We start from the raw sequence: 72,089 nt of genomic DNA, 5'->3' as shown, positions 1-72,089 counted from the left end.
TAAGCAGAAGCATTAAACATCTTGAAGGCAGGGCTGGAGAGAAATAGCTCAGCCATTGAGGGCACTGGCTGCTCCTCCAGAGGATCAGTTCCCAGAATCCACATGGCTGCTCACAACTGCCTGTAACTCCAGTCCCAGGGGACCTGATGCTCTCTCTCCTCTAGCCTCTGCTGGCATCAGGCACACATGCGTTACATAGACATGCATCCAAGCAAAATACCCATAAACAATTTCTTTTTTAAGTCTTCAAGTGGACTGGGGAAATAAATGGCTTAGTTGGCAAAGTGCTTGTTACATAAGCATGCATACCTGAGTTTGCATCCCCAGCACCCAGGTGAAAAGGCAGATGTGGTGAGTTCCCCAGCCCAAGAGAGTCCCTGACTTTAGTGACCAGCCAGTCTAACTAGCCAAAGAGCTCCAGGTTCACTGGGAGACCTTGTCCTCCCAAAAACTAGGGTGGGGAGTGCTAGAGGGAGACACTCCGTGCTTCTGGTCTCCACATGGGCCCCCCATTAGGGTGCACACACACATGCACACAAACACACAAATAAAAAACAAAAAGGAATGGACTGCAGCAAAATGTCAAAAGGGGTTGAGCAGGGCATTTTCTCCTTTGTGTCCTTTTTAAATATTTCATGATGAACGTCTTTTATGATTAAAACAAAATTCTGATTATAAAACAGAAGAGTCATGGATGTAGTGTTGCCAGATAGGTCAGTAGAATATACAGACTGGGCTCCAGACAGGTGTGATTAAATGCAAACATATATATACATATACATATACACATACACATACACATACATATACATATGGTCTTCAGCATTTATGATACCCGAAATTAGCAGTCCATGCAAATTCTTCCCAGTGTTCTAACTCAAAGAGATCCCTCTCTTCCAAAACCCACAACATCTGCTCATCTGCATAGCACTAGCTTGTCCTTGTCCCCTGTCATATACAGTTCTGTGGTCACCTCTGGTCACTCTAGTGCAAGTGTCCTTTGGTCAGTTGGGGAGGTGTTCCAGTCTTCCTCTTGGCCAACTTGTTTCTTTTCATGCGAATTTCATAAGGCTTTGCACGAGCCTCACTCTCTTTATTCTTCCTCCTTGGTTTTATTAAAAACAAAAGCAAAAGCTGACTGTGTTTGCACATTCATTGAAAACCCTAGGAGTTCTTTAGAGATTAATATTGATTTTCAAGATTTATTTCCTAGACAAATACCTCTAAAAAGCAAATCATAACTGGTCTATGAAGCCATATGTTCTGGTTTTAATTTCCCCCATCCAGCAACATGCAGACTAAAACAACACACACACACACACACACACACACACACACACACACACACACACAATTGCTTTACTCAAATAATAAAAGTTATTGTTATGAACTTCCCTTCGTATATAAACCCATTTATTACCTGGGGAATACTTTATGGCAAGTGAGATTTAAAGATAGGAAACAAAAGAGGGTGGAATCTGAAACTCTCCTTTTGTGTTGTTCTCCAATCAGCAGGAACTTCCTGACCTGGGCTTCCGAAGCCAGTCAGTCATAGAAAGCACATTTTCATGCTACCTGCCTCAGCCAGCTCGCTGGGGAAACATGGTTCTTATTTAATGACATCTAAAGTGATGCACGCTCTTGGGTAAGTAGAGCAAAAAACCACAACGTCTTCTCCAGATGAAATTACTGGAGAATGGGGCTCGGTGATTAATCAAAGTTGATTTGGGGCCAAACAACGAAGGTTCTGATCGCTAAAGGGCCAGAAAGAGTTGCTGGGCCAAGCAGGGCAGATGGAGACCTCTGTGTGTGAAAGGTAGTCAGTCCTTCCCACAGTGGCTCCTGCTACCAACACTGGAAAACTGGCACAGGTCTGCCTCTAAAAAGTGCCAACAGGTTGAAATCACCAATCCCTCACCATCTGATTTCATGTACAAGTTCGGAGCTGGACGTTATGTCTATGTGAATATTCAGATTGGTTTAAAGGAAGAATCAAGAACATTTCAAAAATATCAAGGTGCTGATGGTAATACTTGACGTTATTAAATCCAGAACTATACAACTGGATGCACACACAGGTGCAAGCTGCTACCACACTCATTTCCCGTCATACTCTTTCTTAGTTTAGAAGCAACTTGCAAATGTAAACTCAAAGCATCTCTAAGAGACTGCTTTTATAACATTAAATCTCCTGGATATCCCCCCAACCCCAACCTTCCAGTTTCCAAGTGTGAACACAGAATGGTGCTCGGCTCTTGGCAGGAAGATTATGCATATTCAGATTATCCTGGTTCCTTTATGGTATCTTGGAGTTGGCCTACTGCAAATAATTTCTCCTCTGACACTCTCTTAAGCCCTTTTCCTACTATCAATACACCTTTCTGTGAGAGGTGAAGCGCAGTAGGGTGGTGTTTTCTGGATAACTCTGTTCAGTCTACATCCAGCATCCAGGATCACCAGGAACCAAGAGAGCCGGCACATCTGGATCTCGAGTCTTCAGGGCTCCCGTCTCAGCCCCGTTAGGAACAGGCCAAAGGTAGGCATGACAGTTAGCGGAAGCCTCACTGGGGGTCGTTGTTAGTTATTTAGCTGCGTTGTGTTCTTACCCTGCAAGGAAGTGTCACGAAACACGACAGAATCTGCTTATAAGAGTTTATTAGAGTTAAAGGGACAGAGAGTGCTCAGGCCTGTGGGAGAGACACGTGCGTGGAGAAGAAGAGGGACCGGGAACAAGGCGCTCCTCTTTAAAACCGGCTGGGGGCGTGGCCAGGTCACGTCACTACTCCACGCGTGTGCGTAGATCACATGGTCACGTTGTGCGCTTACATGGCCATGTAACGTCACGGATCCTGGTTACGCGAGACACCTTGACCCGGAACTTGCTAGGTGGAGGTGTCCGGGTCCGCCGGGTATCCTGGTTACGAGAGACGCCCTGACCCAGAAATGCCTATCCTGACCTGGAATTGGCTAGGCGGAAGTGTCCGCCCGGTATATGCGGCCGTGGGGGCGTGTTGTGAACCCTTCAGTAGTACTTCCAGGTCAAAGCTGGAACCCACTACAAAAGTCCAACTTGGCAAACCATTGAGTTGACTGAACTGACTTACAGGGAGAACATGGGCGAGCTTATGCTAAGGAGCATGAGTTACTTCCAGGAGTTCAGGTGACCTCCAAAGAAGCCATGCCACTGAAAAGTCTCATGCCAACTCACAGCTCCATAAATAAAGTGTCTCATCCCCAATTCACTTAGCCTATGCCATACTCCTACCCTCTCCTGAGACCAAGAGCTTAGACCCTACAAAAGTTAAGGGCCTAAGCTTTAGGCAGAATTACATTCAGCTGGAGGGAGGTGTAGGAAGAAGGACTTATGACCCTCCCTCCCCACCCCTTTCTGGATAATAGAGCACCAGCAGGCCTGAACAGGTTCTCTTGTGGGCTGTCCCAGCTGCTCGGGCGACAGTGGCAATGGCTGTTATGCTCAGAGCACAGCAGTCCAGCACAGGAAGTCATCCCGTACTTCAGTGTTTGGTAGCAGCAGTAAAAATCCAACTTAAAGCTCTCTCAGCACAGAGATTCTTAGGCTTGTCCGGTAGCGGGCCTCTTCCTGTGAACCATGTCCTCCTCCTTCTCAGACAGACAGACAGACAAAAATCCTCCGCGTGTGGCTCCCCGTCCCCCGACCCCAGGCAGCAGTATTTCTCCAAATGTTGTATCTGCAGGGCACAATTGTCACTCTGATCTAAGTGAGTCTCCACCATATTTTAGTTTTCTTCAAGGAGTTTCAAGGATGAATCCTGACTTAGGACTTGGAGAATCTGGTTTCTAGTGTTGCCAAAGGAAACCACTCAGCCTTGTTTCATTTCCAAATAGGGAATAAAGGGCTCTTATCACAGCTGCCTCCTAAGAGTGCATCAGCAATGATGTCTGTAATGTATTTGAAAGTGCATACAAGTATATGGAATTATGTAAACAAAAATATAAATACAGACAGGCAAATTCAAAGAACTCCAAAACTATTCATTGACTCATAATATGGAGTAAATCTCATGCCCAAACTTACCTGCAAGTGGTCAAATCAGTCATATTCAAATTGAAAGTTCCTTTTAGTGCTACTCAAATCATTAAGTGTATTGCCCTAGAAAGATAAACACTGTAATGGGTCTTTGAAGTAGGAACTGGTTTTGCTGGCTTTCTCCCCATCCTGTCTCCTTCAAAGTCATCAAAGCAACTTTCTAAAAGTGTGAATGTCTTACAAGTAGCTTCTAATGGACTCGCCCTTGCTCTGTTCCTCACTAATCAGAGGTAACCTGGCTTTTACATTGCTAATTATGCCTCTTTCAAAGGGCACTAAGGCTAATATTGGTTTTAAATGGTCCTAATGCATCCCTGCCTGGGACCAGGCTGCTCTGAGCAGCTCACACCCTGGTGGTAGGGCAGTCCGCAGGACAGACACTATGTCCCAAGGGCATCTAGCCAGCAGATTGGGGGGTTCCCAGGGTCATTTCTCTTTCTTTTCTCCAACCATTTGCACACTCTTCCCTAAACAGTAGATTCTCCTGCGTTTGATCTCCTCGAGAAGATTCCAAGGTTTTTTAAAAGGCTCATCACTACCTAAAAGAGCAATTTTTTAATTTAGTAAATTTTAAGAACAATTAAATCTTGGGGACATTGTTAAAAATGGAACCCTCTAGGCCACCCACTCCAGATATTTTAATTCCAGTCATTGGGTGAAGGATGGGATCACTCCTTTTAAATGACCAAGCTGAGAGGTTCTTGCCATGCAGTGGCAAGCATGGACAGCACAGTGTTCATCCTCGACCCAGCCACCTCCCCAGTCTCATCACCCAGTTAAGTCCCAGCCTGTGTTTTTAAAGTGTTTCTCCTTTTTTGGCCACTCAGCAACTGTAGACTTTTAAGGTCTTCCCAGACACCTACTCTGAAGTCTGCTCTAAGCTCCCATTTGGAATTCTCTCCCTAAAGTTTCCAGGCTATCCTAATGCATATGCCATTTGCCTTTGTGAGGTAACTGTTGCATTACCATCACTGTTCAGCCTATCAGTGAGCATTAACTGTTGAATACCCAAAGGTCAGAATCATATCTGATTTACCATTTAACCTGGAAAAGGTTGAGACTATAGTAGCTGCTAAAAGGTTGTGTGTAAACATAAAGACATTTAACTTAGATCTGGTATGTGTATTTAAGTGAGTGAGTGGGTAGGTGCGTCAGTTAGTTAGTTAGCTAGCTAGTTAGTTAGTTAGGCATCTCTCCACTGAGGCATCTTTCCTCAGAACACTGAGGTAGAGCCCACCTCTGATGTGACTGTAACATAAAGTCCATTCGAACAGACATACACATGGCCATGCTACACCCCCAAAGGACTGTTTACCTTATTCATTCAACTTTGGCTCCAGAATCTTGACATACTAGATAAGATATAAATGCTTCATTATAAAATATTTATGATTATTTTTATTGAGGATCTTTATAAAGATACTAAAACATTTGCTTAAAATCAATAATAGTGCATATTAACAGCCTGGTAGGGCACTGGGTGCTATCACATGTGATAAAACTGTAACGCAGGGCAGCTGCTTTGGAGTACAAGTCAGATAGCTTCCATTACAATGGAAAGTCTATTAAATTCAATTTCACTGTTTCATAATCCGTCCTAGGGATATCCAGACACAAGTAAACAGCGAACACATAAAATATTCATAACAGCACTGAATGCAATAGCAAAAGTTACCTCAATAAAGAGATGCGTAAATAAATATTTATATAGTCAAGCCATAGGATAATAGGCAGATACAGATAATGTATACTATATAGATAATATGCAGATAAGATGCACTACAGGTACTGCTATGAAAAGAGTTTTAATATATATGACTCAGCTTAGAAGTTATAGGGCTTACATTGTAATTGCTTTCCAAAGTTGGAAGTTGGTAATGCCTTTATTTCCACACTTCCTGTCTCCGTCAACAACTAAGGGTTTCAGGACAGGTGGGTGGTATGGCACAGTGGGCTTGAAGCTGCCTCTGCAGATAATATGTAGAGTTAGTGGTGCCAACGGCAAGCTTTTCCATGAAAGATTGACGTGGACATTTGCAGAGCTTCCTGAAGATGGGGTCTCTGTCTGGCCTGGTAGACTCGTTTTCTTCCTGTTTGCACAGGTTCTTTGCCTGTTTGTGTCGTGTTCGCATGCTCCACTTCCTCTTTGTGATCATTCCCCACTTCCGAGGACTGACGATAAACTGCAGAGTCCTGACTGTTTGCTTGGGCATCCCCATGACTCTGCTTATTAGCCAGCAATGGCTGCCTAGGACCTCACTTCTTTGTCTCTCATGGGAGTAGAAGGTGCTGGTCTGAATGCTGTGTTCTCTGCCCATGGGAAGAAGAGATGTTGAACTCTTTTCCTGGAAAGAGCCCCATGACTGGAGGGTCCAGTTAAAGTGCATTTTGTTTTTCCCTTGCTTCTATGTTCAGAAAGGAGGGGAAGCCACATGTTACCTGTGTTAGTGAGGCCTGAGGCTTAAGCACTTTGTGAAGCCCTTGGGAAGACAAATAGAAAGTTACACATCAAACATCCTAGAATCCCGGGTAGTGATATGCACACACAGGGCCCTTGGACATACGCCTCCCTAGCTCCTTGCTGAGCTCTCTCTGCCCAGTGTATAATATCAGTAAGAGCATGAGGATGGCCCCATCGTCTCACGTCCATGGTCACCCACATGGTGGAGAGAGCAAATAGATTCCCTTGCTTGTCCTCATCTTCATACATATGTGGTGGCAAACGCACATCCATCCACCCATGCACACACACACACACATATAAATAAGCAAATTTTAAAAATCCTTAATAGCAGGCTTCTTTTAAAAGATTAAATGGAAAGAACTAGACAAATTAAAGTTTCTTATATAAGTATTCTGATAAAAATACATCAGAATGGGAATTTTAAATTACTAATCAACATCATCTTGTCCTGGTTTATCTTGCCAGCCAAAGACACACTTCTCAGCATCTTCTCACAGCATCTATCCCATACTCCAGCCATCAATCGATGGCACCACGGGTATCTTTGTCACCGTGTGGAGCATGAGCTCCAATGTGGCTGACGCTCTGTCAGACGCTGCACAGATCCTGCTTGGGAGATAGAGGAGTTCCTACAAAGGCTTGGGGGCCTGGGGGGTGGTCTTGGGAATTATGGCCACACTGAGCAGTGTCCGTCTTTCCGCTCCTCTGCCCTCTCTGCCACATGCAAATAACCTCAGAAGGAGATCTTTAAACAATGTTCCCCCCACTAAAGTGAGACTGTCACCACAGACAGTCTAGTTCATGCCAAAGGAAATTCTCTCTGTCCTCTACTGTGACTTGATGTCAGCTTCCCTAGAAGTTCCAGGTTTTCACCTTGAAACCAAGAAGGAGGGAGAGGGAAGAATGGGGGGGAGGGGGGAGAGGAAGGGAGAAATAGGGAAGGACAAAAAAGAAGGAAAGAAAAGTACTTACTAATTCCTTCTGCTCTCACCAGAGCATGTTCAACAGCGATGCTCACTGGCCAGCCAGCCGATCCCATCAGTGAGCCCCAAGTTCAGCCAGAGCCCTGTCTCAAAAAATAAGACAAAGAGTCCTAGAGGAAGACACCTGATGTCAACCTCTGGGCTTCACATGTGACCTCACACATGTTCTTGTACACCTGCGTGCCACATGGACACACCCACACTAATGCGCGCACACACACACACACACACACACACACACACACACACAAATAAAATTTTTTTTAAAAAAAATAAACTTTTTTTTTTACAAGTCTCAGTCTATAACAAGAAAACAGGCACCAAAATACTAACAACCCAAGCAAACAGAATCCTAGTATTCTTCCTGTAGTCATGGAGATTCTCATGTCAGTCACATGGCTTAGACCATGTTTGTTTTCATGCTAAGTGGGCATAATTTTCCTATGCAGCTGATGTCTATTTCTTCATCAAGAATGTATTGAAATGCCAAAACTATAGCTATTTGGATTCATTGAAGTGTTGTGAAAAGTATAATGAGTAAATCTTGATACATATGTGTTCAAAATTGGTGTCGTTTCTTGCTGGTCATATCCCTCAAGAATGAAACCAAAGTAGATTATCATGTGATGCAAATCACTGAACCTGGAAGAGGGCTTAGTTTCTGCCACATGTAACAACAACAACAACAACAAATGATCAGAAATGAGGACATACCAAACAATAGAATGGATCTTCTTCCTTCCCATTAGTAGAAATCTCGTTTAGAATGTCCTTTGTAGAGGTACCCATTTGATCATGGGAAGTGTCACTCAGCTTGCCTTTGGATGGCAAGGAGGCACTGGGGGGCAGGGAAGAAATCTGAGGTACTGTCTGAGGTCTGCCCCTTGTCACTGTGACCGCATGTCTTTACTTCTTCTTCCTTTCCCTAAGGAACAGGTTGGCAAAGGCTGCCTTGACAGGTTCCCAACATTGAACCTCCTGGGCTTGGAAAAGAAGCATTCTAAAGAGGAAGCTGGGTTCACTTACATATCTAAAATGGAGTATTACCATTCATTTTCTCTCTGGGAAATTGGTATCAGGTGATGGGTACAGAAAGTTTGTAGGGTGATTCTGGGTTGGACAAACAAATTCCCATGGATCTCTTTAACTTGTGATTACATTAAGTAAGCAACTCCCTTTATACTTTTATTCAAAAATAACAAGCTCTGTTTGGAAGGCTGGTATCCACTATTTATTACGCTCTCCAACCCAAACATGAAAACATTTGTACTTCTGTTATGACTTCACCTGGTGGCTTTCATTTTCCCCAACATAAAGACGGGGTGAAGCAGAGTAATAGAAAAATAGAAAACATCTTTGTCGGAAAATGAGCTCGCAGCTGTGTAACTGGAGCACACAACCATAAATCAGAATGTCAAATCCAAAACACATGACTTCGTGCGAGTTCTCCATGTGCGCTCTAATGTGACTACAGCCTGGTTGCTATTATGATTTAAAACAAAGTCTTTCATGCTAGAAACAAAATGCGGAATGTGAGCCGCCTGGGGGAGAGAGCTGTGAGCTAGCTAGCTAGCGACAGAGGCCTTGCCGTCATTGAGGTGGGCTACAGTATTTCAAGCATGGCTTTGTCAGGTGTGAGGGAACAAGAGGATACAAGAGGGAGCTTGGCAGAGGTCTTCACATGAGGGACGAATTAGCTGGCGCTGTTCGGTGCAGCTTGACAATCCGAAAGGAACTGCGTTCTCCTGTTCCCCGCCCAAGCAGAATCCTGAAGCCAAACACAAAGATTTCAGAAGTCTCCCTTTCCTGCCCATCACATAAACAAATGGCCCAGCTGTTACTGCTAAGATCCCAGTTTTAAACTTGGACTTTCTTGTATAAACTTCAATGTAATGGTATTTAAAGTGTCATAGGCAATAAGCATCTGATCCTGCTCCATAAACCGTAGGCTCGTTGCATGAACTCCGGGCGCTGTTAGAGACAGCTGTGCTTCCTTTGTAACTCAAGTCATTTCCAAACTGGGCAGCTCTCCAGGTGTGTTTTCAGACAAACAACGTACGTTAGAAAAAAGTCATGTCCCGAGTCTCTCAGCGGCGGGCTAGACACGGGAGAGTCAAAACTGAGGGTTTACATGAGAACACTCAGGGGTCCTGACCTCCCTGAGAGGCCAGGAATCAAGGGAAGGGTGTCCACAAGCCGCTTTCCTGCCCTTTGCTTGGAGAATGGGAGGCCGGATACCTTTCCCAGCACTCTCACTTCATTGACTGTTGAGCCAAAGCCATCTGCAAGTACCAGGATGGAAGATGACAATTTTGGGGGAGGGGGGAGTGTCTCAAAACAGAGCCATCACCTTCAAAAGAGATAGAATCCTTCCCATGCACAGTGAAATCTAAAAGGATGGGGCCTCGTGGTCTCTACTCCAGTGATAGCATGGGAGGAAGCCCTCACCGGACCAGAAGGAATTGCAAACAGCTTTCCTCCAGCTCACTGTCTCTACACAGACCTATAATAGGTTATTAGGAACAATCAATTGGTAATAATTACTTTGCTTCCCAGTCATCACTAAGCATTGAGTGACTCCTCTTCAGGTGTGTAAAAGCTCTAAGGAGGCAGGCTGGGCAGGGAACTTTTCTATATTCACCCCACGTTGATTATTCCACAACCAGCAGGTACACCTGAGTACAAGCCCAGGCCAAGACGCTGCAGCTTGTAGTCTCCTGGGTTCAATGACATTGGTTGATTCAAGGAGGCCAAGCAAAGGTTTGCCTCCTGGAAGTCCATTCCAAGGCAAAGAGCTTCTCACTGCTCTGATTTCACTTGAGTTGCTTTGCACCTGCAAGTGGCTTGCTTACCCACTCCGGCTCTGCACTGTTATGACATACTGTGTGCTCGCTTTCAGGCTAAGTACATTTCGTGTCTGCCTCACCATCAACAATGCAAAAGCAAAAAAAAAAAAAAAAAAAAAAACAGAAATGCAGGGGATCCGGGAGGACTCTCTGGAATCCTTCTAGGGTGGGTAGAATTTCAACATAGACAAGCCAGGCCTGAAATGAACCAACAGGTCTTGAGGTTCCAGAATGCCACTCAAACTCACAGGTAGAAGGTGTCTCAGGCTTGCTTCAGGCAGGCCCAGGTGGACAGCTGGGCAGCTACACCTATCCCCAAACACGTAGAAAAATCTGGGTCTCTGCATGAACCCATACCTGTCACACTACCCCAAGTTCAATTCTACATACATGGCCCGTTCATTTGTATGTTATAGCCTGGGCTATAAGGACTTGCCTCCCCCAGGGCCTTGCCTCCCTTGGGGGTTTAGGCAGTGTCTCTGCTGCTCCCCTCTGAGAGTCAAATCTTCAGACCTGTCATCTCCACAGAATACTTTACCTCAGGTGGAGGGGAGCCATGGTCCACTTATGTTCAGTCCATAGAGCGCAACCCCTCAGGCGTTGTTCAGTTTGAAGGGAAGAGCTCAACAGCTTTGCATAGATTAAAGAGGGAAGCCAAGAGTCTAGAAATAACTAATCTCCCAGCGTCACTTCAAACAAGTGCAGCATACCAGGTATGTGTTATTTGTCAATCAATTAGACCTCGAGCCAGCTAATCTGGCAGGTCCCTTTTCTTCCCTTGAAGCAGCCTCTGAAGGCCTACGAACATGTCACCCAACCACAGATGCAGTGTTCAAGGTCTGCTTTACAAGGCCATTTACCCAGCACTACAGGTAGCCTTTCAAATCCACGAATAAACCGCCCCCCCCCCAAATGCTGTTTAATGTTCTTGAAAGCGTTCAGAGAAGGACATGCCCCTCACAGTGGGGGGGGGGGCAGTAGTAGTAGGTTTTTTTATTTTTTTAGCTTAAAGCTGGAGGGTGAAATTATTGAAGCCATCTTCTGCTCTGCTTTAATTTTCACCAGCTCTTGGCTAGTTTACTTTAACAAGTAATGTTTGATTGAATTCAGGCCTGCTTTTGTTTACAAAGTGAACGAGAGCCAGCAAGTCGTGGCCTGTCTAATTTGCACATCCACTGGCTTGGTCCCTCCCCTTTAAACAAAAATCTGGAGTTTGGGATTTATCGTTGATTCGGTTAGCTCAAATGATGTTAATGGTTAAAATGTACCTCCCGTCCCATCCTTGAGATTTCGGCAACATCACCCAAGCAATTTTACTGTACAAGGCTGAGCTGGCCTCCCACCCACACGCCCTCCCCACCCCACCCCCCAAAAAAGAAGAAAAGAAAAAAGAAAAAAACACATCTTACCTCCCAACTCACCAAGATTTCAGATGCCAACAAGAGAGCTGAAGATAAAAATCCACAGGTGGGAAAAGACAAACACAGGACTCTAGAAATTCGCCATTGTAGGAACTAAGCCAGTTCATCTGGAAGAACAATAGAAGGTCAGTACGTCAGCACAACAGAGGGGTAGTTGTACTCGTAGAGAGCAGCTGGGTCCCTCTGTCTTGAGCAGCCACAGTCCTATGACAACTGGACAAACCAGAAGTTCTCAAACCTTCCTGGAGGCCTAGCCCCAAGGTTCCCTTCCTTAGAGAGCCTGCCTGAGAAGGGCAGGGTCAAATCTGTATAAACACAAAGTCCCCACTAGTGGCTCTGGAGACCCACGTGTCAGCAGTAATCTACTCTTCAGTCCTGTTTAATGTTGTCTTATCTGGTCCCTCACATCTTTCTTCCTTAAACGCTCTACCCCAACTCTTTCGGTCTGTTGTCCTAGGCTATGAAGCCTGTACACAGTTCCTTATGTGTGCGGGGTGATGACTTTGCCCCCTTAATTCTTGTGTGCAACATCCTCGTGCATCCTGCTGTTGGTATGCGTTCCACATGATCCTTAGAGCCTGCCAAAGCCACTGGACTCGCACAGACCATGGCATTCCATCTCCACGCACTTTCCATTCTCCTAGCAGCAAGACCAGGCTCATCCCCAGCCTCCTCCACTCCCATGCAGATAATCTGCTCTCTCTTTGATCTAGCCTGTCCCTGCAGGTCGCTTACTTCATTGCAACCTCTTTTGAAATGAGAAGAGAATGACTCCGATCCTGTGGTATTAGGGGGTTGACTATTAGCTTCATCCCCTTCAGAGGAAACGCTGCACATCCTATTATCCCTGGTTCTTCAAAGCCCAGCCTAGCAGGTGGCATGTGACAGATATTTAAATATTTGTTCAACATATAGATGAACATCCAAGTCAACTTGGCTTTTAGAGACTACTTTAATGGCCTATGACTTTTCAGAACACATGTTAACCATATCTAATCCCCAAACCCCATAGATGGGAAGTCACCCGTGTTACACTGGAACCCAGGAAGCTGGGGTCCTGAAGAGTTTCAATTTTTCCAAGGTCAATGGAGTTGGCCAATTTCAGGTGAGCCAGGAGTCAAGGTTGGTTGACTTGTTGTGGTTTGTGTTTACTTTTATTACTCGTGAATAAAATAATGCAGCCTATGTCATAGGGAAGAATATCTACAGGGAGGATACCTACAAAATGCCTTCTGAAAGAGCCCAAGCATTTAATATGCATCAGCTAGTGTTGTTCTTAAATAATATTCTCTCTCCAAGTCTTCTTCCAATGGTTTCCAAGTCCGTCTGCCCTATCCCCACCCCCACCCCTGCCCTAGTCTGACTCAGTTTTGCCAATACAACTGGATTTCCTATTGTGAACTTTGCAATGTAATTCCTGCACTAACTACTCAGCCAGGTCAAATCCCACAGGTCCTGAGTGCAGTCCTCCACGAGGTTGCCCTCCCTTTGGACACCAGCCATGAACTCTGAGATTATCAGGCCACCTGCATTTCTGATTAACCAGCTACCAATCCCGGGCTTCCCACATCTCCTCCAGGACTAACAATTCAACTGAACAACCTGTAGCACTCAGGAAACACTACACTTAGAGTTTTAGCTATGCAAAAAAGCTGTGAGTCAGGATCCACAACACAGGGACATAGCAGTTCTGGGAGATCCCCAAACGCAGGACATCCATGTCCTCGGGATCCTCTCCTTCCACATTCCAGCCAGGAAACTCATCTGAGGTATAGTGGTCCAGAATTTTAACCGGGTTTTATCATATAGGCACAATTGGGTGAGTCATTAGCCATGTAAATAACTGAATTCTAGGACCCAGTCTCCTCAGATCAGACTAGCAGCACACGGATGCAGCCTTAATGACTGAATTGCATGGTTCCAAAGCAACCAGCCCTTAATCTGAATCATCACCTGTGGGAGCCTGTTCTCGGGTTCCTCGTGTCTTTACCCAGCAGGTCTGAATAGAGGGTGATCAGGACCACGGGCCTGAGTGCAGGTGTCTGAGATGGTCTGCACTTGGCTGTGCTGGGGGAGGAGGTCTTTTGCTCCACCCCTTGGCGTCTCTATAAAAACCCTGGGCCAGAGACAGTCGGGGCCCGTAGGAATAGGTTCCAGGCCCTCTCGAGGCTATCCTTTATTTTCTATCTGTTTATCTCCGCAAGATTCTCTGCTATAAATCCTTCTATCTAATATTTCCTGCTGCTCGCACTCAAGAAAACTCTGGGGAGCTGTGGGGTTGGTAGGTAAATGCCCCACAATCACCCAGAGTAGATTCAGGATGAAGCTAAAGGTTGAACTGCATGGTTGCAAATTGATCAGCCCTCACTCTGAGTCATCTCCTAGCATAGATCCAGGATCAAGCTGAAGGAGCACCCTAAACACAAAGACACACCCACCACATACAAACTCCCAAGGATTTCAAGTTTACTTTTTAAGAACAAAGTATGGCCAGTATTTAAGAGGCCTCTGTCCTGTTCGGTCTCTTCTTTGTCCCCAAGGACTGGTGAGTTCTGGGTCAATGCCAGATGGTCTTGCCCCAGCTCTCTATTTTTACCTTTTGTTGCACTCAGGTTCCTAAGAACCTGTTCTTTTTCTCCCTAGTTAGACTAGAAGAATCGCAGGGACAGGGATCAGGTCCATCAGGCTCACCCTGCGTTGGCAGGCCCTCCCACTGATCCAAGGTCACAGTTAACGGCATATTGCATAATAAGGCATATTGCATGTGACTTCCACCTCATGCATTTATTCATGGTATGTAAATGATAGTTTTAAACCTAAATCTAGCACCAAGTTTCAGCTTCTACAGGTATGAAAAAGCAATAGGTTAACAAGAGAAATCTCCTGGTCACTCAAAAAGATCTCAATATAGATTTGAAATACATTTTATTTCATAACTTATTGTTTCTACAAGACAGACTTGGAAAAACTGAGGCAAACGGCATGCAAATAACATCCTCATGTTTCCTCTGGAAGGTGTTAATAACTGTAGGGGGTGAAGGGAGATGCTGATGGATTTTCCTTTGCTTGGCTGTTAGGTGATCTTCACTTACTTTACCAAACAATCGTGTTCTCAGTAGCAGAGTGTTCTTTCAGAAAATAGGATCTTTTTGTAAAATGGAATTCACAGTTTTAGCATGTAATGAGAAGCACAACCATCCTGGTCCAATGGATGAGAAGGAAGTGGGAAGCAGGCCTTTGTAATCCATGCCTCACAGCCAAGCTCAGGCTAACTCTTGACTTTTAGAAAATTGAACTGCTTACTTTCCACAGCCGTTGATAGACTCGAATTGACTGGAACTCCATTTCCTCATTTTCATTGTTGCAAGTTTTGTTCACAGCTGTTGGAGATTGTCAGTTCCACAGTCTGATGTCACAGTCAGAAGTAGTGTGTGTGATCAGAAAGCACATGTCCATAAAGGACAAATAACTTGACTTCCTATACCATGGCAATAGCCACAATGGTCCTAGAGCCCTATTTCCTGCTATCCATCCCTCAATTTTTTTCTCTATAACATCTTATACCAATATTTCTGCCATGTGTGCCACAGATTCTAACAATGGTCATCACTAGGAAATGTTTGTTGAATTATGGTAATTTTTATTTCTGAGAAGAGATGTGTCTCACATACATGCAGGCGTGCTTCTGACAGAATCTCGACTTTCATGTCTTTAGGTTACTTTTGCACCTACACAGATTATCGATCATCTTCTGCACAGTACCACCCTACTGAGAACTCAATGGGTCAGTCATTCCTCGGCATTCTTCAGTGTCTCCCAGTCCCTGTAGTTAAAGGCACAGTCCTCCACAGCGTACCCTTTACGACCTGCCGCTCTCTTGTCTCATGAAGTGGATTTCCTCTCCAAGTCCCAGCATAAAAGGCAATCAACTATGTTATAATTTCAGAAACTGACTAGGGGAAGAGAACAAAGTGATTGTATCTCCTAAGGACATTCCAACTTTCTTCTTAGTTTTACTGGACTGAAAAAAAAATTATTTATTTAATTTATTTATTTAGTACCCAACACACACTAACATGGTAGTGCCTTAAATGTGGAATGAATGAGATGTGTGTGTATGTGCGGATTTGTGACTTGAATGTTTTCACGATTAACTGCAACGGGATAGACCCTTGGTACCATAGTGTTCATGTTCAGGTTGCTAACTAGTAAATACTGTAATTCAGCAAGAGTCAATATCACCATTTAAAAAGACAAGTCATAGCATATCTTCTCTCTTTGAAATCTTCAATGGCTCCTTACCGTGCTTGGATTAAAAGCATGCTCACCACAGTAGCCCATATGACCCACACAATCTTACTCTACCTCCTTCACCAACTACATCCATCTCAAAATTTCTTACTTATTATCAGGCACACTATCTGTCTTTCTTTTGGCTTCATTTTAATTCATATAGTTCAGGGGCTTCACATATGCTGTTACCTCTTCTAGGAATACTTATCTTGTTCTCCATGCTCATCCCTACAGCCTCTACCAAGAACTCTCATGTGTTTATGTAAAGAGATTTTGTTCTCACCAAATCATAGAGGCCATTTTAATTCTACTTGATCTGTATAAAAAAGCATCATCATTACTTTCCTACTGCTATGACAAAACACCATGACCAAGGCTGCTTATAAAAGAAAGCATTGAATTTGGCTTATAGTTTCAGGGGGCTGGAGTCTATGATGGCAGAAAAAAAAAGGTATGGCAACAGGAGTATCTGGGAGCTCAGATCTTGATCTTCAACTGGAGGTAGAGAGAGCACACTGGGAATAATGCCAGTCTTTGAAACCTCAAAGCCTGCCCCTAATGCGCACCTTCTCTAACAAGGTCATACCGCCTAATCCTTCCCAAATAGTTCTACCAACTGGAGACCAAGTATTTAAGACATGAGTCTGTGAGGGCCATTCTCATTCAAACCACATTAAGTAAGTCTTGTGGTTTGTATAAGTGTCTTTCAAAGACCCACATCTTAAAGGTTTGGTCTCCAACCCATGGTGTTATAGAGAAGTGATGCAACATTTAAAATGTAGGGGCTGACGGGAGAAAATCCAGTCTTTGGGGCTATGTCCATGAAAGACCCCTCCTTAGTCTTTCATATCTAGCCATTAGGTGAGCACCTTTGTTCTAGTGCTTTCCACCAGGATACGCTGCCTTGACACTGGCCCGAAAGCAACAGAGGCAGCTAATTAAAGACTGGAAACTGTTCCTCTTTATAAATTGATTGCCTCAGGTATTTTGTTACAGTAATGAACTCTGACACAGTAAATGTAATTCTAGAGCTTCTGAAATCAGATTTTAAGTGGTCAAGCAGCTTTTGTTCTCAGAATTTGGCTGCTATGTGAAATGATCTAGCAATTCTGATGAAGAAGGTGTCTGTGGATTATCCTGGAGGACAGAATAAACCTGCAGAAAAGATACTGTGTGAGGCAGAACCAAAGCATCTTAGTTTATAGCTAGCATTAAAGACCCAAACACGATTGTGCTGATTAGATTTTTGTCAGCATGACACAAGCTGGGGTCATCTGAGGGAAAGGAAACATCACTTGAGAAAATATCCCCATAATACCAGCCTGTGGGCAAGTCTATGGGTTTTTTTTTTCCTTGATGGATAATTGATATGTGTGCATGTGTGGTGGTGGTGGTGGTGGTGTGTTTCTTTGAATTAGCACGGTGAGTTGGAGACTCATTACTATCATGTGGATTAATCATCTGTTGCTTGCACCTGTGAGGAATGTTTTTTTGAGTAGATTATCTATCTACCCACCAAAGTAATTTAAAGTTGGTTCTAGCTTTTGGTGGTTTTTGAATAATGCTATTTTAAGCATTCCTGCAGAAGTTTATGCTAGGAAACAAATTTTCATATTGGGGGGCTAAAAGTGAGATTGCTGGACCCAAGTGAGCTCTATATCTGACTCTTGTCATTTTCAGTCCCTTTATTTGTTTGTTTGGTAATTTTGGTGGCCACAACAGCGGCCACTCGGCTCTCATCTTCATTTCTCACATTACTAATGCATCTTCTCCAGGACTCATTTTCCACCTCTATCTCTTTCTGTGAAGTGCTGCTTCAAGACATTTGCCTAATGTTATGGAATTATATGTTTTCCTATAGCTGAATGTTCTATTTCTCCATGTATTTTGATTTCAAGCTCTTTGTCAAATGCATCCTATTCTAATATCCTCTTCTAGTCTGAGATTTATCTTTTAACCTTTTTTTTTTTTTTTGCAATATCCCACAAAGAACAAACTTTTAAGTTTTAATGAAACTGAGTTTGCTTTGTGTCCACTTTGGACTGTGCATTTGGTAATATTTAAGAACGCTTTGCTTAACTCAAGGTCATGAAGACTTTCTCCTCTTTGGTTCCAAGAGTTTTATAGCTCTATATTACAGGTTTATATTAGGTGAATTTTTAGGCCAGTTATGAGGTATAAGTTGAGGACTCATGTATATAAATGTTACATTTTTTAAATGTTCAGTTTCCCATTGTTCATTGCTAAAACATGGGAAAGCAATAGCTCTGAATGAATGGCCATGTGATTTGACCTTACCACACTTACCTGTTGCTTCTTAGCCATGTTTTGTAGGTTCCTTGGGGTTTAACATTATCCATGAGGTGTTGTCTTCTTGACTTCTTGTCTGAATGCCTTTTGTATTTCCCTCTTGCCTTCCTGGCCTAGCTGGGACTTACAGTATACTTACTTACAGTAAGAACACCTGGAGTTCATAATCTGAGGAGAAGAGCCGTCTCTTGCCATCAGGTATTTCAAATTGTGCACATTGAATATGTGTATTTTCTATATATCAAGTGTACTTCAATAAAGCTGTTTCATTTGTTATTGTGTTTTCAGTGCTGGGGAGGGACACGTAAGGCCTCCACATGCTAGGCAACTGACTGACCCCCTAAGCTGTATCTCCAGCCCCAGTAAAACTATTTAAAGAAAGAACTTCTGTAGATGTAATCAATTGTCTTATTAAATAAGAAACACAGAACCAATGCAAAGAAGAAAGCCAAGAGGTCAGAGCTAAGAGCTAAAACCTTACCCTTCCTCCTGCGGTGGTCCTACCTCTCTGAACCAGAGCTACTTCCTGTGTGTCTGTCTTTTTATAGTGTTTCTGTTCTGCCTTCTCATTAGTTGTAAACCCAACCACATGACTGCCTCGTCACGGCCTGTCTGTATAGATCTCCAGGTTTTCTATGATTGGTATTGAGATTAAAGGCAGGTGTATCCAATACTGGCTGTATCCCTGAACACACAGAGACTTACCTAGCTCTGTCTACCAAGTGCTGGGATTACAAGCGTACACCACCACTGCCCTGCTTTCTTATGGCTTGCTAATAGCTCTGACCCCTGGGCAACTTTATTTATTAACATACAAATAACATTTTAATACAAGTAAAATATCACCATAAACTCCTTTCTCCTTTATTTGATCATTAAGGATTAAACATTGAAAAGTAGCTAATCTTATTCTTTCTTATTATGCTATATTTGTGTGTGTATACCTAATCTATATTTATAATGTAACATATACAAATGTGTGTAAAACTGTATATATAAATATACATATAAATATATTATATGTTTGTGTGTCTTCCTCACCTCCTTTAATTTTCCTCATATTCTATGTAAACCCTTGGGATTTATTCTGCTTTTATTAATGCGACTAACTTTCATTTGTTTGCTTAGATAAGTGACCATCATATTTCGTCCTCATCTTTATGTTTGACTCCAGTCCCCCTATAAATATTGTATGCCCTCTATATCCCATTACTTCTGAAATCTTCCCAGTCACTATTCTCAAACTCCATCTTGCCAGCAGCTCTCTAATGTGACCTATTCGTTTAAATCTGGCTTCGGGTTTTTGAAGGGTTTTGTTCTGTGTTTGTCTGTATGTATGTCTGTCTGTTTGTTTTAACCTATTTCCCTTGGACTAGATTTGTCCTTTATTTTCAGGTTCTATTCCAGACCTCATTTCAGAATTTGATTCTAATTTTCTTTTCACTGGAGCCTTTAAGGTGCAGAAAGACCATACCCACTCCTCTATCAGTCCCTGCTGGTAGGATTTCCATCTGCACACAGTCCCTGCTTGCCTGGGAAGGAAGCTCTGCCACCTAGCTTGTTCCAGACACAATATGAAACCTGACAGCATGGAACTATTATGGAATAATTCATGTGGTCCTGCTGACTTTATTGATTACATTACAATTTAATCCAGTGTGCAAAACCTTTGATTTTAAGTACTGTAGGATCTAGATTTTCTCCCTTCCTAAGATTACATGAACCAACATTTAACTCTCCCTTGGTATTAGGCTAACATCATTTATCTACTAGGATATTTTAGCAAGAGCGCTAACTCTTAGCTGAAGAGGTCAAGATCGCGGTAAAGGTTAGTGTGTTGTCTTGTTGTTATCGTCTTGTATGGATTCTTGATTCTACTTTGTGTAAGTTTTTTTTTTTTTTTTTTTGGATGTTTTCTCCCCTTTTCGTGAAGAAGCTACTGACTTCCTCCTGACATATATTTAAATTGCTTCTAACGTGCTATAAACATTAATTTTAAAACAAAAGGATTATTTATTTAAAAGTTCCTATTGTTTCTCTTCACTTTTCATGTTTATGTTCCGAATTTTTATAATAATTAGGTATTATTTAAACTTTTCTAGCTAGTTAAAGAAGTTTTTAATGAATTCAGACAAGTCTTGCATCATGGAAGAGCAGGGAATAGCAAATATGGAAGGACTGTGCGGGAGAAGGCCCCGTGCTTTGCCGGAACACAACAGACATTACCCACCGTGGGTTCTGCTTGCTTTGCCTGGTTCTGGAGACCACGCAACTCCTAACATCCTGCTTCTTTTAGACACCTCTTTCTGGATATTTTACATGTGCCTCACCCCTAAGACTCACCTCCACTGCCTTCCTCCATCCCCATCTTCCCTCCTCTTGAGTTTCTGGATTCTGTCCATGGCTCTATGAATTTGCTCTAGAGAACTTGAATTTTAAAGACATCTTTGATTTTTTTTCTCTGCTTTGTCTCCCAACCCAAACAATTCTCAAGTCCTTTCTATTGTATTTCTGCTAGATTTCTGTGTTCTCTCAGGACTTTCCTTACCTATCCATACTCTTACTTGGAAGTTTCTTACTGGTTGCTTGGATCAATGCCTTGGAGCTGTCTTGGTGCTACGGTCTCATAACCATCTTTGATTTTCAGGGTCTGCCATAGACTCTGCACATATCACAATGAGTTCCCTGAAGAACATGTCTGACACCTGTTTCTTCTCAATAGTTTTCTTCAACTGCTAATCTACTCTGTGAAGGAAGGACCCCACTCACCAGTCCACATCTACCAAGGTAATTGTCTCTCCTAACCTTGGTGAGGGATTACCTTCATTGTCAGCTAAACTGATTTTAGAATCACCTAGAAAACAAATATCTGGACTGTCTGTGGAGCCATTTCCAGGAGGTAGGAGGGAGGGTCTACCCGGAATACAGGCAGTGCCTTTCTATGGACTGGGATCCCACATAGACTAAGAAAGGAGAACACAAGCTGAGCATCAATATCTCTGTTTCTGCTTCTTAACCGCACACACTGGTCAGCCGCTTCAGGCTTCTGCAGCCTCTCCTTCCCTGCTGTGATGGACCACACCCTCAGATTGGGAACCAGAAGAACCCATCCTTCCTTCCCTTAGTTGCTCTCAAAGTCAGGGATTTTGGCACAGCAGGGAGAAAACAATAACCAATGCACCCTTCCTTGCTCTTAGCCCTCTGGATAAGACGTTCTAGCAGGAGCATTCTCACTGGAAGTCTACCGTGTTGCTGTGTTTATGCACGAGCTATGTGCAGTGACTTTGATCAGCCTCCATCTGGGCCTCCAGAAAGTCTTGTTGTTGGCTTTTAACAGGTTCTAGGCTTTATACTGAATAGCTGAGATTGCCAAGTGGCAGATTTCCATACAGGTGAAATTCACACACACACACACACACACACACACACACACACATACACACACACACACACCATACACACATACATGCATGAATTACTTCAGAAATTCAATAATATTAGTTCTGTACTTCGAATGTAGTAGATACCAGAGGAATGCTTTTACATTTTCCCTTTATATGGGACATTTTTGCAACTTGAGAACAAGAGCCAGTGTTAGCTTTCAGACAGAATCCATTTAATTAATCATACTATTTGAACAGCTGGGGAGGCCATATATTTATGTTAGAGCTTAACATTCTTGTGAAAAATTGTCAAGTATGAATCAAAATAATATTATTTCACTTTTTAATGATACACTATTTATCTTTAAATTTTATTCACATCTAACTTTATAAATCAGTAGGTCCAACCTTTGAGAGGTATTTATACCTATGCTTAAAGCATTTGCAAACTCTATCATATGCAGTGTGGTTTTTTTGTTTTTAATCTTCTTACCACAAGGACTCGTTTGAAAACTGTGAGATTTTCCGATTTTTATTTCTAATTTGGGCTGGTGATAGACAGAGAAGAAATAACTCAGCAGCTACCGGCAGAAAGATGAGTCTTTCTCACAAAAATAAAACAAAATAAGACTTTGAAAGGTTGTCAGTCCTATTTAATTCAGTAGTGAAAAGTACATACAGACAAATATGAGGAGATGATAAAATTGAACTATTGTGTTAAATCACCTAAAACCACATTTTTAATGAGAATGTTCATTAAAATGTGACAAACTATAGTGAAAATAAGTGGGAATAAAATAACACCAGTTGAACACTAAATTCTGTCTTCTTTTCCTAGAATGATGGACAATGCAAAAGGAAAATTTGAGGTTCTTCTAGAAATAATCTGATAGGAAACTCCACCAGGGACAGGAGCAATTATTTGTGTGGAAATCACTCATGAATACCAACAACAGCCATCCTTAGGCCCCATGTCAGCTGGGTCTCCAAGGGCCATGCTGGACCTGCAGAAGCTTCCACCCAACAAAGTTCAAAAAGGCAACAGGAATTATGGGTAAATGGGACATGGCACCACAAGGTTTAGTTTTCCATTTGTTGCACATCACTGAAGACCAAAATCGTTATGTTTGGCAATGTGCCTAGTTGATGCCACAGATCTGTGTTTCTGACCGAAGCAGGCCAAATGTGCCCCCCCACCCCCGGCGAAGATAAGGCATGGGAGTAGCCACTGAGAAGGACCCAAAGGCTTTTTGAGAGCTTGAGATCCAGACAAGTTGTATAACCAAGGTCTACACGACCCATGATCTCAGTGGACAGCTCAGCTGCCTTTGCTTATCTGTGCTACCTCTGTTCTCAATTTCTTAAAATAGACTTCTCTATACAGGAAGACAGGGAGCATGCACTTGTCAAGAATAGGTCAAGAGACAAGAATATGTCCCCTGACATGAATATGTCCACACAGAGGTGGTCTCAACTGTGAATGTGCCAATGCAAGGTGAGATCATCACTGTGAACCTTTGCGGCCCTCCGGAAACCTATCTATCTAAGAGAAAGCTAACAGAGACAGCTAGAAACATGGGCTTCAGAATTCACAGCCTTGGCCTGATCCATGGAGGTCTTGGGTATCTGTCAAGTGAACTCACTCACTCACTCAGTTGCTCCTTTATTCACATCACTGGTATTTATTGGCCATTTACCATTAGGCCAGGTATTAAGCATCAGAGTCATGTGGGCAGTCTCTGTCCTCAGAGCTCTCACAACAGGAGAATGGAAAGACAGCTAAATAAAACATAGGCAAGTGTAGAGTTGAAACTGGGGTGAAGAAAACAGCGGTATGAGAGTTCATCCTAACCGGATGTGACAAAGTCAGGGAGGGAGACTTTCCTGAGGAGGCGGGACCGTGCTGGATCTTCCCTAAGGAGCATGCAGAGTGGTTTTCCAGGATGGAGGAGGAAGTATGGTGAGTCAGAGGCGGTGGGAAGAGTCCCTGGAGCCAGGAAAAGAAAGCATGGAGGTTCTGGTGAGAGGAGGGGCCTGACGGGGGGGAAGGACTCAGACCCAGCACAATTGGAAGTCCTCACTAATGAGTTTCATTTGAGGTAAAAAGTGGGAGGCACACACACTCTGAGATAATTACTCAGAAATGCCATGTCCAGTCTGGAGAGAGCCAAGATGGATCCACATCATCTGGAATCCAACATGATTGTCCATACACAGATACACCCACCTTCTCATTGTACGTTAATTGCTGGGGACAGCAATATTAAGAGATGGCATCTTGAACGGGGGCCAAACCACCACTTGGTTAAAACAGGGGAGTTTTGACTAGCTCTACTAATAAATAATGAACCCAATATCCTTTGCCTGGCATTCATTCTTTCACATAAATTCAATATGCTAATGCATCTGTAACAAATTAAGTGTCTCTTAAAAGTCCCTTGAAAGTCTCCAAATCTTTGAAAATTTAGAGTGCCTATGGAAAACAAATAAGCAAAACCCTTGACCTTTTCTCTATTCATAAGTAAGATCAATGGAATATGCCAGAAACCCAGAAACCCTTCTATTCTCAGAATTTTTAAAAGGAATTTGCTTTTATGAACCCAAAGCAAAATTGGAGGTCTCTTTCAAAAAATTAGCTTGCTTGGTTAGGTTTTGATAATGAAGTCAAGAGAATACTAATACATACCAGTTGTAATGTAGGATAGCACAGTCTCTAAACTCACACTGATAGTTGACATGTGTGGCCTAGACAAGCCTGGGAATCTAGGAGTAGCAATTTAAGTTGTTTATTCTTACATAATGGCGAAGCAGGGACAGGGGGAGTTTCTCTGTCCCATTAGTCAAAGTCACATACTCCCTCTGCCTTCCAGTGACTGTTTCCTATAACAACCCATTAAACAGATCTGTAACAATCAATAAAATACTTAAGACCGTGCATGAAATCCAAACAGAATCTTGGAATAGACAGATCAGGAGATAGTGTTTTTGAAATGGCATTTTTAAATAACAAAAATTCATTTAATCTTATTGTGGAAAAAAATTGGAAGGAAAGAATGGGATGGGAAAATGCTCCCAAAACAAGTTAGCAATTTCTGAGTTTTTCAATTAAGTTGCCAATTTTAAGGCTATTATGCTACTCCCTGAATCAAAGGGATTAACAATTTTCCTCTTAGCAATTAGAAAGGTAGAATTTTACCGTGGAAGCACACGGGGAAAGACTGGACAAGAAGTTAGAATCAACTAAATCTCCGCCAAGGACCACCCAAGAGGAGCTAAATGAGAGGTTCCTTTCAAGTGGGGCCGGGATCAAAGACCGACGGAGATTAGAACCAATAGGAGGTTAACGGGAAACAGCTGGCCCTCTGTTGCAGCAATCACCAATGGAGAAGGGGATCTTCCTTGAAGAGGGAACAGCCCATCTGACCACAGACCCTACGACGTGCCATGGAATGCCAACTCCACGCAGGAAGATCCCTCTGCCTTTCTGCAGAAAATGCACCCAAACGTTCTGAAAAATCAGTTGAGGGTGTACAGCTCAGCATAAGAGAGAGGGAAGAGGAGGAGGAGGAGGAGAAGGAGGAGAAGGAGGAGAAGGAAGAGGAGGAGGAGAGAGAGAGAGAGAGAGAGAGAGAGAGAGAGAGAGAGAGAGAGAGAGGAGAGGAGAGGAGAGGAGAGGAGAGGAGAGGAGAGGAGAGGAGAGGAGAGGAGAGGAGAGGAGAGGAGAGGAGAGGAGAGGAGAGGAGAGGAGAGGAGAGTGTTACTTGTGTGTATGTGTTCAAGTGGGTGTGTGGGTGTGATTGCGTGAGTGCACTGAACTTAGAACCACGTGCATGAGGATCCCACAGGTCAACGTCAGGTGTCCCCCTCATTCTCCGCCTTATGTTTTGAGACAGGATCTCTCACTGAACCCGGAGCTCATGGGTTCAGCTGGCTGTGGCTGGCCTGTCTCTGCCTCCCCAGAGCTAGGATGACAAATGTGCGTCCAGTTTTTACATGAGAGTTACGGGCCTGCAGGTCCTTCTGCTTGCGTGGCAAGTACACCACTGACTGAGCCCTCTCCCCAGGCCCAGTGTTTGGATTCAAACCCTTTCTTCCCCCTGTGGGAGCACACTGAGTGTCATTCCTTCATAGTCTTGGAGCCAACAAAACCTGTCTGCTGAGGAAGAGATGAAAAGTCCTGGAGGCGACATGGAATTTTCAGGATATATACCAGGAAGGAGGAAGTCCCAGTATTTTTCTAATTAAAAAAATAAAAAAGCTTTTTAATGAAAATACCACTTCATTTGAGAGTGTTCATGCTTTCTAATTTGGGTCTTTTGGAAGAAGAGCTAATGGTTACGTGGTTCCTATGCAAACTCTACTTCTACCTTATTACCTTTCTTCGGAGTACCCTGGATAAGTTAACCACCCAAAGAACGGCAGGACAGGCTCACACACACGCCTTCAAACATGCCAGCTTTATCTGCTGTCTCTTCCCCTCACATTTCCTTAGAAACCCAGAGAGGAAGGTCTTAAAAGGTCCAGAGCAAGTGTGTCTGCCTGCCTCTGTCTGACAGGAAGTTGGCTAGGATCAGAGCTCCCATGCACTTTGTCTGGGGTCAGGCAGGGAATGGGAGAATTTGTAGTTTTTGAGCACCATCTGCCTGGCGGCATTTTTATTGATGACCTTCAAGGAGGGAGGACTCATAGACAATGGGGCCCAGAATGGAGCTTTCAGTACACCGTGTACAAGAAACCCAGAGTAAAAGATGGAGCAACTTGAACCATTGGCTTGCCTCTAGAGCAGTGGTTCTCAACCTGTGGGTCACGACCTCTTTGGGGTCGAGTATCAGATATCCCGAATATCAGATATTTACAATATGATTCGTAACAGTAGCAAAATTCCAGTTATGAAGTAGCTATGAAAATAATGTTATGGTTGGGGGTCAGCACAACATGAGGAACCATATTAAAGGGTCTCAGCATTAGGAAGGTTGAGAACCACTGCTCTAGAGGCAGATCGCAGCTTAGGATACAACTGTTAGGTTGCCACTATGTCTAACCTCCCTGCATCTGGGTACTCAGGCTCTACAAGAATGAGATCATGTCTCTCCTTTCTGTCTCTTGCAGACTTGTGGTAGGGCTGGAAGGGAGCAGAACGCAGCACCAGGACACCAGCTTCCACTCTGCCTAGGTTGTGAGCCACAGAGTTCCTTCTTTCTACCTTCCTAAGTTAGCTGCCTCTGGACCTCAGGGAAAAGAGACTGAGGACGGCAGCCCTCCGTGTGTGGTTCCTCTCCATCATCCAGCCCAGTGACACACTTACTCTCCCACCCTCTCACTGCTATTGCTACTTCTCTGAAGAAGAGCTCAGCTTCTTGTTTTGCGAAGTATGTTGTCCTAATTACGTAATACTGCAAATTCCTAAGCTTCCTTTTTTTTTTACATTTTCACTCATTACTCTTTTCCTTCCCTTTTTTTTTCTTTGAGAGAGGAAAAAAGCCCCAGCTGTCCTGAAACTTGCTATGCAGACCAGAATGGGCCCAAACTCAGAGAGATCCCCCTGCTTCTGCCTCCTGAGTGCTGGGAGTAAATGCATGCATCACCACGCCCACTCACTCTCTGCCTTTAACACTTACTTCGGCGTTTGTACACAAATCTAATGCACTACTGTGGATGACCACCCCCGATAACGAGGATGTACCCTAACGTTTTGTTTATCCATAGTCCTAGTGATGGGCAACCAGCAGCCACTGCTTCCAGCTCCGTCATACATAGCATCACTGAACATTCTTATTCACAGTTCCCTTCCATCAGTGACCTAATCATTTCTTTTAGGTCTAGCCTTCATTTGACTACTAGATCACAGGAAAAATGCATACTTAATTTGCATGTTGCTTCCCATAATGTCTGTTCTATTTGATATGCCTTCCCACTCATATCCTTGTTAGCAGTCAGCAGACCCTTTACATCAGTGCAGGGGGTTGAACTCAGAGCTTTGTGCATGCTAGACAAGGGCTCTGCCATTGAATTCCATCCTCAACCCTTATATGATTTATGAAGATGAATCACAGACAGCCAGGGTCCCTTTCTCATTAGGAACAGGGCTTTGGACTTGGCAGCTAAAACAGTTACTTTTATGTTACATTTTTCTGTATTGTGACATTGTGTGGAAGTCTTTACAGTTCCAGTGGTCATTAGGAATAAGCCAATGTTCTGATGAGTGGAGAGGCGTCTATAGGGCACACTCCAATTGCCATTTTCTGAAAACCAGGAAACAGCTACACAAAGCCTGAGACAGGGTGATTGGGAGTTTAGGCTTCACCTGGGGAACTCAGCCAAATCCTTTCTCGAAATAAAAATTGAAACAAAACCAAATGAGGAAACAACAACAACAAAACACACACACACACACACACACACACACACACACACACAAAATAGAATTGTAAAAGCCCCTGTGACAGTAGTCACTAGGAGAATTCAGAAATCCCTCTGCTCACATCTTCCAAGATCAGGGGAGGTCAATGACATAGTGAGCCCATCCACAATCTGAGAGAATCCATAAGAATCTTCAGACTTTGGGCTAACTGAGAGAGAGATGTATGACAATGATAAGCATAAGAGTGTTAGATCAAGGGAGCCTGTGCTGGAGGCAGGGTGAGGAGAAGGGTAAAGCCAAGATCACATGAGGACAGTAACACTGGTCTCATCCTACAGGGAGGGAGTAGGACCAAACAGATACAGGAGTGAATGTCGCTCTCTCACCCCATCCTACAGCTGTATGCCTGAGAGGACTACCTACAGCCCCCATGTAATTCTACCCCTGTGGCACAAAACGAAGGTCACCAGACATTCTGCCTCCAAGACCAGTGTCATCCTCTTTAGGCTAAGGGTCTAACTTTCCATTCTCTGTTTTCTCTGGTCCCCTAGAGCACCCTTCAACAGAACTTTATCTGACACTTTAAAGAGAAAGAGTACTTGAGTCTCCAAGGTACTCTACCCGTTAGGAGTTAAGTTACTCTCAAAGAGATAGATGGAGAATTTGAGAAGAAAAGGACATTTGTCAGGAAATCAATTTCCATATCCAAAAGACCAACTAGAAATTGGGTGGCCAACCAGAGAGTGGATGAGCAACTAAGAATGGGTGACTCAAAGCTGTTCCAATGTTCTGGGGCATCAGAGATAGAAGAACAGAAGTACAATACAATTCAACTATTTAAACAAATACCTATTAAGCAACCATGGAATATTTTCCTTTGAATATGTTAACAATGACCTAACAACTGATTTTTAATGATATAAAATTAACTTGATAGATGCCATCACAATTGTGGAAAACGATTCCCATAGATGTCAAGAAATCACTTATGGGGTAGAGTGTTAGAGAAAACCTTCCTGGCAATGTCCTATCAAGTGACTCAGTCGGTCACTCGTCATTTGCCGCTGGGACTCCAATGCTAGGGGATGCTTTGTAAATGCTGTCCGATGCTTTATACATGACTAAGCCAAGTAGAGTGGATGTCCACATTCCTTTATTCATTGATTCCTTCTCCACATTCCTTTATTCATTGACTCCTTCTCAGGAGGTTGAAGGAGTGGGCTATAAGCTAGACTGTCTCTACTTGGGTCCTGGTTCTGTCTTCCCAATCCCAGGAGTTTAAGGGAGCTGATTACTCTCTCTACTTCAGTTCATCCATGTAGAAAATAGACATGATGGCCACAGCACTCCGATGATGAGGTTGTTGGGATTGCCCAGTGCTTGAAAGATGAGTACTTGAAAGTTCCAGATACTTACAGTTACCTTGGTTAAAACGCCCAGTTTCTCTTTCAAGGAACAACAACATCTCTTCCATCCTCAACCTGGTTGATCCACTTGGACCCAAACCTTGTTTTTGGTCCTTGGACACTGCCAAAGTAGATGCAGTGACAGTCGAGATGGGGAGTTTTGATTCGAGCTATGCAAAAGACATGCTTTTGCTTTCTCAGCAGTTTTCCCAGATAATCACTATAAATCTGAGAATCAAACTGAAGAAAACTGCCTAAAAATAATGGCAGCATGGGATGATGGCAAGAGACCCAATCACCATGTCATTACTCAAGCCCCTATGTATGGATATGTTTAAGACTATTATTTGCAATTTTTATAAGCCAATACATTCTCTTCTTTGTATATCAGATCTAAAATGGAATTCAGTTATTCATAATTGAAGGAATTCTGAGTAATATAGTAAATTACGTCCCAAAATATTTGGGGACTAAAGTCATTTCTTAATTTATTCAAAGTTTTTTTTTTATTGGATATCTTCTCTGTTAGTCATTGTCCTAGATACTGGAATACAGCTTCGCAGCATTCCAGTGGGAAAGGCAGACAGTGGATAAAATGATTAGACTGAATGTTAGTAGGTCAGATGGAGTCCAACAGTGGTCCACAAGCTCCAGGATGCTGTATAGAGCCTCCTCTGGTTCCCTGTGTATTAAGAAGTTAGATGATCAAAAGGTCAGTCTCCATGCGGGGCTTCTGACTTTATACCTTCATGTCATAAGGCATCATCCTCTGACTCATCTTGCCAACTATTTTATTTTCTTTTATACATCCATTTATCCATTCATTCATTCATCTGTTCATTGATTTATTCAGTGTGTGTGCGTGTGTGTGCATGTGTGTGTGCGTGTGCGTGTGCGTGTGCGTGTGCGTGTGCGTGTGTGTGTGTGTGTGTGTGTGTGTGTGTGTTGTTTTAGTCTGCGCACGTGGAAGACAAAGGCTGACATCAAGTATCTTCCTATTTCACTCTCTGTCTCATTTTTAAAGATGGGATCTCTAAATCTAGACCTCACTGTTTCAGCTAGTCTGGCTGGTCAGTGGGCTCCAGGACTTGTACTGACTCTGCCTTCCCAGCACTGGGTTACAGGCACACACCACGGCCACATCTGGCTTTTGAGTGGGTGCTAGTGATCTGAACTGAAGCCCTCACAGCAAGTACTTCAGTGGTTGCTCTCCCTAGCCCCGCCAATCATTTCCTCTACCACGACTTAAACCTGGTTAATAACAAAGACACAGCACTTTCAAATTCATTTTTCTATCGAGTGAATGCCATGTTTCCCTACGAACCACATTGCTTCCCCGGGTTGTAGCTGTATTTTCTTCCATGTGTTGTCAGTAACAGCTTGTCTGCCTACCTCTCTCTTCTAACCCATTTTGTCTGCTCGAGCCCGACACTGCCCCTTTATAATTGCTATCACCTGGCGCTTTCTTGCCTGCTCCTGCTCTTAGGTGCTGATTCCTGCTTGGATGCTCACGTCCAGTTTTCCTAACTTACAACACCTGCCTGGCCCCCATCTGTGATTTTGGAGCCGGTTTTGTGGTATCTGGCTGGTGGGAGTTCAGAGCTGGGCTTGCTAGGATGACTCTTTTTATTGGGAGTGACAGGAACAAGGAGAGGAACAAGGAACTGAGGTGGGTGGGGGTAGGGGGTGAACTCTTCGATGGAGATTAGCACACAGAAGGTTACTGGAAGTGCTCCTGAGAGAAACAACCATGGAAGGGAAGAGGCGGGCAGGAAGCAGAACTGAGCAGACAGGGAGTTGAACTGTGTACATTTTCAGTGGGAGTATTGGAAGCCTGAAGATAATTCTGAGAATTGGTTGAGCCTGGAGACTTCTCCTGAAGTGGGTTTAAGAGAGTAAGGCCTTTAGTGTCTAGCTTCAATCCTTGATGGGGCGTAACACAACCTTAAGAGGGTATCCAAGTGAAGGTCCCTGCTTGAGGCATGAGCGGCACTAAGGTAGTCCTCTTTCTCCACTATCTCTACCATCTTACTTTCTAGCTCCTAGGAGGACTGTATTCCTAAAGAGGTGCATGGGTAGTACAGCACAGCATCTCCCATAGGAAGGGCCTTGAAAAGAGAATTCCAATGGCCACAAAGCTTCAAAGACAGGGCGGAAGCAATGAGGAAAACCCAGAGCATGGTTCCCAGGAATGGTACCTGCTTCAAATCTCAGTTGACATGCTACTATCACTATTCTGTTGTTTAGGGTTTATCATAATAAGTTTATTATTTATTTAATTTGGTTTCCTAAGGCAAAGTCTCATGTAGCCTAGGCTGGACTTGAACTTGCTCTCAATTGAGGATGATTTCAAACTTCTGACCCTTCTGCTTCCACCCCCCAAATGCTGGCTCATAGGTGGCGTGTGTCACCACACCCAGTCAGCTTTGTCACAGTAAGTTACCTGGAGCCTTTCCCACTGCTGTCAACCTGTCAGCTCTTAACTTGGTGCCAACCTTAAAAGTCAATCAAATAAGTAAAGTGCAAACACTTACTGAACACATGAATGCCAAAATGAATAATGATTCAAAGGGGTAGACAAGTACTACCTCTGTTTTAAAAGGAGGAAGCTTATTGCTTCATGGCCAGCCTTTGAGATAACTTGAAATTCAAATTTCACCTAGACAAATTTTTAGCTAAACCAGTCATACTAAAATATTATAGAAATACAGTCCCAAATGAAAAAGAATCCTTATTGTCAAGAAACCCGCCTTCTGCTTACATAGTATACAAACAAATAAAAAGAATCCTTATTATCAAGAAACCTGCCTTCTGCTTACATATTATACAAAAAAAAAAAATATTCTTGATGCAAGGCAACATGTGTCACTACCGTTGGGATCACCTAAGAAATCCCAAGAGTTGGTGCCTTTGAGCTTTTCTTGTACCTTGATGGCGCAGCTGGCTCTGGAGAAGTAATATATTTCATCTGTGCACCCGAGGATAGACTGGGCTCAGGTAAGTTAGTGAGCTTATCCCAAGCAGAGAGAATGCTGTTGGGTGGAGAAAGAGTGAGTTGGGTGAATTAGCTGGTTGCTGGGGTAATAGTGGAATCATCACTATACAGTTTATAGTCAGTGTTCTGAAATGTTCTAACAAGTCCCAACCGTTCAAGTATCTGGGTCTTGAGAGAAAAACACAAGCCATCATTAGTTTTATTTTATTCTCTCTAGAATGAGCCCATCCGACTCTAGTAATTCATTTGTTCGCCTTTGTGGGTTTTTTTCTTTTCCTTTTTAATTTGTTCCTGCCAGTTTTAAAAGGTAATCATTCACAAGCATATGTGAAAATTGTCTTAGCAATTATAATTGGTTTATAATACCAATGTGATTCTGAAATGTCCTAAGCCCACGAAGGGCTTAAGTATTACCCAAATAGTTCTGGGAGATTACTAATGTGGTTTTGGTTTTCGCTTTGTGCTGAGAGGGAGAATTCACATTTTGAATACCCATTGGAGAAAAGGAAAACTTTCAGAAAAACTTGCTGGATGGACCAGTGAGATGCCTCAGCAGGTAAGGGCACTTGATACCAAGCCTGATAACCTGAGCTCAATGCCTGATACCCACGTGATGGATGGAAGGAGACAGACAGCAAAGGTTGTCTCTGACTTCTCCACCTGTACCCTAGCACTCAGGCCAGTTTGTGCCTCGTTCATCTGCCAGAATCTTTGTGACAGTCTTGTAGGTCACACTAAGCAGGAGAGGGACCCTACTGAAGCAGAATAGGATGGCCCCAAGCTCCTTGCAAAGAACTCTTGATTAATGTGCCCACCTCTCTCTCCCTCAGCAGGTTACATGATAGGAAGTCTCTCCAGAAGACTTCACAAAGGTCAGAAATTAGTCTAGGGCAGTCCTGTGAACGTCCTCTAGGGCCTGAGAGCCATCCAGATTGGAGGTTTGCCAAGGGGCATACTTTGGCTTCCTGCCAGGATTTTGTAGAGGGGAAACATTATGTTGAGGGATGTCTTTTGTTCTAATGAAAGCTTAAAGGTCAGAAAACTATCCATTTTACCCACACACAGAATCTGACATTCACAGATTTATTGTGGCTCAGGAATTCATGACATGTCCTCAGAGTTTACCCTGGATGGCAAAAAAGGGGAAATATGATAATGAAATTATTATACATAAACATTAGTTTTTTCTGTATAGTTTCCTCACACTGTCTTCCACTCCTTAAAAAACAAAACAAAACCAAACCTGCATGTAGTGATTTGATTTGCTTCGTACTATAATTCTTTAAATAGCCCCTAAAATGTTTTCCCAACAGAAACATGATACCGTTTGGCTTATAATAACTAAACCTGCTGCACCAAAGCATAAATATAACATTTGTTCTTTAAATTTTTAAATTAGGGCATCATACTTACAGGTCCAGTTTTGACATACACTTTTTAAATGAGATATTTGATGTCAAAGAGGGAAATACCACAAAGACGAATTGCTTCAGTGCATTTATGCTCTCTTTCTTCTTCTTTTCTTATATATTAAGCACTGAAATTGAGAAAAATTAGTGTCTTTTCTTGCTGTTCCTCAGGAAACAAATAGGAAAAACATGCATGCACACCGTGAAACTTTAACAAGGCAATGTATAGAGTTTTATGCTTTCCACAATTAAGATTTACCTAAAGTCTTTTTCATTCACTCCCGGGCCGAAGACCACCAACCTGGAAACAATTTCTGCTTTTAATAGCCACCATTAATATCTATGAAAACACAGTAAATGCATAATTTTCACATCAGGATATGAAACCACAAGAAGTGAGTTATTTATATGAATGACATAAAAGTAACTTAGCACCGCCCACGCTTGCCAGACAAAAGTAACCTTTGTAATTTCCATTCATTCAACAGATTCATTGAACTCCCACCCAACTCCCACCCAACTCCCAGGTGCACCAAGGCAAACATTTTAATGGTAAGAAACACATAAGATACAGCTTCTGTCTTATAGACAGGTTGACTCCAGTTGGGAAAACATACAAATTGGCGCGCGCGCACACACACACTTATACATACATGAGCACCCTGTCACACTTGATCAAGTGCCAATAGCACTCACTGTATACAAAAGGCTTAGTGGCTGAAGTTATGATCACTATTATTTTAACAGTCTAAGAAGTTGTCATGGAAATGATGGGCATGATTCCAAAGAATAAAGCTATAGCCAAAGATTTCATTACTCACAGACGCACGCATCTAATTGAAAAGAAATTTGTGTTGACACTCTGCTGCCCTGAATAAATATTTTTATACCTTGACATCTCTCTTTCTTCTTTCTTTGCTTTCTCTTCCACACCCATCAGCTGCTTCTGCTTATAGTGCCTGTTGCTATGATTCCTCTGTGTCATGCCAGACATCATAAGTAAAAAGTGAGTCTTCATCTCTGAGACCCAAACAAGATTATGTTACATGAATAATGATAATGATGCATTCTAGTGTGTAAGTGAAATCACCTCCTCTAATTGGAAATAGGAGATAGATGGATAGGTGATAGATAGATAGATAGATAGATAGATAGATAGATAGATAGATAGATAGATAGATGTAGAGATATAGATATAAATAAATATCATCTTGGGAGTCAAAGCAGCCTGCTACAGAACTGTCTGTCTTTGTGAATGAGTGACTTAAGTTAGGGAGTATCTAGGTAGATAACTTTTCAAAATGTTTATGAACCTACCCATCTAACTTTTTTATTTTCTACTTCTAAACGTTGTAATTTCAGTTGCTAATTGGACTCAGCCCTAAATGATATATTATGCTATTAAAAATAATTACAGGCAGATAAGGGAATTAAAATCAGGTAGAAATTGCATGGTGTGTCAGGTATGGTAGTATACATCTGTAATGCCAGCACTGGTTAGATTAAGGCAGAAGAATTGTAAGTTTGAGGTCAGCCTGGACTACCTAATGAGGTTGTACTGGCCAGTCTTATGTCAATTTGGCACACAAACTGGAGTCATCTGAAAGGAAGGCACCTTAGTTGAGAAAATGCCCCCATAAGATCCAGCTGTAAGGCATTTTATTAATTAGTGACTGATGGGGGAGAGCCCAGCTCACTGTAGATGGTTCCATCCCTGGGCTGGTGGTCCTGGGTTCTATAAGAAAGCAGGCTAAGCAAGCCACAGGAAGCAAGCCCGTAAGCAGCACCCCTCCATGGCCTTTGCGTCAGCTCCTGCCTCCAGGTTCCTGGCCTGCTTGAGTTCCTGTCCAGAGTTCCTTCAGTGATGAACAGTGATGTGGAAGTGTAAGCCAAATACACCCTTTCTTCCTCAATTTGCCTTTTGGTCATGGTGTTCCACTGCAGCAATAAAACCCTAACTAAGAGACCTTGTTTCAACCCTACATCCTACACCCCCCCAGCCCAAAGTAGTTGTAGGATGTTCACAACGTAGCTGACATTAGTTTTGCTTTTATTCTTCCTGGGTTTGTATAGCCTGTGACAGTGAAATACCACAGTCTCATTGTGACACAATGGCCCATGATTTGAGACAGTGAGCAAGAGTAGAGGCTACACTGTTCACATGCCACAAACTCACTCTCCAGAGCACAGAAACATTCAGCTGCCTCTTTAAAGACTTTTTGCCTTTTTGTGGTTCTTTATAACTTGGATAAAATGTTTTACCTATGTGTTAAGCTTTATTTTGGGAAATCAAGCTTTGTATCTTCCTTAACAAATTGCCTGCTCTCTGTACCAATAACATGGGCATTTTTCATCCACCAAGCCAAGCTAGAAATCAATTTACAGCCCGTTATTCAAATTAGTTCAGCTGTGAATTCCTCTCTGTGCAGGGAGGTTTTATGACCATCCATTCTTAAAGTTGACAGTTGTCCAAGAAATATGTGTTAATTTTACCAATTGAAATTTTATTTATTAAGAAACTTCATGAACTCAGGAATATATATATATATGAGACTTAAATAGGCTGGCTGTGTTGCAAATGAGCAATCCAGATCCTAGGAAGATAGAAGAAGGACCAAAGATGCCCCTTAAGGTAATGAAACACTGGAATTTATTTTTTCACTGAGGTTAGGGATAGGCAAAACCTTATTCTGGGCCATGAGTCTACGACCCATTGAAAGCTGGGAGACATTCTACATGTCTGAAATAAAGCAATGATGTCCACGGTTTAAAAAGATGAACAGGTAAGACGTGCGTAATGAGGAACAGGCTACAAGAATTCATTTCTCGGCTTTGCTCATCTCTACTGTTATTTTATACAGTGACACTAACTTTAATAATTGAGGCATGAGTTTCCTTTAGGTAAGTAAATATGTTTCTGGGACTCTTAGAACTGAAAAAGTGCTACAAAATCTCTGAGACCCTGAAGAAAGGGGCTACATAATTTTTAAGTGGCTTTTTCTTTTCCTCTCAGAACCTGCTTTTAAATTCCATTTCTTTCCTTTATCTCCCCCTCATCATTCTCTTTGTGGTCAGTTGGCTTGCCACCCAAACCCACAGTGACACCTGCTGGCTGATGAGAGGCGGCCTGCCTGGGCTGGAGTCCCAGCACGGGAGGGAGTTGTGCTGAACCAGCATTGTAACAACCACTACCACCAAATTCTCTCAAACTTGGGACAGCAAGGAAAACCTGCTGGAACATGGCAAAGAATATTTTGGAAGAGGACATTCTTTCTCTCAGGAAAATCTTCCTGAGGTCACTTCCTGAGGTGTAAAATGTAAAGATTGGGGCTGTTTTTGTAAAAATTGGCCAAAGGTACACCCTGTACCATGAGCCAATCAATTATTTAGACGTAAGACAAAAACTTCATGGAAAGCCACTCTTTACAATGTTTTTCATCAATGTTCATTTTTATTGCACAAGGTGGCAGGTAGCCATCCCTTAACAAAAGCCCCCAAAGATTTGAACATGTATGTGAACGTGCATTTCTTCTCTCTGACACAGAAGGTTACGTTCTTAGACGTACAATGCTCCTTCTTCCCATTCCCCAAAGATTCCCAGCCTCTGAGGAAGTTTCGTGACTGAAGAATATTTATTTGCTTAATCATAGGTATTTAGACATGGGTGATTTGGGCTGGGTACCTTTTGGAGGATGTTTGCTTTATTTCAAGAAAATCCATTTCTGACAAATTCTAGTTTTGAAAAAAGAGACAAGAATTTTTTTTAACATGGTACGTTTCTCAAAATATTGACACTTTTCACCCAAAGGTTAAGTCCTAGGAAAACCTTCTCAGTACACACATGTTCATGCTTGAAACAAGAGGTTGTCCCCAAAGGCTTGCAGCAGCCAATGTGTACTGGACGAAAATCTTGGCCTTCTTCATCCTCGCTGTGTGCTCTCAAAGCCAGAGCTTCATTTAAGCATGACCTTAGCAGAAGAGGGAGCCTTTCAGTGTTTCCTGGTATTTGGGGAAAGGAATGTTTTATTTGACTGCAGATGTCACTTGGTTTACAGGAAGGCTTTGGTAGCGCGTCCATGCCAGTACTGCACTTACCCCGGATTTTTGCTGTGTAGGAAGAACACATGTCAGCGCTCACTGTTTGTTAAATGGGAAAGGTTCGGTACAGCAGAAGCTTCTATTATAAACATTGTGACTTCGTGCAATTTACAAAATGTTCTATCTCCATTAAACAATAAACCCTTGACCCCGGAGCTCAGTTTGAGGATTCGGTGATTCGAGAAGGGAGACATAATGGATGGCGATAATAAATGAAGAGGTTCAAGGGGTTAAGAAAAACTGTTTAATTATTTCTCTAAGAGTGTGGGCTGCAGAAGCCTGTGTGTCATGTCTGCTGTCGTCCCAGAGAAAGGCTGCATGGAAGGAATCTACCCGAGCAGACCAGGCAAGGGCATAAAAGCAGGTGGCTGCCCTCCGCTGTGTTTGTGAACTAACAGTTTCTAGATACCCTTCCATAGCTGAAGTTCTGCAGCTCCTGCCAGGAGACCCAGTGCCAGTCCCTGGGCTCATCATCTGTTTTCCAAAGAGCTTGGATTTGCTAGCATGAGAAATTCATTGCACATCGTTGCTTCCCAGCTGTGGCACTAGTGAGTGTAGCCTTTTTTTGCCTTATTTATTTGTTGAAAACTATGTTCTGTCCTCTCTTGGAAGTTCTCTTATGTAACTAGTCCTGGACACAAGTCCTTGGGCGCTCAGTCCCAGGCCCTCAGCTTGCTTGTCAGTGAAGGACCTCCTCCTGAGCAGATGCCTCACTTGAACTTCGCGAGGTCAGGGCGTCCGCCTGAGGGCAGGATGTGGCAGTTCTCAGAGTGTCCTGTTCTCCAAATCATGGGGCCGAGAAATAGATGAAGTCTGTAGGCATGGGCTTTGGTTGGAGAACTGGGCTAGAGGGAGTTCTCAGCGTAGCTTGAAAGGCTAGGTGAAAAGTCCTCCTAGAAGGGAAGAACTGGAGCAGATCTGCTGGGAATTCCTTCAGGAGTCCAGTGTGTTCAAAGCAGGAGCCGGCAAGGAATGCTTTGTAGGTCTCCATCCAGGGTTTTAAGGCTAGAGGACAAGCCTTCTGTTGTTGCCAAATGAAGGCAAATCCTTTAGTGCTTCCTAGCCCTTGGCTCATCCCAGACACATTTACAGTAAACTGCTATCTGTTTTGCTCCAGAGCAGAGGCAGCTGGTCGGAAGAACTTTGGCTTCTGAAGTCCAGCAGAAAAGCATTGTGAAGCTGTGACATGGAGAAGGAAGGGAACCTGGCCTGGCTTTGATCGAAACACTCAAGTTTTTATTTCCCCTGATAGTCTAGGGGTGGAGCAGAAACTAAAACTTTAAGAATGATAGCATTTTATTTAGTCATGCTATTAACATGGAAGATACAGTTATCACCATGTTTCACAAGGGAAGACAGAACTGACCTTTCCTGGGTGTGTATGAGAATCCGGGTTTTGAGTAAGAAAGTTCTGGATTCCAACATCAGTCACTCTACCACTTGGCAGTCTGGGTGAAGTTAACATCTCTAATCCCCAGGTTCTAATCTGTGAAGGAATAGTTATAATGACTCTGGCATGAGACTATTGTAAAGATGAAATGATACCACGTTCCTAAGATGATCGACATGGGCCATGGCTGGTGAGAATTCCTTAGTTAGGCTTCAACCAGGAACAGAAAGTCTTTGAGTTTAAAGGCAGCCTCGATGATCAGACTCTGAGTGACCTCGAAGTCCTCCCTTCCCTTTAGTTCAGACTCTACTCTTGGGTACCACTGAGGTGCATATTAAAGTGACAGGTTTCCTTTTCCTATCTGTATGGGATTCAAATGAAATAATCATCCAAACTGAAAAGGGCCCGTGTCCTAGGAGCAAGTATCTCATTTTACCCTGAACTAGACAGATGACTGTCCAATGAGAGGGGATTACAAACTCAGCATTAAGTCTGAGACACATGAGTGGGAAAGCACATGTGTGGAAACATTGGGTGTAGTCCAGCTGGTCCTCAAAAAGAAAATCTCCAAAGTTAAAGATGAGCCAAAGGTCAAGAGTGGGAAGGACGGCATCTCTTGCCCACCATCCATGCCTACCCTCTTCCCCCAGAGGCAAGAAGCAGGGTAAAGACCCCAAAGGCTAGTACTAGGTCAATGGGGCATTTGCCTCTTCTATAAAAGTTAGGACTATGACTCAAAGCTCAGCAATCAAGATCAAGAATATTTCAGTGTAAGACGTCAAGGTCAAAGTCAATTAATATCACCCCATGGTGAGCAAACATAAGTTTAAATGGAGATGAGATTGTGAGATCTCGGAGCATCTGAACCTGGTGAAAAAAGATATCCAGTTCTGTTGAAGCCACATGGGCTGCTGGGGTTCTCAGCGGGAAAGCCCTTGCGCACCCAAGGCTGTTTCTGAGAGGCCTGCACCTCAAAAGATTTGTCCCCATCACTGCTATGCGTTAGAGATAGACGTGGCTCCCATACCATTTGGGAGATCATTTGAGAAGTAAACTCTGAACTGTTCTGGGTTCTTTCAAAGCAATTTTAAGCTCTCGGATTCAGAGGTTAAAGAAAAAAAAATCACTTATCAAAAGCTCCAGGGGGTTTCTTGAACTCAGATCTGGCATTTGCCATGCAATATTTTGATAAATGAGGGTTAAATGATTCCAAAATACACAGATTACATTTCCTTGAATATACATGGTTCTGGAAAATGAAAGGGAAATGGTGCTTTGAGCAAAATACATTTGGGCTCTGCTGAACCCAAGTATTTCAAGAATACAGCAGAGCTTGCCAATCTCCCAGTGCTCCTGGGCTCATATAGCCTGGCTCTCTATGTGAGAATTCCTTCCAGGCCTCATTTTCCCCAGGCATCTCTACTCGGGACAGGAAGTCTGTAACTCAATTTTCCCTTCTGTAAATAAAAAGCATCTCCAAAATTGCACAGGCCTGCCATCTCTCCCCCAGGAAAGAAAGGAAGACAAACGCAGGTTTTCGTGGTTTTATCATCCAGGCAGGGTGATTATAGTAAAATCGTAGACTCTAAGATGCCAGGTGGCCTTGGGGCCTCCCTGATTAGACATGCGGCATCAGTTCTAAGGGACTCTTACGTTCCATTACCAGGCCTCGGGAAAAATGACAGCAGCATTTGAAATGTCAAATCTGCATTGAAACGTCAATACACATATGAACTAGTGGGTACTGGTCTGTCCAAATTTAAACACAAGTACATGCTGCTCCTTTGAGTAAGGTGATGCTTTGACCAGGAGATCAAGGCAGACAAATTAAATTAAACACAAGTCATGTTTGGAAGGGGAAATGGTTTGGGGAGATGTAAGTGCCCATATTTTCCTAAATCACCAGAGTGGGATTAAAATTTATGGAGCAGATAAATATTTTGTTTCTAAGTCAGAGAACTCAAAGTAGCCAACAAGATTTGGAAATGGGAAGTTCTCGGGTTGGCAACCAGGTCAGCAGGGCAAAGTTGAAATATTCTCATCTGCAGGCTTGTTTGGTTCGCTCACTGCCGTGAGAAACTGGGCACATTCCTTCGACTTTGGAAGCAATGAAGGAGCCCTATGCATTGAGGTTTGTGAATCAACAAAGAGGAATGGCGTTTAATATTTAAATATGTCTCATGTAGCCATTAAAGCTCTTTTACGAGTGTTAACGCGTTATTAAAGCAAGATGGACTCCAGGTCACGGGCCCTTCCCTGGCACTCCCACAGTGCTAATGAACTGAGCCATGGCTCCTCGCAGTGAATGGCTGCCTCCGACAGTAGACTCAGTGTGTCCATGCAGTTAAAAATTCCCGAGGAAGAAAAAGTCAACCTGAAAATTATCCTAACCCGGGAACTTTTATTTCCATTGTTTGAACAACCTTACCCCCATAATTTAATATTAGCAAGATGGGGGGTGGGGTGCTAGAGGGATAAAGTAGGAAATATTGACCAGAGAAAACCAAGGGCATTGGTAACAGCCACACACACTAATGCCTAGCATCTACTAGTGCCTCATGTTATGTCCCTTGAAGGTGTTTACCTTAGTTTACAGGTGGGGTTTTTATGTCCACTCTGGTCTAAGTCATCTACTGTTACCAGAGAAGCTCAAGGAAGCACCAAAGCAGGCAAGAACAATGATGGTGACAGCCTGGCGAGCTAATAAAAGAAGACGACCACACTGCGGAAGAGAGACAAGTGGGCGAACGTGGATGCTTCAGATTTCATACAACAAATAGTTTGGGAAGTCCTAGTTATGAGTGACAGCCATACCTGCCAAAGTCAGAGCTTTGCTACAGCCCCTTGCCAACCATATCCTACAGAGAAGCAGCCACACAAAGGGATACTCGAGTATTTACATATGTAAACACCCTCAAACCCCCTTCCTTCCCTTTACTCCAAATAAGACACTACACTTATCTGCCATCAGAACAACATTCATCACCGAAAGTAATTGAACGACAACCCACACATTATGAGAATCAAACACAAATGTCTGTGGTTTCCACATCATACATTCAACACAAAACCGTGTGACAGCCTATCTTTATATCATATACAACAACTGACTAGTTCCATAAAGCATCTATTAAGATACAAATAATAAAAGGCTCCATCATATAGGCCTCGGAGTTCTGGTTTTGGTGGTATGTGATTTTTTTTTTTTTTTAAGGAGCATCGATGACAAAGGAGAAATCAGTTCCTGCTGGTTTTTTCACTACATTTTAATGTTAGGGCATTTAGAAAAGAATTTCCAAAAAAATAGTATCCAGAAGGCTGCCATGCTGCCTGTGTCTTCTCTTTACGTTGGTTGCTGTGCTGTGACACATATTGTCACAACCCCCAGCAACCTGTTGCTGTCGAGATGGACTGTGGGGAGCGGAGGAGCTCATTCCAGACACACCTGGGCCAGAGCCATGGGTTAACTGGAGTTAAGAGAAAAAACTCAGCAACTAAGGCCGTATGTCATGAGTCAGTTTGTGCGCATGTGTGTTCATGAGCTGGTCTCTGTTTCCTTCAGGGACTGCACTGACCCTTACCCAAACTTTCCAATGCTTCTCTGTTTTATCCCCCTCATCTTCTTGGTCCCCATTCCCAATTTCAGCCCTGACCCTAACTGTGCCTCATCACATATTTTGAGTTGTATTCCAGAGCTAACCAATCAAGCCTCTGGTTCTTCCTAATTCCAAATTCTAACACAAGAGCAAAGAGAGGAGCCACCTTCAACCCAACACCCTTGTTACAGACCATTAGCAAGCCTAGGGACAGGCCGTCCTGCCATCCCATGTGTCCTATCAACCCAGCCAAGCCTCGGTAGACATAGGAGCCACTGAACTCTGCAGTCTGAGAAGGAGCTGGCTGTGCCAGCTCACGTTGCATTATGGAGGGAGAATTCCAAAACTGCGAGAGACCGTCTACAGCATCTTCTCCCAGAATTCTGCCATAAGCAACTGCTTAGTCTCTTGCTGGCTTCTCAAACTCTACCTCAAGCATCCCAGAAGAAAGAAGAAATGGAAAGTGGTCCTCTGCACCACAACCATACTCTTAAATCACTCCAGAAGAAGAAAAAATAGAGTAGGAGAATTGAGTGTGAACACCTTCCCAAACACACCTATTATACCCTGCTGGGCCTTAGAGAACTTATTTGAATTGAAAAGGGCAAGTTGAAAACAGCTGTTCTCCTCATCCTCAGCTAAGAGAGTGAGTAGTTTGGTGACTCAAAAGTCATTCTCAAATATGTCTGCTTTTACAAGTTGATGCATTGAAAATTACTCAGTGTAGTAAAATAGAAATGGGTAGAACGTCAGGGACTTTGGGAATGAACAATGGTGGTGGTGATTTTGATTGAAGAACCTGACCATTCCTATTTGTAGTTTATCGTTAGTTCTGTAATTCATTGCCTGTTAGCACATATCAGTGCCTAGTTAATAAACCTGTTCATAGTGTTTACAAGGAGAGGCCTTGATGATTACCATCCCATAAATGTGTGAATATCTAAGAGACTATGCTGCAGTACACACCTCATCAAGCTTTCTTCTCTAGTCTTAAGAATGTCTTTAAAGCTCAATGCTAGACCTCAATTATACTTGAATTGCCGACAAGAAAAAAAAATGGAGCTCTATTAACTGAGCTGTCTAAACGTTCTCTGCTATAAATGACTTGTACTACTGCTCCATGGGAAGAGGTCAGTCATTTAAGGTGTGACTTCATCTAGTGAAGATTCTATCACATTTAAAAGATTAAAAGATGGACAAAAAGCCAATCCTGACCAAACTGATCACAAAAGAGACTAGACTGCTAAATTTGTGCAGTGAATCTGGTTCAGTCAATACAGAGAGAAGTGGAAGTTCATATGTGAAGGATCCAGGAGCACACGGGAGTGTATCACAGTGGTCTCAGTACATTACAGAGGACACAGTTAGAATCTCTTACAGTCACTCTGCCCAAAGAGTACAGTTAAGTCCCCACCAATTTGAATTCCACAAGAGATTGAATTGGAAATGAAATGAACCCAACAGATGTGAAATAATTCTATCCTTTTCCATAATAAAACTAAATTTCATATAACACTATTTTTAAATACTTGAAACTTCACAGATAACCTCAAACTAGTCCAATATAAAAATGTGAGGGAAAAAAATGTGGTAAGATTTCAGAAACAATAGTAACCACAAAAATTCCAAGACCATTAAAAGCTGCAGGCGCACTTATTTTTGTTATGATGTGTTTTGCGATCTATATAATGGTGCCCATGAAGATAAACTTAGACCATTCCACTTATGCTGTTTCTTTTTATTTTAAATAATTCCTTGAGATTCCATCTACAGACATATTTTAATAAACTCTTTACCTTGAACTTCGTATTTATGAGAAATTGCCCTTTCCACCTAAATAGAACTCATTTTCAGTGTCTTAGCATCTCCCATGTGGGTTATGTTCATGTTTTCAAACACTTCTTGATTGACTCGAAGTTTCTTATAACTTTAGATGAAGACAGCACAGAGCAGGAGATGCTAGAAACTTGATGTTGTTGAGTGCTAAAGCCCACCCCATCCCATTCTCTCTTCAGAAATGAAGAATGAAGGCCTGGAGTTCTCCTGTTCATCTGCATGCGCAGTACAGTGGCTACACATGGACTCCAACCCAGTCCTTTTCGTTTGACTTGATTTTCTTTCCCTTTGCCGTCTTCCACAAACCATGAACAGCCCTCATCAGTTCCCACCATCTCCTCTTCATCATACTCTGCAAAAGAAATGAAGCCAGCTGAGGCTAGGTCCCCATCCTTGGGTGTGTGTGGAGGGGCAGATATGGACCCAACCATTATCCATAGACAGCAACCCCAGATAAGAGCTGCCACAGAAATAGCCAATTCAAGGGATGCAGGGGGCAGATTGGATCAGGGTTCCAGGACCCAGAAATGCTTTGAAGTGTGTCATCTGAGAGTAGGTGAGGAAGATTTCAGAAGATGGCTTCGTGTTGATTCTGGGAGGTTATCTTATTCTGTCAATGTAGTCAAGTTTGAGCCTGTCAGAACGTAATCCTGGGCTGGCAAGATGGCTCAGTGGGCAGACAGGCCTGCTGCCAAGCCTGAACACCTGAGTTCCATCCCCATGAACTACATGGTAGAAGGAGAGCACCAACTCCCACAAGTTGCTCTCTGACCTACACACACGCATATCCTAGTACACACATGCGCGCGTGTACACACACACACACACACACACACACACCAAAATTATAAAAATTAATGTAAAAATATTGTAGACTATACACACTTAGAAAGTTACTTCAGTCTTAACCATTAAGCCTTCAAACATCAAATGCATTGGATCAGCCCTTTGCCTCAGTTATTTTTATAAATAAAGCTGGTATCAACACAATGTTTTCATTTTTATTTTAGAGTATTAAGGGAAGGCACTTGCACGGTTTAGATTTGGGGGGAAAATAGAGTCAGACAACTGAAGACTGCTGTAGACACATGGCTGGCTGTGGAGGAATTGAGCTGGAAGTCCCTTACTCTGCACTACCACCCCACCTTTTGTTTCTACGACACCATGCTGGCTTTACAAGATTACTGCTCTAAAATCCTTTTTCCATGCATGGACCAAGCTGGAAGGAGGATAAGTACAAGGTCGTGAACTTCCAGAATACCCCTACACGACCAGTGTCAACCCAGGAGCTACAGCTGCCACACACTGGGGACCCATTCACCGGCTGCTATTGAAACTATGATCGGCAGCCTGATGCTATCAGGCCGTGCCCTCCAGATACGCTCCACGGGGCATGCGCACAGCCTCCCTTCTTTCGGGAGAAAACTAGAAACACCTGGATCGCGTTAGCTCACTTCTGCCCTTCTACAGCTGGCTTTTATGCTTTTCCCCTCTTAAGGAGTTGACAATCTGGAAAAATCTTGATACTCAGCCAAGAAGCCAAGAGCCTTTCATTTTGAGCACAGACATTTCTCTGTGTCCCGGCAAAGCAAGAAGGAGAGTGAGATGGAAATTATTCCTTATGATGTAAAAATAAAAATGTGGACAATCAAAAAAAAAAAAAAAAAAAAGTCTGCGGAGAGGGTTCAGTGGGTAAAATGCCTGCCACACAAGCGTGAGGACCTGAATTCAAATCTCCAGAACTCACTAAAGTAGGCTGTGGGAGCTCTCCCAGGCCCCCTGTGGGGAGACCATGAGAAGGAGAAACAGAAGCTCCCAGGCCAGCTAGCCCAGCATGAAGAGTGAAAACCAACAGGAGATCCTGTTTCAAACAAGGTAGAATGTGAGCACTGGCACCCAAGGGTGTCCTCCAAGCTCCGAACCGCACGATGGTGCACCAACCTACCCTCATACACACACACACACACACACACACACACACACACACACACCAAAAACAGAAAATAAGGAGGAAAAAAATGTCTCACTTTCCTCCTAAGCAATCCTCTTCAAGTAACAAATGACCGTATTTCTTTTTATTCTTCCTCCTCCCCCTCTTTTTCCCCTCTTTTTCTCCTCCTCCTCTTCCTCCTTTTTTTTCCACCCTGTTTGGTCTTTTGAGACAGAGTCCCACTGTGAACCCTGGCTGGCCCTCAACTCACTATGTAGACCAGGCTGGCCTCTGACTCACAGAGACCCTCCTTCCTTGTCTTCCAGGCATGCACCACCAAGCCCAGCTTGTGGCTGCCTTTCTTAACAGCTTTGGTGAGTGGTGCCCAGTACATCCAAACGCCTGTGCTCCACCCGGGCCGGGCCATCTGCTGTGTGGGCCTCACAGCTGTGCCTCTACTCTGTGACTCCCCAGCCTCTCTCCATGGGACACTTGAAAATCTCACTGCAAGCAGAGGGCAGGGGGCCAGGGGTGGAGTGGCCCTGCTTACTCTGTAGTGCACAATGTTTCTGGTTGAAAAACTCCCGATGTCAAATTAGTCATCAATTGAGATACTTTTTTCCATGAGCCTGCACCCTGGACTTCTGAATATAATTCATAGATATGAAATAATCAAACCATGGGAAGAGCCACTGTTTCCACTACGCCAACAAAGCCAGAGGAGTTCAGAACAAGGTCCACATTAACCAAATACCACTGCCCAACCCAGGCTTGGAGCTGAAACCAATCGCGCTGAAAACCAGAAACAAAGTTCCCTACAGGAGGGGGGATGAGGAGTCTGAGGGAGTGTGTAAAACCGGGGCTCCTGGGCTTCCTGATGATCAAGAACAGGCCCAGGTTTGTCCCTGGGTTGGTTATAAACAGAAGGCCACCGTTACCGTCCTCTTCACCCAGCCACAGAGAGAAGCTGATTTCACCTGCTGCTGTCTGAGCTGCTTGCCCAAGCTGTTAGTTACACATTCGTCTCCCATCAAGTCCAGCTCAGTGCTGGTGGGCAACTGAAGACAGAAGACTGGATGTGCCTCTTCCTGAAAGGTCTTTCCTAGGGTTGAGGCTGTAGCTCAGTAGTAGAGCACTTGCCTAGAAAGCAGAAGGTCCTGGGTTTGCCACTCAGTACTGAAAAAAACAAATGCATTTATAAAGTTATGGGCAATCTGGCTGTGCCTTGGATCTAACCCACAGTGTATTTTAATCATTTTTGTCACACCTACAAGCTGGCTTTGACCAGTCAGTGGCCAGTTAATGGAGAACAGGCTCCCTGCCACACCTCATCTTGTCGTGGTCCAAATCTTTCCTCTATTCTCAGCTCCGTATCTTCTGTCCTCCGGTTCCACCTAGACTCTAACTCCAACTCGCCTCCTCTGGGCCAAGGTGCAGGTGGCTCTTCGGCTTTAATGGCAGCACCTGTGCATGCTGCTTTTAAAAGTCTGTCCCTTTCAAAGTCCAGTGGGGCAGAATCTCTCTTTGACTGTTCCACCTCTGGGCACCAGTAGAAGCTTCTACTCCCCACCTGGTTCCAGATCTCAGGACCCAAACTGCAACCCTGGCCTGGCAGAGTCCTGGTCCCTCTGGAGATGGAGTGAGGAGGGGGAGGCTTGCTACTACCCCATGACAGAGCACCTTACTGCCTTTCAAGGACGTCACCCGACTCTGCAGGATTAAAGAACGCCCTCCCTGTGAGGGTCAGAAGAAATAAGGAGACACTGAGAGATAATTAGTATGCAAGTAGCAGAAAGAGAAAGAGAAAGCAGCGCCAGATAACTGTGGGTGTGTGTATGCATGTGTGTATGCATGTATGTGCATATGTATATGCCTATGTGTGCATGTCCATGTCTGCCTGTATGTGTGTATGCATGTATGTGCATATGTATATGCCTATGTGTGCATGTCCATGTCTGCCTGCATGTGTGTATGTATATGCATGTGTGTATGCATGTATGTGCATATGTATATGCCTATGTGTGCATGTCCATGTCTGCCTGCATGTGTGCATGTATATGCATTCATGTTTATATGCATGTGTATGCCTGTGTGTGTGTGTATGTGCCTGTACATATGACCTCATGCTATGGCCAGAGGTTAAAATTGGGTATTTTCATCTACCATTCTCCCTCCAGCTTGTTTGGTTGAGCAGGTCTCTCACAGAAGCTGGATCTCATCATCTGACTCAAGTGGCTGGCCGCTGTGCCCAGCGACCTGCCTGTGTCTGCCCACCCTGCCAGCTTCTTCCGTGAGGACTGGAGACCTGAACTCAGTCCTCACACTGGGCGGCAAGCACTTTTCCCAGCAAGCCATCTGTCCAGCTGTCTGTTGGCACTCTTGGGAGACACTTTAAACATTCTCTCCCTTCCAAAAGACAATGTGGAGAATATTAACATCCTCAGCATTTCAGAGCATTCTGAATGCAATCATTTTGGGAACCACAAAAAAAAAAAAAAAGGCATTAGAAAAGCTTGCTTAATGTGCTCATAAATTTTGCTTAGAATGTGAGAAATATTCAAGAGTAACCCACATTCTTGTTGGTGGGGAGAGAGAGCAGTAGAGCCACTATGGAGGTTTCTCAAAACTAACAAAACTAACAATAGCTGATCCAGCCATGGCCTCCTGGGTGTGCGCCCAGTGGAATCCAGCTCAGCGGACCACAGAGGTACTTACTTGTACAGCTGCGTTTACTGCAGCACTGTTCATGAGAGCAGAGATGTGGAGCCAGCAGAGGTGCCCATCGGTTGATGACCGGATGAATAATGCTGTGTGAGTATATAATGGAGTATTATTTAGCCATAAAGACGAATGAAATTATGTTTGTAGGAAAATGGATCATCAACGTAAGTAAAACAAGACAAACTCAGACAAGTATCACATTTTCTCATGGATGAAATATTATATGTTAGATAGTATTTTATAAATTAAATATTTATAGATTTGAACTTGAAAGTAGAAATAGCTGTGTTTGGGAAGAGGAGGGGGCCAACGGGGAGGGGGGCAGGAGAAAACAAGAGAGAAATGGTGGACAAGGTTCATTATAGATGCAGGATGAAACCCATTATTGTGTATAACTAAGACACAGTAGTGAAGCATTTTTAAAGAAAGTAATTTTTGTCTTAGAAAAATAAAAGGCACGACACCACCTCTTCCCCCATCCTGTCAGAGAAAGCATTAAACAGGATGGTAGGACTTTTAGCTGGCACTGCTGCTGTTTAAAAAGCCTGGCGACAGAGGTAACTCCACAGGTGCCCAGTACAGGCATGGAGTGAGGCTGGGAAGGAGGATGTCATAGTGGGGAAACCATGTGGAGATAGGAACGATAATCACAGCTTATACAGGAAGCAGGCACAAGGAAGGACGGCAGTGTGCTGGACCCAGCACACACCCATTCCCACCTGGCTTCCCTCAGACCTTCTCTCTAGCTGTCCATGCCCTGCCAGAAAGTTTGCCCAGCACCAAGCACAGCTGTAAGTCATAGGGGAGGTCTTGATTGTCACCAGAGAAAGGTGTGTCTCTGGTTCCCACGGCAGTCTGGCTGCTGAGCCCGCTAGGCAGAAGCACATTTCCTCACATCTTCTGCGACCAAGGTGAAAGGTCAGCTGTGGTGGCGTGTGTCGGTGATCTCCGCACCCCTACAGGAAGATGGGAAGCAGAGATCGGAGACTCTTGGAAGCTCAAAGGCCAGCTAGCCTGGAGTGTCCTGTGCAGCGGCAGAAAGAGAGACCCTGCCTCAAAGGGTGGGAGTTGTCTTTTGACATCTATGGATGCCACGGGTTCTCTCTCTCCCTCCCCCCCCCAAACACTAACTAACTAACTAACTAAACTAATTAATTAATTCTACAGAAACTTGCCCCTTCGCCAGCACTCTTACCAGCTCTTAATCTCCATTCTCCCTCTCCTTCTCTACCGTCTTTGGCATGACACTTCCCATTAAAATGATAACACAACTAGCCTCAGGGTTTGTCTTCTAGGCTAGAAGCAAGCTAACAAAAGTAGCTTGAAAAGTTTATTAACAAGTGTGGGATTTGAACTCAAGTCTAGACCTAGCAAGATGGCTCAGAGGGCAAGTACACTTGCTGCCAAGCCTTAGGATCCGAATTCCATCACTGTAGCATCAATCTTAAATGGTCTTCTTAATAAAATCTAACCTGGGAGACAGGTATTGGGGTGAACGCTGGAAGATCAGAGAAGCAGAACAAGCCACAGCCATCTCACCTTGCCGATTCCTCAGCTGATCCTCTTTCCTCAGACTGGAAGCTTCTGTGTCCTCACCCAGAATTAATCTCAGCTGAACTGCTGCTCAAAGCCTAAAAGCTTAACCAGCCTAGTTCCTGGTCCTCATGCCTTATATACCTTTCTGCCTCCTGCCATCACTTCCTGGGATTAAAGGCATGAGTCACCATGCCTGACTGTTTCCAGTGTGGCCTTGAACTCACGGATATCCAGACAGATCTCTACCTCTGGAATGCTAGGATTAAAGGCATGTGCTACCACTGCCTAACCTCTATGTTTAATATTATGGCTGCTCCGTTCTCTGACCCCCAGATTAGTTTATTGGGGTGCACAATATATCAACCACACATCCCTGGGACCTACATGGTAGAATGAGATACTCTTTCAAGTTGTCTTCTGATGTACCTACACACACACACACACACACACACACACACACACACACACACACATACACACACGAATGCACACATGCATAACATAGCGGAGTCTGTCTATAAAACATGCCATGGCCAAGCTGGAAACATGGTTGGGTGGTTGAGCAATTCCCTGACACCCATGAGATTTTAGATTCAGTTCAATCCCTAGCATTGAAAAATTAATTATTAAGTATTCACCATGGCCATTAGAGGGAACTTATACCTTAACAGGATTCTAAAAATTAATGATAATCCCATATTTCTTTTTTTTTAAAAAAATCTTTCTTTTTGCGTAAATGTACCCAAATGAATAACCAAGGCAAAAACGCCTCGAACTGAACAAATCTGCATTTCCTTCCAGCTGCATGGAGCTGCTGAACACGATCTCCTGTCAGTCAAGCCGGATGATGAAGTGCGTAGAGTCATCACTTGGGTTATGCACCCTCCTCCACCCCATCTGCCATTAATACCGCTATAAAATTTTATATGATTGAAATTGAGATTAAGGTAGCTTTGGCCTGGAAAAGGAGTTGCTGGTCCAAACCTATGAGCCCAGCCAAGAGGTGTGTGGAAGTAGGGCAACGCTATCCAACTCTGCCTTGATTATGAGGTTGGCAGAGGGAGCCTCGGAGACCGGAAACACATCTGTGACCATCGAGGTCACTCCAGCTTCTCAAACCCCACCAACCCTCCCCAGCTGCCCACGGTGAAAGATCCTCTGAGCCATGGATCTCAGGAATTTAAGTGCCACACATCAGAAAGACACTGCTCACAAGAAACCCTCGGCACCAAAGAACTCCATTTCCTGTGATGTCCTTACTTACTCCGAAAAACAGGCTGGCCTGCATTTTACTTCACTTTAAAAATAGAACTCTGCCGCACAGAATAGGTTTTAAGGAACCTGGTTATTTGGAATAGAAAAAAAAATAAAATAAAAAGTAAACCGTTCTTGGCCTACTTTTTTTGTTGTTGTTGTTTTGTTTTAAGTTGAAGTGTCTTGTTTTGTTTACTTTGACGGCAGAGTTCCTTGGCCTCCACTCAAGTCATTGCAGCTGAGCCGAGTGATTCCCATGCCATCCAAAGTGCATGGAGCAAAGTGCTTTCAGAGAGCTCCCAGAAGGGACGATTGTCCCCTTGGTCACCCTCTGAAGGTCTTGTTTTATAGTGAATCCAGAGTCCTTTTTATTTTAATTTTCATTTATTCCTTGAGGATGTCATGCATGTATAAATGTGTCTTGATCATATGCCTCTCTCACTCGCCCCCTGTCTCTCATCCCCACGAGGATACCCCTCACACCTCTCTTCCAACTTCATGTGCTGCTTTCACAGATTTTCATTTACTTCTGACATTTTTAAATTTATTGCACTTTATTTATTTATTTATTTATTTAGTGTGTGTGCACGCGCGTGTGTGCGCGCCCTGGGAAGTTAGCCTGCACACACCACAGCATGTGTGCAGAGGGCACAGTAAACTTATAGAAGTCAGTTCTTTTGTTCCACCATGGGAGGCCTGGGGAATTGAACTCAGGTCATGGGGCTTGGCAGCAACCGCTTTATCCACAGACCCATCTCAAGGCCACTGCTTACTTTTTAAGCCACTGTGTCCAATTAGTGCTTCTGTATGCATGCGGGCATGGGGTTATCCCTGGGGCTTAAGGGACCTACCAACTGGCTAACACTCCTAAAGAAAAACAACTCTCCCTTCCCCAGAAGCTACAAACTGGCATTAGCTCCTCCGCTGGGGGTGAAACTGGAAAAGCCTCTTCTCTCTCCATGCTGGAATTTTTAACTGGCTTAATCTTGAGGAGTTCTTGCATAGGTAAGCAAAACTACTATGAGTTAATGTGTACAACCATGGCATACCCAGGGGACAGTTCACAGCTCTCCTCCCCATCCTCTCTCTACCTCTGCTCCCTCTTCCATGACATTCCTTGGACCTTGGGAAGAGGGTTGATACAGGTGCTACCTACAGCTAAACACACACAGTTGTTTATTTTCGGCACATAGGACAAGTTGTTCATCTCTACACTAACCATCATACACTGTAATAAGGAGCTCCTCCAGCCAACATGGAAGCAGCACAAGTCAATGGATATAAACGTAAAGAAGTCAGTTTAATACACAGCATTTAGAAAGAAAAAAAAAAAACAACAGGAGTAGGTTCTAGCTTAGGGCCTATGACTTCCGTAGCCATGGGTTGTTGTTGTTGTTGTTGTTTTCATCAGTACCAGGCATGAATTTGTAAAAACAAACCTCAAATCCAAACAAGAGAATGGTTGGTTTCCCCGTAAACGATCATGTCACTATTACACCGGTTGCTCATCTTGCCTAGAAGGTCAGTGGTTGTCCTATGCAAGGTCCTGGAGGAGATAAGGCCATTGGTGTCTTTTCCCCTCCAGCAGCCTGGAGAGCACCTTCTGGCCCTATGAAATCTAGCCAGCAAGGAGAGTTTCCTGGTCCGTTCAAATGTGACTTTTCTATGTTCTGCAACAACACATGCAGCGTCTTCGGCAACAGGGTCTTATCTCTAGCTATGGTGGGAAACCAAGAGCCATGACAACAACCTGCATTGTTTGGGGGGCCTCTGGGGCCTCCCTGGCCATTAACTGGTAGGGCTGTAACTGAGACTGCTACTGAGATTTTTATTCAATAGACCATGTCATCTGTGAGCAGTGTTCTTTATCAATGTCGAGGTGCTTCGTTGAAACCCTTTTTTTAAAAAAAACATAATACTTTTAATTAGCTTACAGACTAGTGGAATTTTGCTAAGGCTTCTTCCTGCATCCTTACATTTGGTCAATTCACCCACTACCTCTTTTTCTTTCCCTCCCCATCCCAGCCCCACTTAATGAGACCTTAGGTTTCAGTACCCTCCTGTTTTCATTCATATCAGGTGTTTTACTGCCTATGTATACATACATATATATATACATACATATATATATATACATACATATATATATATGTATGTATATATATATATATATATATATATATGTTGGTTTCCCCATAAATGATCATGTCACTATTACACCAGTTGCTCATCTTGCCTGGAAGGTCAGTGTTGTTACATGCAAAGTAATATATACATATATTAGTTTGAGTTGTAACTCAACTCAAACTAATTCTCAAGTAGCTTCTTTACACACACTTTATTTTGCTTATGCTTTCTCCTGGCCACTCATTTCTACCTCTCCATCGCTTCTCTACATGCCCAACCCTTTCATCCCTAGTATGCCCCCTTTCTACTTATATTTTTTCCCATATTCTACTATCCCACTGCTTTAAATGTATCCCACCCTCCCACCCTCCCCTCTTCCCTATCTATGGCCCATTTCGCGTTCCCTAGCTTCCTTGCCTACTTCGTGTCATACCCACAAAACAAAAGATTTGAAGCTAGTGGCCCTCAAATGAGAGAGAGAGAGCACATGCAAAACTTGCCTTTCTGCACCAGGGCGACCTCACTCAGTATAAATGTCTCCAGTTCCATCCATTGACCTGCATATTTCATGGTTTAATATTCTTTGCAGCTGAGCAGTATTCCATTGTGTATGTGTACCAGACTTTCATGATCATTTAATGGACAGGTAGGTTGATTCCATTTCCTGGCTATTTGTGAACAGAGCAGTAGTGAATATCACCGAGCAAGTATGTCTGCTGCAGGAGATCGAGCCCTTCAGGTCTGTGTGCAGAGTGAGATAGCTGGGTCAAATGATAAACCTATTTATAGTTTTTGTATCTTTAAAGAAAACTCCAGATTGGTTTCCAGAATGGCTGCATTAGTTTATACTGCCACCAGCCGTGGATGAGTGCTCCCCCTCCCAACATCCACACCAGCATGTGTTTCATCATTTATTTTCCTGGTGATGGCCGTTCCGACTGGAACGAGGTGGAATCTTAATGAACTGTTAATGTGCGGTTCCTGGTGATTACGGATGTTGAACATTTTGTATTTCTTATTTTGAGACCTGTCCATCCAGCTCCACAGTGCAGTTTTCAGCCGGGTTGTTTATTTCTTTGGTGTTTAGCTTCGTGAGTTCTTTGTATATTCCTACACTAATCTTCTGTCAGGCATCTAACTGGCAAAGGTTTGCTCCCATTCTGTGCCCTCCCTATTCACTGGACTGACCACTTCCGTTCCTTTACAGATGTGTTCCAGTTTCATGAGGTCTCGTTGGTCAACTGTTGGTCTTATTCCCTGAGCAACCACTATGCTATTCTGCACTTCCCTGTGCTTAGGAGTCATAGTGTGCTCTCTACAGTTTCCTCTAGTGTGTTCAGGATATCAGATTTTGGGGGTGAAGTCCTTGATCCTTTGGAGTTGAGGTTTGTGCAGAGTAAGACATAAGGATATAGATTTGTTCTCCTGCGTGTTGAAATATAGGTTTCCTAGTACCATTTGTTGAAGATGCTGTCTGTTCTCTAATGTATACTTTGGGTGTTCTTGTTAAAGATCACATCGCTGTAGTTACATGGGGTCATTCTAGCCAAATGGGACCTATGTCTGGGTCTACTTTTCAATTCTATCATCAGTCTCTGTGTCTGCTTTTGTGCTAGTATCACACAGCTTTGGTTACTATGCTTTGTGGTATACTATGATCCCAGTTATGATGAGTCCTCCTGCTGTGTTCTTTTATTCAGGATTGCTTTGGTGATCCGTGGTCTTTTGTGCTCCCACACAAATTTTGAGATTTTTTTTGTTTTGTTTTTCTGTGGCTGTTGAATAAAGGTCCTGGTAGTTCCATTAGGATTTCATTGATTGTTTATTCTTTTACTAAGGCAGGTTCTCATGCATGCCAGACTGGCCTGGAACTCAATATGTAGCCAGGGATTACCTTGAATTTACGATCCTCCTGTCTCCATCTCTCAAGTGCTGGGTTTACAGGTATATACCAGACATATGGTTTTAAGCAGCATTGAGGATTTAACCCAGGGCTTCATGCATGTCAGGCAAGTATAACTCTACAACTGAGCTACGTCCCTGTCCAGCCTTTTATACTGTAATTGTTACTGACTTGAGGAGAAACCAAAAAAGGGGGTGGTCTTTTAGACAGCATACAGTGTTGGGAAATGACCCTTCTTTGTTGAGATTTTGAATAGAATCATCCAGTCAAGGAAGTTCTTGCTCCCAGGAGGCTGCTGACGAGAGTCTAGAGGGAAGGTCATACCTGCAAGCCCGTCTGTCTTCACCAACTACAAAGAAAGAAATATAGGGACCGCTCTAAAAGCCTTTTCGCTCAGATCTATATTCAGGCAAACATTAACAAGGTTAAGATAAAGGGCAGAGTGAAAAAATACATCTTATTAAGAATAAGAACCCTGCCTTCCTAGAACATAATCACAATGCTCAACCTTTTAAAGGTTTTTCTGTTCGTGGTTTTTCTTCCACTCTATTGTTTTGTTGTTGTTGTTTTTTGTTTTTGTTTGTTTGTTTGTTTTTACTTTTGATGGCAGAATTTATTTAATGATAGCATGAGAAATTAAAAAGGGATGGGGGATTAATAAAGGTAACAAACCAAATGTTTTAAGGAAAATATTACAATAAATACCTGCTAAAAGTGCATGCAGGGAGCTGCTGAGCTTACACAGATTGAGCTGACAGGAGGTCATATTCAGTCATGACAGTACTTCTGTGTAGAGAAGAAGGAGGGCTTACCTTGTGTGGTTCTCAAAACAATACCAAGCCCCAAATTCAGCATAAGAAATGAATATTTGGGTTCATTTTAGGGAAAACAATAGGGCTGTTCAACATTAAGACACGCTACACAGATAAGAATGAGCTTTTCAACATGTGGCACAGTTTAATGGATGACCCTTGGCTAAAGGGATGGAATATGGAACAAACAACATCTCCAGCAGAGCCTCTGATTCCTCAAGTGTCAGTCAGCACTGATTGTGACTCAAGCCTTCAGGAGGAAAAAAAGCCAGGGACAAGCTTCCACCCGCTGCCTCCCTGGTGGACAAAGAACTCTCTGAGCACACGTGCCCACGTGTGTCTAGCTGCAGCGCACACTGGGTCAGCACGTTCTCCTCCTGGCACACACAGGATTGTGGAGTGATCTTACACAGTCATTTCAGACACAGATACATTCTCTTCAAAAGACAATAACGTACTAGGATAATGAGGGAAGAGAAGTTGCTGCTTTAGCCAGAGTGGCCCAGGAGCTTCTCAGGAAAGCGTTGTTTGAGTTTAATTGATGTCATAATTAATTAAGAACAGAACAAGCTATCCATGCTGAGATCTGGGGTGGTTGTGGGTAACAAGCAAAAGGGCTTCTGAGAGGCAGGGTGAGGAATAAAGGCGGGATCCAGGTCGGGTGGCACTGACCGTACAGACTATGGCGACGTGGATTTCACTCCCGTGGCAGTGGCAAGCCACCAGAAAGCGACCATCAGGAGACTGATGCAGTCTGGGTTGCTTTTTACAATAACTCTGAAGACAGTGGAGAGCACAGTTTGTCGGCAGGACAGAAGCCACAGTGCTTTGAGCTCCAGAAGCTCAGGGTTTAGGGAGAGCAAATAGTAGTAACTTGAGTAGTAGCATGACTCAAAGTGTGTGTTCACATGGTGTGACTGAGGTATATGCTTGCCTGTATACACACACTTATGGTATATATGGACCTGTACACAGTAAGTACGGCACACATAGTATTTGTAAAACTAAGAACGTTAGTTGACTAAAGAGGAATCTTTGATAGTCAAGTATGGATCAACTTGCAGAATAATTTTTAAAGAACAATATAATAAAAAACTTTCTCATTTCCCTCAAAAGTATTCCAGATAATCTGAAGAAAAGCCAAAAGTCAATTATGTCTAATTATATCATTGGATCTAAAAGATAATGAAATTGGCCTTTATATTATCTGTGGGGATGGGTCCCCTTTCCAGCTGTGAGAAGTTACAGTGGGAACAAGCCACAGACTCAGTCTGTGGCCATTCTGTGGCCTGCTACTAAACCACAAAGGACAGCCAACAGCATATGTGAAGGACTTCACCAAGCTTACTAAGCAGGAGAGAAATAAAAGCTGGCTCACAGACGATGTTCTTGTCTTTGTGTTAGATTTGTGGCTGTTTTGAGGACAGTCTGCAGTTGTTTGGAAGCTGCAGGTGCTAAGGACCCATTCACACCAAGGTTTAAACATTGCTTTTATGTGCAGATGGAGAAGCCATCAATCACTAGGCCTGAGGTGGAAAACTTTTTGCTTAAGTCATCAACACTCCCAAGTGTAGTCTACCTGTGCTAAGCGGGGAGATTCCTGGCTTTCGGGTGTGACCTGATACTGAGAAATGACATGCACTTATAACAGATGAGCTTTATAACAGCAGTAAAGAACCCTGTCACTTCTAACAAATGAGAGTCACTGGACAACATGAGCCAGACTCTGTCTTGCTCATAGTCATCATGTGTGATAGAGAATTATGACCAACTTGGAGAGTTAACCCATTCCTAAAATATCCTTGCTAGAGCTAGGTAATACATCTAGTGGTCCTTGTTTCAGTCATTGCCGTTTCCATTTCATGAACTTCGAGGAGAATTGTTATCATTTTATGACCATTGAAGTGGTTTAAGCCTGGAAGCCATTCAAAGTACCCCACCTTTCTTCATCTTTTCATTCTTTTGACACCAAAGCTTCCCTGTGGTTCTGCCCACCTTTCACCTACTCACAGCTCTCACTTCTGAAACACAGTTGGCAACTCCAGTCAGCAGTGAGGACAGTAGGTGCTGCCACATGACAGGGAAGTGCAGGCAATGACATCATTCACCCTTGTTATGGCTGTTTCCTATATGATCGCCACCTAGGCTTTCGGAGAGTGTGCATATGTATCCACGTCTATGTGTGTTTTCAAGATAGAGATATGGCAAAATTTCAAAGAGCAGTTTCTAGACACACACGTTCTGGATTCAGATTTTTACATCATTTTACTAGTGGTGTGATCTTGGTCAAGTTAACTTCTCTATGTTTCTTTATTTGAAACAGCAGTTCTACTCATAAGTTCTTGTGGTAGTTTAATGAGTTGATATGTGGCAAGTGCTTGGAGCTGTTCATAGTACATTGTGGTAACAATCTAAATGTTGGTCATCATCACCATTGTTCTAATCCCACAAAGATATGACTTTCTTTAGGAAATTAGGAAACAAGCTAGACATTTTTGAAGAAGGACTCTCCCTTGAGAAAATGCCTCTACTATATTGGCCTGTGGGAAGCCTGAAGTGCATTTTCTTGACTAATGGTCGGTGGAGGGGGCAGCTCACTGTGGGTGGTGCCACTGCTGGGCTGGTGGTCATGGGTGCTATAATATAGCAAGCTGAGCAAGCCAGTCAGCAACATTCCTCCATGGCCTGTGCATTAACTGCTGCTTCCAGGTTCCTGACCCGAGTTCCTACCCTGGCTTTCCTCAGTGATAAACATATAATCTGAAAGATGTAATAAACACTTTCCTCCCCAAGTTGCTTTTGGTCATGGCACTTTATTGCAGTAATAGAAACCCTAACTAAGACACTGGGTATGGGCCATGCAGAGAAAGTAGAGGTGATCGGAGGATCATGTTAGTCAATAATTTTCTCTAAGGACTTGGTCTTGTGGAAGCTGGAGGAGCAGTCTTTGTAAAGCTTTCATCACTGTGTCTGATGCTAGAGTTTGGAGTCCTTGGGACAGGCAATGCAGAGAGGAAATGGATGTAATAGAGATTAAGTGCAGGCCAGAAGCAGGGGCACAGCTGGAATTGCACAAGTGTAGAACCAAACCCGTGACTAATCTTGGTGCTTGACAAAAAGCAGGGCCCTTTCTCCCAAAACTCAACTCACCTGACCCAGAAGTGGGAAAAATGAAGGAGAACCCAGGAGAAAGAGAGCAATGATAGGCTTGGCCACTGTTTGGCCCCCACCACAAGGAGGCTCAGAGGTTCGGTAACCATACGTGAGCTACAATATGGTGGTAGCTTCTCCTCTGGCCCAAGAATTTTCTTTGTGATTCTCCTGTCACCAGACACATACAAAATTATTAATTTTCAGCCCAGCCTAGCCAAGTCGATACACTACAAAGGCATCACAATTCTTTGACTTGGATTGAGAAATCGATGAAGCAATGTTCACATTCTTATCCAGACAACTGTCACTAAGTGCTAACATATCTATTGTGGTGTTGAAGAATAAGGACACATCTGCAAATCTAGTTTATGGTTTTCTTGTTTGAGGACATTGAGTAAGCAAGTTATTTAATTCCCATATCCATTTCCTCATATCTCAAATGGACTATATGACCTGTCTTATAGACATAGTCAAAATCTAGGGAAATGATGCAGGAGAATGTGAACTCAGAGCCCACTGCCTCAGTGCTTAGTATGTGGTAGCTTTTGAGATGGTCACTCGCTACCAACCCTGAAGGACTAACCACACAAAAGTCAAATGTCTGAAAAGATTCCCAGAGGTCTCCTTTTCCTACACCATCTTAAGAGAACACTTTGAAAGAGCACAAAAGTTCAAATAACACATTCTTGAGGCAAGTAACAATGAAACCATTTCTACACCAAGTCACAAGGGCTCACTGTTTTCATGCTTCTCAGCTGCTAGGGATTTTGGCTGACCGAACACTGATATTTGAAGTGTATGATTCCAAGTTGACTTAGTGGGTTCATAGTGGGCTCCGTAGTGGGTTCATCAGAAAGACCACTTAACGTGTATGTTGAACAAAAGAGGCCAAGAAAAAGAGTTATGAGTTGGGATGCTGGGTCAGACTGCCTGGGTTCAAATCCCAGCTCCACCATTCATTTTATAGGTCACCTATCCTGTTTTCTCTGTCTGCAAAGTAAATAAAATAAAAATAATAAAATATCAGGATGAATGTCGCTGAAGAGGACTATGTTCAAGTGTGTAGAATTGTAAACACAGCAAACATCTCTGTTGTCACTATTATCACCCATGGATCTCTCATCTTCTTTTAGCCAGGAAACAGTACCTGTAAACTCTGGGCCATCTATACCAAAGCAGAAATCCTAAAAGCATCAAGAAAAATTAGCCTTCACTCAAGGGCCAATATCTGATGCTCTAATGCCTAGATTCCTCCCTACTATGCCCAAAAGGCTCCTTTTTGCCTAGGCTATTGTCCACCAGACTCTACTTTTTTTTCCTGCCTGGATCTGAGTGGCTGATGAGCTTTTTATGCTTTCCTAGTTGGATTTCAGGGCTTTCCCTCCTGACTGGCTGTGAACACACCTGCCACTCATGTTCCAGTGAAAGGGTCCATAGGCAACAACTTCACCTGCCCTTGGCCCCAAAAGAAACTATGACGTAAAGGTTCTTTGCTTATTTTGACAAATCAAAGTAACAGACTATTTTGGTCTCATTTCCCTGAGAAGATACTATTCTTCAAGTCCTCTCCACACCCACTGGAAGGCATTGGATAACTGAAAGTTTGAGCCCGCTGCTCTGTGAGGCAATGGATTTCCTCAGAAGTCTGCTTTTCCTTTCCCGACACCTGCACCTTGCTATACCAAAACAGTCTAACCAAGTTGAAATCGAAATGTTCCTAATTCAGAACGCAGACACTCAAGGAAAGATTTCTGTTTTTAAACGCGATTCCTATAAACGATTTAGCAAATTTGAGCATATAACCTGCCCAAAGCACTAGCACACTTGGCCTCAAAGGGCCAATTTTTGTAGGCAAAGCTGTGGTTTTTCTTGCTCCTTCCTTGGGCTGTTTGCTGCCATTTCTTCAGCCCAGCCCTCAGTGACACATGAACTAGGAATGTATTTCTCATCTGTGCATGTGAGTGGTTTCCTTGAATTATGAGCTCCAAAGCTCCAAGACACTTACAGTCTGGGTGGCCACACAGGTAGAAGTGGGTAAAAGTCTGTTCTTAGTACGGCTGTAGGAGTGAAGACATTTGCTTCAAACAATGCGTCTCTCCGGGAGCATGCTAACAGCACTCCACCAGGAAGAGGCCTATTTGTGGTCATGGTGTGCTAAGCAATGGTGCTAGGAGACACTCGAAGAGCCAAAACTACATGCAGCTCCCAAGAAGAAAGAACTGTGTGCTCCCTACCCCCTCCTCCTACTGAAGCGTCTGAATGGCTTACAGTTGGCCAGAAATGCCAAAAGGGAGGTGTGTCTGTGAAACCAGCTGGAAGTCCAGCAGTTTAGGCATTAAAATTGAGACTTTCAAAAATAATTGAAAAGAATGTTTTTGACCTCCTAATTTTTGGATCATACACAAATAAAGAGTTGACTAGAGAAGATCTCACCTTCTTCAGACTTAGAAAAGAGGAGTGTTCCACTGGCCTTGTGGGGCTGCTTGAGACTTATGGGTCTATCAGGACACGAGCCTGGGGACAGTGGCATGGACCATAGCATGCCTGGTGTTTCTCCGAGAGACTGGGGATCTGTCACTAGGATTCTACTCTACTGGGACAGGAGGAGAGTGTAAGGGGCCTTGGCCACTTGAAACAAATGCAAGTTCTCTGAATTTATTTTCTCTTCTGGGCAGGGCCCAAAGTTGTCAGCATCGCACTCCTCAGAATGCCAGGAGAATTCTAGGAAGGTTCTGATCACTGGCCTGGTGAAGTTCACTCACATTGGAAGCGCCCAACTTCCTGTCGAGATCATCTCCCTACTAAGTACCTGGGGAAAAAGTTATCCCGAGATTTAAAAGACATAGTTACCTATTAAAATAAAACTGTCAAAATGTGAGCCATCAGAAGTGGCCGTAGATGAATTCAGAGAGGCAAATGCCTCAGTTTGACTCTCTCTGGTTGGTACAATTTACACTTGAACTAACATCTGTGGACACATTTCTGACTGTGGAAGAGGCACATCCCTAACAAGTTGCTGGGAAACCTTTTCAAATGGAAATTATCACTGGGGTTGTGGGAGAGGTTTTTTTCAGAGCCTCAAGATAAACTATTCAGTAGAGAAACAATACGGATTTGTGGAGAGGAACAGATGAAGGGCATAAACGAAATTCAAAACCGGAGTTTTGCCCTCGCATTTCCATTTTATATTTATTTCAAGATTTTTTTTGTTTGTTTGGTTGGTTGGTTTTTCAAGGTAGGGTTTCTCTGTGTAGCTTTGCACCTTTCCTGGATCTCTGTAGACCAGGCTGGCCTGGAACTCGCAAAGATCCGCCTGCCTCTGCCTCCTGAGTGCTGGGATTAAAGCGTGAGCCACCACCGCCAGGCTATCTCAAGAATTTAGATTTCCATTTATTTTTTTCATTATTGAGTTTTCTTAAAGTGAAGCCATCAATGCAATACGCAACATCCAAGAAGTCCCCAAATCACTTTATGTCAGGGAAGCAGCATGTGGTCGTCTCCTGCTGTCTATCCCTCACAACAAAGGAGTCCTGAACTTTTGAGATGCCTTGCTTGCTCCAAATGCAGTGGTGATGGCCTCGAACTGAGCAAACGTCGGGAAAACTTGAGCAGTGAGTCTTCCTTCTGTTGCTTCCTATACCAGACAGTTGTCCATTGCTGCAGGGAAATGCTGGAAGCTGATACTTCAAAAAAAAAAAAAAAAGTAATCATAAAAGGTTTATTTAGCTCAATCTTTGGAAGCTGAAAATCCAAACAATGTTTCTAGCTCTGTTGTCAACACAATATCAGGAGCAAGAGGGAGAGAGGTCTCAGCAGTGAGAGAGGAAGTCAGAGAGCAGGGAGGAGCCAGGAACATTTCCCTCACAAGTAAGGAGTCCATGAGGAGAACTACATTCATTTCCTCCAAGGCTAGCATCTCCACTGAGAAGCTGAGCACCTCCTTCACACTGAGGCCTTCCTCCTGAAAGTTCCACATCTTATAGCATTTCTGCTTTGGGGCTCAAGTACCTCCATCCATGGACTAGTGGGGATGTGCATACCTAAACCATGGCCTCTGTTGTGTCAGGCTACCTTTGCTCTCTCATTGTGCCCACACATCTGGAAACAGGCACATAGACACGCAAACAACATCCATTCAGTCTCTGATGTCTAGGCCTGCATGTCCTGATTATCTTAGGCCTTTCATGGTGAGGTCTGCTTGTTAACAAGTGAAGCACCACCAGCCCATTGTCCAAGCCCTCATTGGCACCACCCTGTTCCTGCATACACCCTCAAGTCTTCCTGAGCCCCTCAAATATATATATATATATATATATATATATATATATAGAGAGAGAGAGAGAGAGAGAGAGAGAGAGAGAGAGAACACAAACTCACAGCTGGTTGGTTCAGTTACAGCTGAAAAGCTGAAAACGCATCCAAACTTAGTGGTCTCCTATGAGTACTCTGAACAGCAAAGGCTGTTAGTGGGTCAAGAATCGTGCTATACCTCCAGAGGAAACCCTAAGTGGCCACTCTCTGAATAATTGTTTCTACTGTGACATGTCCGGCTTCTAACTCGGTGGCATTTGGCCAGCTCTTTTTCAGCACACCCTTCTCTTGGCTTCTGGAACACCACCATGTTCTGCTTTCATCTCTGTCTCTATTAACAACAAAAACAATGATCATGAGAATTTATAAGGACTGAGTGTTCCGTCTCACACATAATGCTATGCATATTTCTAAGCACATTTCCACAGATTCACTCAGATCCCAGGCCCTGGTTCTTGTCTCTATTCCCTTCTCTGCAATCTTAGACAGATTTATAAAACATCCATGTCCTCCTCATTCCCGTTCCTGGCTTATTGCCTTCACCCCAGAACTCACTTTTGCCTGCCACACCCACGACCTAACCACTCCATGGGCAACTCTTCCAGAATATTTTTTGAGATATCTCAAAGTTAGCTCTTCTGTGTCCCAGTGGCAGACCATTTGCCTAGCCTTTGTGAGGTCCTGGGCTCCACCCCAGGTACCACCCATGTGCGTGAAATTGGCTCTTCATCTTTCCCATGCACCCAGTTATTTTCCCGGGTTCTAAGCTCAGTAAACAGCACCATAAAGACAGGAAGGTGGCCATCCTTCTTTACATGCTCTCCCTTCTACTTTTCATGTCGTTGATGAGCCCTGTCAATGACGTCACCAAAGGTGTGACTCTGTGCAACCCCTGCCCACATGTTACCATTCGCCATTTCTATTCTTCCACTCCAGCCACATTTCCTCAGACACCCTAAGAACTCTCCCCAGAGATGCTCTCACGGCCCTCTCAGACCCTCCCTGCACCACACCCTTTTTGAAGGGAAGCCTGTGTCTCCTAGTCACCAGCTACAGGGGAAAAAAAAAACCTCCCAGGGTACAGGTGTCTCTTAAATATTTATTGAACACGTGAACATAAATACTCAAAAATTACTCTTTGAGTGTCTTTTATATGCCAGGCAAGGTGACAGGGTGTGGTCTTCTTCACGGGATTGCTCATATAATGGCAAGTGGCTTCCTAAGAGGATGTGAACTCTAAGACTGAGAGCATCTTCCTGGAACCATCCTCAAATATCTCACCCACCTTATTGGTGCTGCTTCCTAGGCATCTGGCTATATCAAGATGAAGTGTCCTTCCTAGGCACTGACTGTCAGAAACTCGTTCAGGACCATGAAAGCAAACCCCAGACCTTCATGAGAAGCTGTGAAATGTCCCCCCTAGGTTCATGTGTTTGAACACTTGGCCCCCAGCTCTGATGCTGTCTGGGGAGGCTACGGAACCTTCAGGAGGTGGATCCTCACTGGAACAGGGTGGATCACTGGGAGCAGACCTTGAGGCTTTATTGCCTGGCCCCACTTCCTGTACTCTCTCTGCTGCATGGGTGCCAGGGCCAGATGTGCAGCCAACGCCTGATTCTGCTTCCTCACACTCCTGCTGCCCTGACTTTCCCACCATGGTGGACTATACCCCCCTCAAACTATAAATCAAAGTAAATGCTTCTTTCTGTAAGCTGATTCTTAACCAGGTGCTTGGTCACAGTGATGAGAAAAGTCACTAATACTGAAGTGTATGGCCATAGAAATTGCTAGTGATGTTCTTCTCATTTAAGGATGGTCCAAATCAGTGGTGAGGCAAATGAGCATTTCTCAGAAAGCAAGTTATTCTGTTATTGAGTAAGGAACTGTTCTCCTGTTTAGACCAAGGAGACCTGGAGAAAGAAAGCTCCGGTCTGCTCGGGTTTGCATTGTGAATACTGTTTGGAGTGTTCTTATTGAAAAATAAGGGGTATGTGGGGAGGATAACCCTACACTAACATAATACAGTGCTGTGCCTCATCACCTGGGGTCCAGAAAAGCTAACACAGCCTGCAAGCTTCAGCCTCTCTGGAGAAGACCATACAAAAGCTGTCAAGATGGCTCGGCAGTAAAGGATGCCTGTTGCACAAGCCCGGCAACCTGAGTTCAAACTCTGGAACCCAAGTAAAGGTGGAAAGAGAGAACTGACCCCACACGAAGTTGTTTTCTGACATCCACATTGACACTGTGGCGTGCATGCCTACATGAACACATCATGCATGAACATGCACACACATAAGCACTAAATAATAATAACAACAACAATAATAATAACAATAGGCTGCCAAGATGGCTCAGTGAGTAAGGGTGCTTGCACTCAACTGATGTGGTAGTTTGAATGAAAATGGCCCCCAGAGACTCCTATATTTGAATGCTTGTTCCCCATTGGTGGAACTATTTGGGAAGGATTAGGAGGTGTGGTCTTATTGTAGAATGTGTATCACTCGGGTGGGATTTGAGGTTTCAAAACACTCTCACTATTCCCAGTGTGTTGTTCTATTTGTCTGGTGCTTGTAGATCAAGATCTGAGCTCTCAGGCATTGCTCTAGTGCCATGCCTGCCTGCCTGCCATCATGATGGTCAAGGACTCTCACTCTCTGAAAATGTAAGCCCCCAATAAACTATTTTTTCTACAAGTTGTCTTGGTCATGATATCTTTTCACATCAATAGAAGAGTAACTGAGACTTCTGGTGACATGAGTTCAACAAACATGGTGGAAGGAGAGAATAGACTCCTGTAAGTTGTTCATTGACCTCCACATATGTGCCATGGTACATGCACAGGGGCGGACACACACACACACACACACACACACACACACACACACACACACAAATTAGTGTAAAAATATTTAAAATAAAGTGAATAGCAGTATGTGGTAAGAAAGCCATTCACCAAAAAAGGTAAGTAACCCAGAACCAAAGGACCTACGATTCAGTGTATTGCTACCCTAAGGAACCTAAAATGCTGACATGTGGCCCCAAAGAAACAATGAAGAAAAGTGAGGAAGACACTTCAGAATGACTGAAGTAAAAGAAGCCAAAGGAGAGCACCAGGAAGAGATTGGCAAAGGACACTCACTGCCTCCTGAGAACTTGCACCCCAAAGCCCGAGTCCAGTAAAACATAATCACTGGGAGCAATGAGTAAAACAGTCAGGCCTTATGGAGACAGGAGATGGCGTCCCCTTTCTTGTCTCATGTCTATGCGTTAAAGCCAGCCAATAGGTCTAGCCCATACTCAAGAAGTGGAGATGACACAATGGCATGAAAACCGGAAGACGGGGACATTGGGGACCATCTTAGAAGCTACCTTTCGGAGTGACCATCACTCTCTACCACGCATAAATCAGTCCTCACCATTAAATCTGCGTATACACTAAGGGACAAATGAAATGACTTATTCTTTGGATAATTACCTATTACTGAGTATTTATAGTAATTATAAGTTTGTAATAGTTACATTTGCGTATGTTAATTTTAATACTTATGTAACTATTTCTGGAGGCCCCATTTCTAGGAATGACATTGCTGCAACAACAACAAAAAAAAAACTGTGTAGTTTTTAGGGTTCTTTGTTGCTTGGCTTTTTTGTTTTGTTTTGTTTTGTTTTTGAGACAGAGTCTCACTATGTAGCTCTGGCTGTCCTGAAACTCACTATACGGACCAAGCCAGCTCCAAACTCACAAAGAGCCACCTGCTTCTGCCTCCCAAGTGCTGGGATTAAAGGCATGTGTCACCATACTTGGATAATTTATAACTATTTGAAATTATTATTTCATTATTATACATGTATTGATGTTTTGCCTGCATGTATGTCTGTGTACCACATTCATACTGGTACCCCCAGAAGAGGTTATTATACACCCATGAGGAGCCACTGTGTGGGTGCTGGGAATCAGAACTGAGTACTCTGGAAAAGCAGCCAGTGCTCTTATCTGCTGAGGCATCTCTCTAGCTCCCTAAAGATTTATTTATTCTTATTTGTGTGTGTGTGTGTGTGTGTGTGTGTGTGTGTCTGCTTGTCTGTTCATGTGCCACATGTGTGTAGGTGCTGTGGAGGCCAGAAGAAAGCATCAGATCCCCTGAAACTGGAATTACAGGTAACTGTGAGCCACCATGTGGGTGCTGGGAAGCAAATCCATATCCACTGTAAGCAATATCCATTATTAACTTCTATACCATCTCTTTAGCCCCCCGGAAAATATGTAGTTTAATTATCCATATATGTTGACAAAATTGTCTTCTAAAAGTATTAGACCAACTTACTTTTCAACAGTGTCTAAGTCTTGTTTTAAGTAACAATTACTGAAGTGTCTTGATACCCCATCCTTCTACCCCATTACCAAGACGGGGGCAGGGCAGCCTCATACTCACTACTGCTCTCATTCACTTCCCAGTCTGATGTTTCAGGACCTGAACAAGTGGTCTCCACAAACAGTATAGTTTACTTAGCTTCTCACTCAAATGACTTTTCGTCTCCCTCCGAGAGATGCTAGTAAAGGACTGAACAATATCGGTGTTCAATTTCTATTGCCATAACAGAATGACTGATATTGGGTAATTTATAAAGAATGGAAATGTGTTTGGTTTGTGGTTCTGGAGGTTCTAAATTAGGTCTGGAATTCCGAAAGCGTGGTGGGGACATCTGTGCAGCCGCTAGTGTGTGTGTGGCGGGGGGGCTTCCTCCATCATAGCGGGGCAGATGGTGTCACGTGACGAGAAGAGCAAGCTCAGGTCTCTCATCTCCTTATAAAGACACTAATATCACGAGAGCCTCACCATTACTACCTCATCAAATCCCAACCACTTCCCCAAAGCCCAGCCTCTACTTACCATTAGCTGATGAATGTGAGGATCAGTTTTCTACCACACGATTATGGAGGGGACACCTCCAACCAGAGCATTGTAACAACACACAGGAATGGAAATCTCAATGCCTGTGTGTAAAACTCGCTCGCTTGCTCGCTTGCTCTCACCAAGTCCATTTAGGTTTCAAAACGCTTGGGAGAGGAGCCTGCTTTCCTGGGTTGACTAGAGGGTTCCACCTGCCTCTGTCGGGTAGTTCTGTCCTCTCAGCACATGGTTTCTGGCGGGAGAGAAGTAGGGGATTAAGTAAGCACTTTTAAGAGCCTCAGTCAGGAAGTGACGTAGATCATTTCGCTCAAAGCACATTCACCAGAACTAGTCACCAGCCACACCCAAGGATTTTGATGAGAGTTCAATTTTAAAATGCTCAATTTTACTAAAAGTTAAATAACTGATGTCATCAAAGTTTAGTATTAGCACATTTGAATGATGGCCTCTCATAGCCACACAACATGGTGACAAATGTATAGAAATAACAAATTGATGTGGCATTTATTCAATTATATAGCTAACAAAATCATATCAGGTAAAATACAATGTTATGGAGAACAGAGACCCCTCTCAATGGCCTCAGATATCATCAGCAAATCTATACCCCCGCCCCAACTTCAGTCTTCCTAGGAAAGTCTTATAAAAATATCAACGTCAGATTGTCCATCTCCAGCCCTGCCCTGCTGTGTTCAGACGGAAGCATGTCACTCAGCAGCTCATGTTGAGACAGCTGCTGCCAGATGGTGTCTTTATGAAGTGGACACAACTTGGCACCTGACTTTTCCACCTCTGCTGGTTCTAATCAACTCTTGCCTGGGCATATCAGGGTCAGGCTCAAAGACTCCTAGAACTGGATTCAAGATTTATGTGAAGGAGATGTATCTAGGCCTCTCCCAGAGGTTTGGGAAGAACAGCTGGAGTCCAGCCTTGTACATCACAACAAGGACCATTAAAAACCAAAGTAGTTACAGAAAAAGAAAAAAAAAGAGAGAAAGAAAAAGATGGGCCCCCAGAAGGGAAAGGTCACCCAAAGGGCAACAAAGTCACCCTCTCAAGGAGAATCAAATGGCTCTCACCCTCGGCCTCATTCACACTTTGAACTCAGTAAACAAGAAACAAAAATTCTTAGGCAGAACTGTGCGTCTTTCTCCTTGGCCCATTCCCGAGTGGAGTTGAATCATTCTCACTCTAAGCATTAGAAGCTGTTTTGTTCTTCAAGCCTCACCCTACACAGATGTAATGCAGTATGGCTGGGATTTTCTGGGGGGCTGTGTGTGCTAGAGAGGGTCCCAGGCAGGAAGGAAGAGCTTGGGTCCTAGACTCCAGTAATAGAACAGCTGGGACAGAGGAGGGCCTGAAACTCAGATAAATGCCCTGGCAGGGACTGATGGCTTGTGCTGGGTATTCGAAGTTCACCTTGCCCCTCCTCCTAAGAGACCTTGCCCCTGCCCCCACCTGTCCCTTCCAAGACCATCCATCACGAAGAGCTCATCACTCATCACCAGAGAGATCTGGTTTCTTTCAGCCAGGGCCGCAGCCACACCTCCCTTCTCCTGAAGCACAGGCTAGTGTCTGTCAGCCAAGGGCCTGTGGGCTGGAGAGCCTGTGGGTATCTGCACAAGAGCTGCCTCGAGCCTTGAAGCAGACTTATTGGGAAGTCCTGAACTTGCCTGACCTGCGCTCCTGCTGACTACTTGAAGGGGCGAAATTTTCTCTTGTTTTTTTAACTTTTGATCTTTTATTTTTAATGATGAGTTTTAAATTTGCAAACACATCAGAAGCACGGGGTTGGAGGCAGTGTAAGCTTTGAATAACAGGTTAAAAAGCACTCCATATATTTGACCCCCTCTCACCCCACTTTAATACACACACACACACACACACACACACAATTTCTTTCATATCTGATTCATTTGTTTAACTCTCGTTTCTCACTGTTACCTGCTATTATAAACTGTAAAAGTGCTTTAATGGAAAAAAAAAAAGTAAGCAGTCAATTTCTTCAAAAAAATATAGCTGATGTATACAGATACATTTTTGCATGCAATTTCTTAATCACTTGAGAGTACCTAATATAAACCTCAAACTTATTTCAAAATAATCTTGCTACTGTTCCTATGAAAGCAATTTAACTGGAAACTCTTTGCTAATGGTGACCTATGCCTGCCAGGTCAATGGAAACCATGCTCCAGCCCTGAGTTGAAAGAAATTGCTGAGTAGATCTGTGTTGCTGCAAACTGTGTCTTCATGCCATGTGGAATGTCTGTACCTGATCTATTAGAGACCTTAACTTGCTTGCTTGCTCTCTTATTAAAGGTGGATCTTTTACATTTATTATTTATTTATGTGTATGTGTGCATGCACACGCATGTGAATGTGTGTGTGCATGAGAATACACAGACTCTGGGGCATGTGTGGAGGTCAGAGGACAGCTCGGAGAAGTCAATTCCCTCTTTCCACCATGTGGATCTCAGGGATCAAACTCAGGCCACCAAGCTCATCATCAGGTTCCTCTACCCACTGAGCCTCCTTGTGGATCCCCCCCACACCCCGAGTTATTTTTAAT

The 72,089-nt window shown here is 43.5% G+C and overlaps 2 long non-coding RNA genes across 2 annotated transcripts; both read right to left on the bottom strand.

Moving 5' to 3' along the window:
- Window positions 1-33,600: 33,600 nt before the first annotated feature.
- Window positions 33,601-49,640, bottom strand: LOC143267157 (uncharacterized). The gene is made up of 4 exons (XR_013042067.1): window positions 49,506-49,640; window positions 34,200-34,280; window positions 33,945-34,068; window positions 33,601-33,657 (listed from the first exon to the last, which is right to left on the bottom strand). It is a non-coding gene; the product is annotated as an uncharacterized LOC143267157 (long non-coding RNA).
- Window positions 49,641-63,662: 14,022 nt separating this feature from the next.
- LOC121832056 (uncharacterized) lies at window positions 63,663-69,727 on the bottom strand. The gene is made up of 3 exons (XR_006075576.2): window positions 69,500-69,727; window positions 64,674-64,938; window positions 63,663-63,979 (listed from the first exon to the last, which is right to left on the bottom strand). It is a non-coding gene; the product is annotated as an uncharacterized LOC121832056 (long non-coding RNA).
- Window positions 69,728-72,089: the final 2,362 nt, after the last annotated feature.

This window comes from Peromyscus maniculatus, chromosome 9 (genome assembly GCF_049852395.1).
Source record: "Peromyscus maniculatus bairdii isolate BWxNUB_F1_BW_parent chromosome 9, HU_Pman_BW_mat_3.1, whole genome shotgun sequence".
In the NCBI taxonomy this organism is placed as follows: domain Eukaryota; kingdom Metazoa; phylum Chordata; class Mammalia; order Rodentia; family Cricetidae; genus Peromyscus; species Peromyscus maniculatus.
The sequence above is the reverse complement of the archived record's forward strand: the minus strand, read 5'-3'. Positions and strand labels throughout refer to the sequence as shown.